This window comes from Dermacentor andersoni, chromosome 8, assembly GCF_023375885.2.
Source record: "Dermacentor andersoni chromosome 8, qqDerAnde1_hic_scaffold, whole genome shotgun sequence".
In the NCBI taxonomy this organism is placed as follows: Eukaryota; Metazoa; Arthropoda; class Arachnida; order Ixodida; family Ixodidae; genus Dermacentor; species Dermacentor andersoni.
The window spans coordinates 30,344,871-30,416,959 of record NC_092821.1 but is presented as its reverse complement, the minus strand read 5'-3'; the positions used below and the strand labels follow the sequence as shown (position 1 = coordinate 30,416,959).

The 72,089-nt window shown below is 47.3% G+C and overlaps 2 long non-coding RNA genes across 2 annotated transcripts; one reads left to right on the top strand and one right to left on the bottom strand.

Moving 5' to 3' along the window:
- Window positions 1-11,301: 11,301 nt before the first annotated feature.
- On the top strand, window positions 11,302-14,954 carry LOC126526192 (uncharacterized). Its single transcript, XR_011895963.1, has 3 exons — window positions 11,302-12,072; window positions 12,896-13,047; window positions 14,793-14,954. It is a non-coding gene; the product is annotated as an uncharacterized lncRNA (long non-coding RNA).
- Window positions 14,955-25,805: 10,851 nt separating this feature from the next.
- Window positions 25,806-53,326, bottom strand: LOC140220007 (uncharacterized). The gene is made up of 3 exons (XR_011896255.1): window positions 52,444-53,326; window positions 28,317-28,379; window positions 25,806-26,409 (listed from the first exon to the last, which is right to left on the bottom strand). It is a non-coding gene; the product is annotated as an uncharacterized lncRNA (long non-coding RNA).
- Between the last annotated feature and the right edge of the window lie 18,763 nt (window positions 53,327-72,089).

Sequence of the window (72,089 nt, the reverse complement as noted above, 5' to 3'; positions counted from 1 at the left end):
GCCTGTCGAGGTCCAGAGATTGTTAGCACCCTCTGCTGCGTTACAGACCTGACCGCCGACTTGGTCACGTGCTTCGCAGCTGCTACGGTCTCAGGGCCATTGCTTATTCGAATGAGCCATTTGAAAGGGAGTGGTTGAATAGTGCACCAAGGTGGCAAATTCCTGTTCTGGTGAGGGGTCGCATTATAATATTTAAGTGAACCGCAGAAGAGCAGAGAGATGACACGCGCTGCCACAAACAGCAAGGAATGGGACAAAGTGTTTCCAGGTCTGGCTATGTTTAATCAGATTCCATTACCGAAGGCAAAACAAAATGAAATAGGCGTCGTGGCGGTTGAGCTCACTACTGGGCTATATTCGGCCTCCTCGATTTTGCTATTCTTGCACTGCTGCCAAGGTTTCGCTTGGCACAGACCCACGAACCCGCCTGATTGCTTCTCAGCACGGAACAGTTATGTTGTGTCGTTATTCATGACTGCTTGTAGCCTTTTCTGAGAGTACGACATTCGATCACAACAACATGCATGTGCACAAGCGACAAGGGGCTCCAAGTGGCAATCTTCGTTGGCACATCTTTACATATTGTGCTGTGGCATGAAAAGAAGAAATGCTTTTCTTTTCCTCCGTGCCCCGGCACCATGGAGATGAATACGTAAACCGAACAGGTTCGGAACCGACTATATAAGGACATTATAGCACAATTTGGTGTAGCGACACCTTCATTTTCTTTTTTTTTTTTTTTTGCAACGCTACGCACGAACCGAGCACAACCAGCCGTTTTCATCGTAAGAAGCGCCATAATAGCGTCTGCTACTGAATGTGCTGCTGGAACAAAGGAAATAGCATGAACATTTGTTGAGGATCCTGGCGCATTGCACTGGCGCGTTTAGACAGGCGCCCACGCATGACCCACGCGCTGCCTCTCGCGATCTCCAGATTAGCGAGGCAGTCCCGCTACACTTCGTTCGTTTGCAACGTGCCACACGAGACCGATTTCCCGCGCCAGCGAATATATCGCCAAATGGAAACACGTATAGAGCTGCGCTAAAATTTCGGATTAGGGAGGATCGTCATCGCCGGTGATCTTTTTGTTAAAGCGCAGCTGGAGGCGCCCATTGCAAAGGTAAACTTCCAATCGTGTCTCCTAACAAGGTTCTCATAACAGCACGTCTTATAATATTGATGGACAGCCATTAAAGCAGGTTACATCGTACTTCGGCATCCACTTAACTTCCGACTTGTCTCGGGATACTTATGTTATTTTATCCTAAACAATACTAACGACACTCTAGGTTGCATAAAAGGGAATTTCTCTAGGGCACCATGGCCACAGAAATTATGCTATAACAAACACTTAAGGGCGCAAAGATGAATATGCGTCCAGTGTATGTATCCCAAGTCTCTATATCTTATTAACAGGTTAGAAACAGTTCAAAATCGTAGCATACGGTTCCTTCTAAGCAGTTATATTCGTAGATCGAGTGTGTCATCCGTGAAGGTAAGCCGAAGTGTGCCATTGCTGTTAATTAGGCGAAAGGTAGCGCGATTGTGTCTTTTTCATAAAATTTCGTTTTTTTTTCATAAACGTAATCTTTTCTCAAAACTATCTTTCATAATGTCACGATGGGGTGCATTCATTTAAAAATGAACTGATGAAAAGGAGACAAGGGTTGCCGCGCCGACACCGAGCCAATACAAACCATTGGAAATGATAAGACGGGATATCCTTCTACCATGGCGCGTACCCACTGCGCAGGATCGGCCAAGATTTGGATGACATTAGGAAGATGCTTTCAATACAAAAATTGGCAAATGTGCCAAGTGCAAATGGTTAAAAATAATGTTTGAAGAATTTAACAGCATCGCCTTAAAACAACGATGAATTCATCCACGGCTGAGCAAACATCGCTGGGGTAGTTTCCAAGAGAAGAAGCTCCCAGAGAAAGAATATTTATAATCAAAAATTTTTAAATGTTGCCTTAACGTTGGTTCTACGAGTTTTTTCCTTAAAGAAGAAAAGCGCCAACAGAATAAGATAAATTAATCTATGGTCTTATCTTCTGCACAAATTGGGCACAGAGAGGAGGATTCCAGGGCATCCCTGCGGCGACAAAGTTTAATACTGGTGTTCGACAGCGTAATCTCGTAAAAATTAGTGAGAACCTGTCGATATTTTGAAAAGTTTTCTACAGCTGGGTTCAAAATGTCTTGAGCAATTGCATATTTCCTGAATCTAGCTGTAGTTAGGTAAGCTGATGAGGAAGTAATGGTAGTACTCGGCCATTGCGGGCCGCTCTCGCGAGGCTGTCGGCTATTTCGTTCATGTATAATGCCTTGTGACCAGGCACCCAAAGTAACCAAATTAAATTTATGTGGGCAGGCACTAGAAAACGAAGTGTACGTAAAAGATCAGTACCACTTTCTGTTGCGAGCGAGTACGTAAATATAGGGAATTTGTTATGATGACTACTGTCGATATTGATGAATTTAGTTTACCTAAGCCTAACACAACTATAAAATCAGCCAGAAATAGGAATGAGCACTCCTAAATCCTTATTTAGAATGACCAGTGTGGAGCAGTAGCGAAATTGCGGATTCCAGATTTTTCCTCACATTGTGAGGCGTCTGTTGCAATGACCCTATTTATATCTGAACTGAATAATTGGACTTGTAATCATCCATAAAATATATTACGGTAAAGAAGTTTTCAATCGTATGGGCAGATATCACCATATGTGAGTTGTAGACTCTCTGGTACATCACAAACAGGTGGCACCTCCCTAATACGTACATTTAATGGATTAATCAATGTTGCACATAGACCCACGTGTGGTGTATGAAACCGGGGGTACTGTGCTCAAATCAATAATGCAGGCTAGGAAATGAATACGTTTTTATAAATATCTTGAAATATCGATTTCGTACGTACTTAAGAACGTTTGCACCGTCAGCATATGAAATTTGTACAATTTTGAGGGCCATCTGACTTCTTGATGTAATACCTTATTAGCAACAAATTGCGCTAATCCGCAGCACAATCGCTGGGATTCCCGCTCAAGCAGAACTAGGGTACGCAATTTATCAGCTGGTGCATCAAAAATAGTAGACATCCAAATTCTAAAATTGGCGGCAGATACATTTTATGTATCATTAGTGGTGGGTGTCTATGCATCTTCGCCACCGACTGTTGCAGAGCTTATGTGGCATGCCAACTGCTTTCACTCCTTTCTTTAACTATATGGTCAATATGGCTAAGCAAACTGAGGGAACCGTCATAGACTACACCAAAGTACTTCACCGACTTAACTTGAGGTATAGTGTGGGGACGGTAGGATAGCGATATGTTAACAAGATGATTAAGAGGAAAAACCAATATCGAGCACTTTCTCACATTCAGTGAAAGGCGAATCTTCTTTAACCAGGTTGCTATGCTCCTGTGGTCGATAACATAGGGAGCAAATATCACTGTCTGATGCAAAGAAACTAATGTCGTCTGCGTATACATATTTTTGTGCATATGGATGCCGAGGAATGGAACTCTGCAGAACGGTAAATAATAATGGTGAAGTGACAGCTCTTTGGTGCCACACCTCATGATTGAGGATGTATGCTCGAAAAAAGCTTCTTAGAGAGCAGTAGAATTATCCCCTATTTAAAAATTCACATATCCAGATTGCAAGATAATTTGGAAACTTTAAATTTCGCCATACACGTAATCAAATTGCGTAGTCTACACTATCGTAGATGCAGGAGATGTCTAGAGTAACAACAGCACCTATCTGCCTTTTGGCGCAGGGCTAATTTTATTCTACTCTCTATGTCCACGTGAGAATGTTAGATTGAACATGATTCTCCGAATCTAATTTGACAGGGATTAAGGGTCTTTCTTCTCTTTAAGTTTAAGCATAGAGGCACATAGGATTCGTTAAGCTTTTTTCGCCAAATTCGAGGTTAGCGTGATTGGTCTAATGTTATCTGTTGTATATCCGTTCCCATGCGTTTTAAGAATACAAGCGGACTTCGTCTTCGTCTTCTTCCGTCCTTCTTGCCCACTTAGCATTACACTCCTCTCTTCACAGATGAAGCCCGCTGGCCAATGACTTTATGTACCCTCAAAGTCACAGGGATGACTGCCCTTCAAGCGGGCGACGTGAACAAGCTGTTTTCTTAGAATGGTTGCCATGCGAAGCGAGACGAACAATCAAATAGGTCACATCCCTTAGGCGATCGCTGATGATGAAAGACCCGGTGTAACGAGCCTGAAAGGTCTGGCACTGGCCGGGCTTGCGAAATTGTATCCAAAGCCGTAGTATGTCCCCTTCTTCGTACGACACATTCTTATACCGTGAATAGTAGCTGATCGCGGAGCGGTCCTGGGGCACCGGAGTACGGAGGTGTGCTATGCGACGTACTTCCTCAGCGTGGCAGAGTCTGGACAATAGAACAGTCCACATGAGTAGTTTTTCAAACTGGTCGCATAGACTTGAAATTTGCTATAATTAACAAAACTGCGGACATGCTTAGCTACGAAATTGGTGGACAGGCTATTTCAAACATTTTTAGAAGGTGGTCGCTGTTTGTGGCCGAGGTGATAGCAGACGACGACATAATGACACAATCGGAACTGGAAAAAAACTTAGGTCTAGCTCCAAATGCAATTTGTGGGATCCATTTGTCGGGGTTCTTGCATTCACACAATTAGCATTAGGTCTAATCTAACAATCGTTTACACCAAGCATCGGACAGGTTGCCCCATGATGCATAGTCGGCATTCAATTTACTTGCTACGATTAAATGCATTAAGCATGCTTCCACTGCGGCATGAACGGAACTAGTATTGGGAACTTCATCAGGGAAATAAACTTCGTGTAATAAAAATTGCCCCCCCCCCCCATTTCCAGATCCAATGCTGGAATCTCACTTTCTACAGAGAATGACCGGCGAGTAATGCAAGGCCCATGACAAATTTTGGATCATAACAAAAATACAAACAACCTTTAGCAGAAGGGCGATTTATACAGAAACATCGATAATTTTTTAATAAGACCTCTCTCCTGAGGATAACCAAGTTCTTTCCACAATAATACCATCAACAGAAAGGTCGCCACAGAATAATAACCAATCAGTGGCTGCAGAAAAAGTGAACGACAGTTCCACAGCTGCACTTTCATGGTCCGCATGCTTTCGATATACCGGAAGAATTAAGTGCCGTCTATAGTTTGCTATCATTTAGAAACAAAATACATCATTTGATAGGCAGTTATTTTAACTCTTTGCGGCCTTTAATTAATAGAGGGAGAGTAGCTCTCACAGATTGTGGAGAAGCACGACATTTTCCCGTACTAAAGTCCAAATCCATGTTCTCAATGTTGTCGGAAATTGTCTATGCAGTGTTGACACCATCTCGTTCGGCATGAAACCTGGAAAGCTCAGTGCTGTCAGGAGTGCGGGCCGAGGCTGCTGCCAAGTGGTCTTTGTCTATTTTCTCATGAGTAACAATAAAACCAGAACGAACACTTGGTCGCGCAGCAACCTGCAAAAGTTGTGACATCTGAACAGTGAAAACTTGCCCAATTGTTTCTGAAAGGGTAGAAAAAATACTGTCATGCGCCTTTGCCACAGCTTTCTCAACAGCAGCAGCTACAATATCACCAAGAGATGCACCATAGCTTTTTTAGCTATAAGCACCAGTTTCAGCGTACGCGAAGGATTTACCTGACACAATAGTTCAATCTCCCCAAGGCAAACATCGCTTTTATTCTATAACGTGTAGCATTTGAAGCTCTTAGCCTCACAAGCCATTTTGGACACTCTGGTGGGTAAGAAAATTCACACAAACGTCATCGCTTCCTCTACAATTGGCATGTACTTGCATGTTGCCCTTCTCTGCAAATGCAGCAGCACATGTCTGATCTACATCCTTAACTCTATGGTCCTATCACTTACACTGAGCGCATTGCAGTGGGCGGTGTGAATGTGCTTCGATCCTGCATATTAAATACCCCGTCTCGATCTCTACTGTCCTAGTTCTGCCTACAAAATTGACAATTACCCACTCTGTAGGGTATCTGATTCTGAGAAACTCGTGAACATCGGAAGACGGAGATGAGACTTTGCCGTGAAAAACATCTGCAGCACCTCGGAAGCACATGGATGCACATGCCCTCCATGAACTCACCCCATACCACAAGCGAGATGAGCAGAAATCAAAGCGCTCACCGGGCGATCCGCGAACATTTCCCATTTTAGAAGGTACTGGACAAGGATCTGGTCCGGCGAAGAGCGAGCAATGAGCTCTCTGCAATGTGTCGAACATCAGCGATGCTCTGGAAGTGCGGGGCTGTTGTCCGCAGCTCTTCTTGAGTTGCCTTTGAATCCTTCACACGAATTGGTCGGCACTAGGGCCACTGGAACGCTGTCAATGTCATTACGGATGAAAGCCTCTACAGGAATATTATTATTTGGAAAGGAATCCACGCAGAGAAACGACAACTGCTCGGGACAAGAATCAGCCGTTAGGAACTCACGATGAGATTAAGCAGACAATAAGGTGAAAACGCTCAACAAAACTAACGAAAACTAAACCGCCCACTTCTTTATACCCCGCTACTCGAGACCTGGCCACAACCTCGCTAGAAAACTCCAAGAGTCGGACTCAGCTTGCATAGAGAAGACCCGCCATGGTTGCTCAGTGGCTATGCTGTTGGGCTGCTGAGCAAGAGGTCGCGGGATCGAATCCTGGCTACGGCGGCCGCATTTCCAGGGAGGCGAAAGGCGAAAACACCCGTGTACTATATTTAGGTGCACGTTAAAGAACCCAAGGTGGTCGAAATTTCTGGAGCACTCCACAAAGGCGTGCCTCATGATCAGAAAGTGGTTTTGCCACGTAAAACCCCATAATACAATTTTTTTATTTGCATGCAGAAGGACACCACCTTTTTCGTCATCATTCCCAGCGATGGCTCTTTTCTTTCACCTTCAGCAAACGCGTAGCAATATCTACTTTGCTTGTCCTCTGAGCATCGTAAAGATAAGCGGCCTCCTCCGATATTTTTTTTCTGTTTCTTCAAAACTGTCGAAAGAGAGGGTCGTCAAGTTTTTTTATTTCAAATGTGACATCTAAAGCTTGCTCTCAAAGCTACGTGTATCTACTCAGAAGTCAGCTTTACCTCCTCCTCACTACCGGTTAACCAAAAAGCTTGTTTTTTTTTTTTTTTTTGACCAGTAGTAGGGCAAGGACGCATTTTGACAGCAGCCGAAAAGCTTCTGAGGCATCAAGCAGATGAAAGAATACACACGTTTAGTTCGATTTACATAAAATTTACCAAACCTTGATAAAGAAATCGGTGCTCACAGAGGGGCCACCACTTTCGTTTTTCTACAGCGTGGAATTCATATCTCCTGCCAAGGCTACTAGGCTGTATGCGCGGAACAGCTATTTTTCTCGCCGCCCCTGTACTGTGGCAAAAACTACGTCGGAACGCCTGGCAGATGTATTAGTCAGATATTGAGACTACAAAATAAGAAGAAAGGTTGTGATGATGTATCTGATAGTATCTGCTAATGTAGCCTTCTCCGGCCTCGAGTGAAACTGTGCCGGCAGCAGTCTTAAATGTGAGTTGTTTCACAAGCATTCGGACAAGCTAACCAGTGTAAACGTAGCAGCTGTCGAGAGTGAGTGATGCAGGTTAAATAATGGCCAAAGCTCTTCACTGTTAGCTATCTGCAAATGAAAGGAAATATATTTTCCCATCAAAATATTTGGTGTTGAAAAAATACTGTCTTTATAGCAACGAAATCAAGCAAACAGACACGGTCACATAAAACGTTCTTTTGCGAATCACAGTTGTACGCAGCAGCAGGTAATTCTTTGGTATTTGCCTGCGTGTATTTTTCATATCGTTTGCTCATTGCATGACCAGAGTCACAGCCTTGACATCTTTGAAGTCTTGATGTAGCGTATTATGCGTCCTAGATCCGTTGCTGTGCCTTAATATAAAGCGATGCATTAAGTCATAAGTTGAAAGCCTATTCTAGATCAGTCACCATGTCATTAAGTAGGTTGGCTTGTACTAGTGCTCTGATGCTTATTCCTCGAGAAGTGCGGGGCGCCCTCTCATTCCCCTCGAGTCCAGAATGCGCCGGGCAGCAAACTACCGCGTGGTGCAATTCTGTGAATTTTGTGTGAGGCGGTACCCCTCATGAACGAACAGCCTTAGAGTCCATCATGGCCAATACAGAGTGTTTCATTTGCTTCTGCATCTCAAAGGGCCAACGCTATGGCTACTGCCTCCGTGGTGCAGGTTGAAGGGCTCCGAATGGAGGCCATTATCGCTGTGAATCCATTGAGGGCCCCTATTGTGAATTTGTCTGCTGCCACTCTACACGCGTCCCTGTAGTATATGCCTGGATTTGTTTCATATGTGTTTTTTAAAGCTTTTGATCGCGCTTTTCTTCTGCTTTGGTGGCGTTCCGTGCTCATATTCATTGGGGTTGGTGAAACTAGAATTTTCTCTCTTGTTTGTCTGGGTAGCAAAAACAGTTTTTCCAAGCTCCCAGGGCATATCCTACCTTTTTTCAGCAAGGCCCTTCCTTGTTCCGTCGAATTCTGACGTTCCATCTCTGGCATGACCATCGCCGTAACGTGTTCTTCATATGTGTTGTGAATATTAACAGCCTCCACCCACTTACTGGTCGTGTTTTTGGGAGCCCCAGGGCAGCTACTCTGATGATGGAGATCACTTTGGTCATTCCGGCCTCATTTAGTTTTTGAAAGGTGATGCTATAAGTCACCCTGCTAATAACGAATCTTTACACGAGTGAGGCAGCCTCCACTTCGTTGAAGCCTCTTCATTGTTTTGTGAATCTCTGGGTCATTCGTTAAACATTCATTGTGCTTTGCTTTAATGTTTCTAGCATGTGTGATGCCCTGCCGCTGTCTTGGAACAAAAATGCAGAATAAGTTCAGGTATATGCACACCAAGGGCAAGAAACAAGAAAAAGAATTGACATTGGCTAGGTGCTTTCCTTTAACGCAGCGAAACATCACTAATGTCCGAGTATGCATTCACACGACGTCTGCACATGAACACATTTCCAAAATACTTCAAACCCTGACCAAGCAAACAAATTAAAGTTGCAGGCCTATGAATTTATGGGATTTGTCCTTTTCAGGACTGGTCAAACTCGTACAATACACACGACTATGAAAACACAGTGTCTGCATACAGAAAAGAAAATGCATGCTGTAACTGCCTGAAACTGTGATTTCTAATGTGCAAAATTTTTAATCCATAGACAATTTGCTACAACAAAGTGCTGGTGCAGACTTCGCAATGAAAATGCATGCAGCTTGAAGCTTATTCGACAAGGTTGATCAAATGCACGTAATTGTGTGCACACACAGCGTGCGTCCATTTAACACAGATACAGCCTGGCTCCTCGCATTTCTCACGCTACGTAACAGTAATTTGCCGCCATAAAAATGTTGCTTTGGCACAAATCGCTCTCACCACCTATATCGACACTTAAATGGTAAGACACACCTGATGACGAAAATTCAAGACTCTTCGATCTGCCGTGGTTGCTATAAGTGGTTTTGGCGTTGTGCTTAGTACTAAGCATGGCATCGTGGGATCAAATCCTGGCCACGGCGGCCGCACTTCGATATGGGGGCGTGCAGAAACGCCCATGTGCCGTGCATGAAACCACGGTGCACGTTAAAGAACCCCAGGTGGTCAAAACTATTCCGAAGTCCCCCATTACGGCGTGCCTCCTTATCAGAACGTGGACCCGGTACCTGAAACAAGAGAAATGTTAATAATATATAAATGTTTTCTTTTTCTTTGCTGCACTAATTCCTTGAGTTTTCTTGAGGGGACCGATGGGTCTCAACACGTGACATAAAAGGGGTGAACATTATGCGCATTGCGCATTGGGTCCGCGCCGTACTCGCCACCGCAGCTGAAAAAGGCCACGTGAAACAAAAGGCAACTTGGCAAGCAGTAGTCCGAAACGCGCCGTTTCGAAAGCAGTCGATGCCGTGCGCGCTCTGATATTGTGAAGACTGTGGATGAGGTTTCACTAGCCGCTTTCATATCGTGGCGCAGTAGGCAATGCAGGAGCACGGCCGCGCGGAGAACCACAGAAGGCGATTGTAGTACACAGATCACGACAAGGGGATGGCTTCGTGGCGGCCACTAACCGCCGTGGTGCGCACTGGCGCAGGTAGTTATGTGTAAAGAGGTTCACAGTATGCCAAACTGTGCGACGGTCGCCAAAGTTCTCTCGCAAGCACACATACAGACACACACGCATATACTACGAAGGGCAAAATGGGTGCTTTGATCAGCGCCGACGACAGTGGCACTTTGCGTGTTTTGACTTCAGTTTCACTTTTAGTTCATGGGAAAACCAACCGAAGCAAGGCCATTCTGCGGCCGAAGCCGTCGAAGTTTTGCATGGTCCTGCTTCCGAACTCAGGTGTGGGGGACGTTCTTGCAGCACGACAGGACATTGCGATTGATGACATGAACAAATCGTCTATTATACCGCCTTAAGGAATTTCACTTACACTCTGGAAATGTTTAATTTTTCAGAAATAAAAAAAAAATAGAACAAACAGTTTGGGCAATATATCTCTCATTGCTCGTTTCCTTCTCAAAGATCTGTAAAATAAAATAATATAACCCATAAAATAATAAATACAATTCCGTTTACGGCAGTCTTCTGTCTTCTAAACTCCCTATTAAAAAGGACGTAAAATTGACGCTGTTCCTCCTTCTTTCATCCCCATTGTGCGAGGGAGCGAAATGGAAGACGCTGAACATTTCTACATCACTGTAAGGAAGCACGGTTTTCTGGCGTGGAGTCTCAAGGGAGGTCATAGCCCTTAATATGGCCTTTTCGGCTTATTTCCGTTTACAGTGTAGTGCATTTTGGTGGGCTTCTAGGCTTTTCATCGAGGATTATAGAAAAAAATTGCGCACTTTACCTGACGACGACTGCTGACGCAACATGGTCCTATGTTTGCACCTCAGTGTATATATCTTTTAAATAACTTAATCCAAGTCAATCGGCACACCATGTATAAACGGAGGGCTTCGGTACGCATACGTTACTTTATGTGCCACTGCGGTATACGGCAGGCGTTCCCCTTTCATCGAACACTCAGTTTTACGTTTTGGTGGTGTCTCTATTCGTTTCAGTTGTTGTCATACGCTTTCTTTTCGATCCTTGCCGAAAGTGTTTCAAAGCGCGCATGTACGGATTGAGACATGCACCCTGCACGATACACGCAAATAGGCGGAGGCAAAATTCCAGCTTTAGTACCGGGTGCCTGTGTTCGAAAACAGTGTTTGGGGAATGCAACAGCAATGTGCCACCAGTGCTGCGTAGTTTCGTACTTTCTATCTGGAACGGATGCGTGGGCGTTTTGCTTTTGTGCTACTAAATGTAAGAGCTTGAAACACACGGGCACAGGACGGAACTGTGGTGTGCAGCTGCGCCTATGTGTTTTGAGCTCGCTCGCCTTCCCTTCAGTTCACGGCGTTGTTTTACGCCGAGGTGCAACTGGCGCGGTTTCCAACGTGCTTAGGCTGGATTTTAGCAATTGACAAGAGCACGTGGCAGGAAATGAATACGTTTTGAGAGCAACTTCATAAATTTTAACCTTACTGCAAGTTCGTGCTGTTGTGTTTTTTTTTTGTTTCTCCTTTTTATCAACACTGCTTACTATCAATATTCAAGGCCTTCTATACCACATGCGTGCCTTTCGGAAAGCACGTGGTATCCTTCCTGTATTTTTTAGCGCCGTATACGCCGTATATGTATAGAAACAGGCCAGAAAAACACGGCACAATAAAACGAAGCAGTGCGCCGAAGTGGTGCACCTCTGTCAAGGTGATCTCGCGTAAATACTGCACATCTTGTAAATCGACGGCATCCGAAACAACAGTATACACGTGATACACGATGTGGTTTCTGGCGGTGACGCTGGCGCTTGCTGCCACGAAAGGCGCTGCCAGCGGCACGTACTGTGGCACTAACAACGAAAACTGCGATGCCTATCAGGTGGGCGACTCTTCGTAAATGAACGGTGCACTTAATGGTGCACTGCACGCATATGAATGATTTACAGTATTTGTAAAGTCCTGGTGTCGCTAGTGCGTTAGAATGACGGAAAGCGGAACTCCTTGGTGCGACTCATGGTCAAGAATTGTATGGGGACGTAACTCGAACGTGTTTTGCACGCGTTTTGTACAGCTGCCTTTACGTGCAATGAGTCAGTAATGCAGTTGCGGAGGGGCATCTTTCGACAAGTAATAGGCGCTGCACATATATTCTTGATTATGAGGGCAGTACATAAGCAATGGCGGCCCCGACAAAATAAGTACAAAGGAAATAAGTGTCTCTGTGTCACCGTCGCTGTAACAAGGTTGTCGTAATAAAGTTGAACCATTCTATATCCTATTCTATATCCTATTAGCATATAGCCTAGATGCCGAGAACATAAGCTGACTTCAGTGGATTTAACAACACATTATCATACACTTACCACATCATGCCACTTGGACTGAAATTTCCATTGCCAAGCCCGACCTGACGAAAGCGATGACGTCAAGATCATCCGCGGCTTACTCGGGAGCGTGCCCATTAGATTCTATGGCAGTCGCGCAAGGCAGCATGACGTCACGGATCGACGTGCTATACCAGAGTCGCTGGCCAAGCGTCTCAACGCGCTCGCTGGCCTTCGAGGAGTTCAGAACTCGAAGGACCGCTCACCGTCTTTCGATTGGACATTAATGCTTTCGCATTCACAACTCATAAGAACTGTTTAGGTATTCCTAGATTTATTCGTTCATTCTCTTCTGCATTTTTTTTTACTTTTCCTAAGGTTATTTCGTCGTCCCAGTCGAAGTACTTTGGAGGCACCACATCGGAGATTGCTGAGTCCTCGTGCGTGGTCATGGTCCCACAGTCTCTGGATGAAGCCGGACGTACTGCCGACTACATATTTCTTGGGAGAGAGAACAGTTCGGTACCATTGTAAGCAGAGCAGGGGCCCCTATAACGTATTTCTCTCTTATGAAAACACCGTCTCAGAACTTAGAAATGTTTGGTTAAAATTTACTAGGATCAAAAATGAAATAAATGTCAATGAACTATGCTTCAACGAATCCGGAAAATTTTGAACTTTTGTTAGGGACACCGTCACCTTTTACAGGGGCAAGTTCTTCGTTGCACTGAACATAACTTTGGCACCTTTCGTTTCGGCATTCACTTCTTCTGTGGCCCAACAAATACATGTAAAGATGCCACCACTCTAAGATTAGGCTTGCCACATAAAAATGCGCACTTTTTTCCAAGCGCTAGAGGGTCCCCGGCTCCTCACTACGGATTGCCCACCAACACTGCTAAACTCCGAACTGATGCTCGTGCGGCAAACCTTTTGTTTGTTCATTCGCCGTAAGGCGGCAATGAAGTTAATGATGAAGAAGTTGTCCCGATGGCCACACAAAAACGCTGGCGACTATAGGATGACGATAGCAGGAAGGCTTAACGAGAAGCACCGACACAGCAAACCCAGCTTTGAGCTGTAATCACCATAAAACGAGCGCACTAGTTTTGTACCAACAGCGATGTAGAGGGAGAACATTTTTACATGACAAAAGCAGAGGCGTCGTCCGGAGGGTTATTGTATCTATCCTGGTATTCTACCTAGAGGAATATGAGAGGATGCGGATGACCATGACATTTTACGGTAAAATATTCACACTTTCTGCGTGAAAGCATGTGTTGCAGGACAACAGGTCACAATGCGCAGACCTCTCTCGTGTAGTTCTGGAACATCGACGCGAAGTCAGCCAGCTGCGAAGTCGTCTAGTACGACATCAGCGTGCCGTCACAGCGGACACCGCCATATTGTCAAGATCGAATGATTAATGTTGAGTCCTTTCCAATATCAGCCTGTTAGTATTGCACACAACGCCGTCTTCCCTCTCAACTGTATCACCTACCGTAGTCTCTGAAAGGCAGGCACAGACACTGCCACTGTCAGAGTGCGAGGCAAAATGAACCCCGCAGCAATTGGCAAGATCGAAGGTCGCGCAATAGCTCAATGAATATAGCGTGCGTCCAGCTCCCAAGTGCACGTGAATTCGATCCGCAGTGACGACTATGGGTAAATATTTGGTTTTCTTCGCCATATTGCCAGGGTTAAATTGAAGTTGAGGAGCTGGCTGTTCGCTCATTGACGGTGTAATGCAAAACACAGATGGACCGCACAGCAGCAAGAACTCAAGGTCCTACTTATTGCCAACGCAAAATATGCCTTATAGTTAAGGTTTCTAGACGAGAGGGTCAAGGGATAGCGACGTCTTAACTGCTTCGCACCAGCACCTGGCTTATTTTGCAGCGGAAAGGGAGGCATTAGCACTGTTTCTTCCCAGGTACTTACCCTGCTAAATACTAACCAGCTTCTATGCTGCATATTTTCGTTATCTAAAAGAACCCACGTGACATGTCCGGCGGCAAGAAACCAGTATTACAAGAATCAATCATTTCCCATAAGAATAAACGTCCCTGTACTTTCTTTTACACTTCTATCACAACAAACTTTTAGGGATAATCGTTAACAGTATTGTTTTCTAGCACACGTTTTTTGTAACTAATGGTGTCGATGCCCTTGTATAAACTCAGTATTTTTTCCTACATGATATGGATAAAATATTTGGTGTTCATGCTCACGCGTGCAACAGCTTCCCAATTTGACAATTTTTGTTATATTTCAGCACGAACGAGACTACGACCCTGATCGCGGGAAGCAGTCCTGGCTCTGATTCTCTGACTGTTTTCTTTCCCCAATGGGAGTATACAATGACCATTATCGCCAGAGCGTAGCACCTTCTTTAGAATCAAGGCAAACATGCCTAAAAATGAATAGGAAGAATTGCCATCCATCCATCACTAGCAACAAGATGCAACGAAACCATTCTGGGCTCTCTTGGTAATTTTGTGTCGTTTTTAACGAATTATAAGTTTTTACTTTCACGACACTTTCTCCACCTTGATAGTTTCTGTAGAATTTGCCATGCGTACGCTTACGAGATGAAAGAACAGGAAAACATAAACCTGTTACAGCGTGACAGCGGAAGGCGAAAGGGACGACACAGCGTAAAACGAAGTTCTATGGAGAGAACTGTGAGAGACACATGAGATCTGTTTTTGGATAAGAACTACTCGTTCTCTTCACTAAAAAGGCAAAGTAGGGAATTTAGAGCGAATCTGCCATGAATCTATAGAAACACCGCAAGTGACTTTCTTTCCTCTGTTTTTCCGGTAATTGTCCAGCTCGTCCTGCGGGGCTTCTGGTGACACTTTTGTTCCATATCCCCTAACGGTGCAATTGTTTCACGCTGCACTTTCGGCAGCGAATACTGGGCAAGGCAAAAAGCTTTGAGTACATTATTCATTGGCCATCGTCGTTGATATAAAAAAGAAAGATTCACGTCCCAGACACTTCCCGTGCATTGCCGCCCATTCTTTCCGAAATGTGCTTAGAACTATGCAAACTTCTATCACGCGCACTCGCGTTTTCTCATGCCCGCCATTAAATTTCAGACAACGCCAGCATCAAAGAAGTGGTACTGTACAGCGATTATGCTTCTTGCGACATTCTTGGGGTTGGCGCAGGCCCTGATGGAAAGTGCAGCGCGCGACGCACTCGGTGTTGTTAAGCTAAAGGCACGAGTGGCATCAATGTTTAACGCTGTATAATGTGAAAGCGTAGCAAATGCGCAAAGTGTGTTTTTTTAAATGTACCAAGTTCACATGCGTTCTTTGCAAGCAACAGCACAAGCGGAAAATTTTACGAAATGTAGATTAACCACGCTGGTAGCAGAAGGATACTTCTTACGTTTCTTTCTCTTATCTTTGGGCACAGGATACCTAGAGGCAAAGGCTTACCAGCGAAGGCTTCTCAAATTTATACACAAAGTTCGTCAGTGAAGTAAAAACGGACGCCCGTTGTCCTTAGTCCCGAGTGTATTACCGTGTCTTCAGTATAGAGCCCAACTATTCTAGTTTAGTAGACACTATTGATTACACAGGTCTTCCTGCTTTACGACTCAAGTGTCTTCTGTGCCTGGCAAGCATGCACGATATTCGTGTGGGCGCGTGGTTTCGCGCAACCTTTCGCGAAGCCGTCACCGCTTTTTCTTTAATTCATCCTGCAATCAGCCGCGCAGGGACACCGCTCATCGGCGATGCAAATGGCAGGCATCAAGACGTTTGAGAGTGACCTCTCCACCCCTGCACCTCCTACTTTTGTTTCTGTGGATGGCTGTGTTTATTATAGCTCATTGGAGAGCTAGGGTTGCTGGGCTGCGCTGGGGAAAGCTCAGAGGGAAAAGGGGGAAAGTAGTTGCAGAAGTAATACATACGCGTAAAGGAAAGGGTGCACCATGCTGCGACAGGAGGCGACGCAAGATAGAGAGCGATACAAGCTTCAATGATACGCCAGGGCTGTTATTTAGCTTGAATGTTTTACTGACATGCCATACAGCCGTCAATAGAATCGAAAGCCATTTTTTCTGATGGTGATGTTCTCTGAAGACCAACATAGTTTCTTCGCCAAACTCGTTTGGCGGGGAAACATATTGGTGTCAAAAATTGTGCACTCGCGAAGAATAAAATAAAAATAAAGAACAGACATTTCGGGCCCCGTACGGGGTACCAATGTTTTCTGAAGAAAGGCCGATCCCCGTTCAGCGATTGATTGTTTTTTCTTAATTCCCGAGTTCGTAAACAAAAAAAAAACAAAAATCCTCAATTGTGTACCTGAACACCTTGTAACCGAGTCTACGGGTCTGTAACGGCTATATGCTTGAGAACCAGTGTCCTAAGGGAGCGCTTGTGCGCTTAGAGTCACGAGTGCAGGCGAAGGAGGAGGAGGAAAAAACTTCAGTTAAGGCCAACACTAAGGCCCAGTAAAGAAGAGCGCTTGCTCCGCTAAGGTCCGTTGTTGATTCACCGAGTCCGAGTGAAGCCAAGCCCTCCACAAAGGAGGGGAAGGGTAAGGAAAATAAGGAGAAGTGATGGCAGTGTTACATGAGTATAGAATGTGTCCTGTATCTGCCCTTATGTCCGGACAGTTCGAGTAGTGAGCTGTGCTACGCCAACCGAAGTCGTAGAGCATTAGTGGGGCGAGAAAAGTGCTCGTTTGAACTTTTCCAATGACATGTGCTTGTTCCGTGTTGAGGCAAGTATGAGGTTGCGGTAAAATATTGCGGTTTTTGATGATGTTCTTGCAGTGTTCAGCTGTTTGCTCTTTGTAGGTGGCGGCATCTTCCATTGTCGTTGGATTTAACCAGGGAATCGAGGGCGCCCGGAGGTTAATTTGGCGGGCACGATCATGAACCAACACACGACACATTTCAGCGACGGACGCGAATGATATTTCCCGCGAACATGCCTTCCAAACCATTTCTATGAAGGCGTCGTCCGTCCCAGATGACGTCACGGTCAGGATGCCCAGGCCTTCTCTCACCTAGCGGCTCTTCAACAAACGCAATTGGCTGCAAAAAAAAAAGAAAAAAACTATGTGTGACGTGAGACAAAAATGTAATGTCACGACAAGCAGAGCCTGCGACGGCTACAAAGACATGGAGAAAATCAGTGCGATGACGACTGACAGTGGGACTGCGAAAGAGTTGTTTAGGAGGATTTTGTTGCTTGAAAAGCCGCTTGCTTCATTGGGTGGTAAGGGCTCTCGCTCTTCCGAGCGCGGATGGTTCAAGCATGCGCATAGGTACTCGAAGCATGCTTCGAGTACCTATGGATATGCACACGTTCATTATGCCAGTACTGACATTCATAAACACTTGCATACGATTGTGCGGAATGTATTTTTTTTTTCTCGAACTTTCAAACCATGTTTAACATGCGCGCGCTTTGTTAGAAAAAACGAAACTCAAGTGAAACAGTTTTAACGGAAATCTAAAGCAATGTTTTAGCCCAACAGCTAATAAAGAAAGTTGTGGCCAAAGTAATTTTTTTTTTATTTTTCGCTTTATTACGTTTAGATAATACGCATTCCTAATCCAACTAGGAAAACCACTATCGCGTAAAATTAAGGAACGTCTAATCTGTTGGACGTCTTTCTTTTTCCACTGAAACTCCATGCTGTATTTTGATTTCTGCACTTTACTATGAACCACATTTCACTTTTATGCTGCGATCTAAACCATTCATGTCCTGAATTCTGTCTTTTCGGCGCTACAGGAGACGTCCTTTGGTATTACGAAAAGGCCACACCAGCCCAGAAAGAAATCTGTTGGGGCACTTACAAGAATATCACCATGGCCAACAACTACACCGCTTACCCGGCTGACTCCTGTTCTGTTCCGTAGCTACGAACTACCCTGTCTTCGACGAAGACTCGTGATTCCGGAATAAATAGTGCAAGAATTCCGCAGTTGGAAATTAGAAGACCAGCATTGCATTCCTGCTCTGCGGTTCCCTTCCCTTTTCTATTTACTAGCACTGAAAAGCGTCAATAATGTGTAATGTAATGAGTAAATCATTCAAGACATGTTGGGCACAGTGAAATGTTTACCTGCTTGCTTTATTTGCGCTTATTGCTCCTGTTGTATTGTGTACATGTGCCCTTGCTTCACGTCTCCGCACGGAAGAAATAGCACAATAAAGTAACACATGACATACGCTGCACGAAGTAGTCAAACCCGCACGTGATTTGAGGAAAAGCCCACATTCACTGCCTTGAAGATGTCCTGAAGATACCTTGACATGTCCTAAAGATGCTGACTCCATACTTATCGTTTTGCATCTTCCGCATGATCTGGGGGCCCGATCATAAGGAGGTCGACATGAGAAAAAAAGTTGGTTGTAGCGCATATGGCAGGCACTGACAAGTTATAAGCGGCAGCTTCTGCAAATGTGTACACTAAGAGCACTCCAACATTGTTAACTTACGGGGGTGAGACTTGTAGGTCCAAGAGGAAATTTAAGATGAAGTTAAGGATCGAAAGAAAAATCTTGCCATTCGGTGTCAACATTCTTGCTACCCGTGTTAGAAGGACGCTGCCCAGCGAACCTTCCATGATGATCCTTATTGCTCTGGTGACTTGTGCTAGTCAAATATGGCCACTTTATTAATGCGTGAAAGGAAGGGTTAGGCTCGCATTTCGTGTCAAAAATTTTGCTACTACTTCTACTGCTCTCCGAAACAGGCACCCAGAAAACGCATTGCTCATGGTTGGTAACACGACAGGCATCATGTATAGTATGTGTATGCTACCCAAATACGATAGTAGCTTTTACCTAAAAGAAAAGTTTGGTGGTAAAAATCTAGAGAAAATCAACAACGAGCGACGAAATGTTTCATAGTGGCCCTCGGTAGCCTTTACCAACAATATGTACACCCTTCACGCAACGGAAGCCACCGACTGTCGTTATGGCGAGGCACGTATTGTTCGCGAAACCAATCAGTTCATTGCAGCTTCGAATTAAAAACATGAAGCAGTTCTTTATAGCGCCAATTGCAATGCTTAAAGTATACTCGCGGCAATACATGGCAGCTTAGGCTACATTGAAAAGGAAAATTCAAATACCTTCTGCCTCACAACGCCGCGATCTTGTGTTGTTTAATTATACAAGCTGAGAACTACACGTTTCGTCAGCACATGCAAGAGAACGCCGCGTACCCGCCTCATAAGGAAGACACCGCAGAAATCACATGAATTCGCTCGGTTTTAGACCAACCTGCATATTTTCAATTTTTCCCATATTACTAATAAATTAGGTTTCCGCTTCTTTCTGGCTACAGCCACACGGTCCGAAAGGCAGATTTCACTAAAATATTTAGGTCGAGCAGCCTGTGTCAGTTCGCCAGACATATTCGTCATGTATGTTCCTCAACCAACACACACAGTAAATTGCTCAAGCCTGTTGAACGTGTAGCACGGCAAAAGAAATAAATATTGGTACATTCATTTGCGCATGTCGCAAACAGCTGAAGGTCTCAGTTAGCTGTACTTCAAATCACCGCCACGTAAAGTTAACCAGTGATGAACGGCCTCATTTTGAGAAGCAGTTAAAGAAGCAAGTAGTGCTGGTAGAATCCAAACCGCTGTGTTAATTTCTCGTGTCACTGTCAACCGTTACTATGGAGAAATGCGAAAATTCGATTTTATACCATGAACTACTTCTGTGAGCAAAGATGTTTTAGGGAGCAAAAATCAAGGTAAATGTTGTAAAAGTCATATGTAGCCGTCGGTTGTGACGTACTTATTGTACCACGGCAGGTATGGTATCATAAGGGAATGCTTATGAACTATGTTATTGTGTTTCTGATTTTATTATTCACGTGAACTACCGCTGGAAAGTGCAGGTTTGGGCATGCAAAACCAGCAATGGGCTGGTCAGATCCTTCGATTGGCAATGTAGCGTTGCCTTTGAGAAATATATTTCTGTCTAGAAAATAAGCTGTTTCAATAAATTTTTGTGAACGAAGGCGTCGCGAAACGGAAATCGCAGTATCGCGCGAAATGCCAAACATCGACTCGGATACCAAATTAACGAACGGCTAGCTGTAGACGAAGTACGAAGTACTTTGAGGCCTACAGGTTGACCGCATCCTCTACCTAAATGAAACCGTGCTTACTGTAAAAAAATCACACAGATTTTTAGGCATTATATTTGACGAAGAATTCGCATTCTTACCACAGATAAACGCCCCCAAAAGAAAGCCGCCCAGCCACTGAATATGCTCAAAGTACTGCCACGAGAACACTGGCGGTGTGGTAGAATGTGCCTGCTGCATATTTATTGCTCTCTGGTACGCTCCTCCTTAGAATATGGCTGTGTAGTGTATGATTGAGCAAGACCGACATATTTATAGATATTATACCCAGTGCATAACTCAGGCTTGCGTATTTCATGCGGCGCATAGAGAACGTCCCTTATAGCCAGCCTTTATGTAGAGACAAATGAACCCCCGCTAGGAAGTACAAGAGCCGCTCTGACCTGTGCATATTTTCTTAAGGTACAATCTCTACCAAAACACATCTGCTATTCACTTGTAACCAAATGTCCTTCCACAATAATATTCAGCAGCAAACCACAAACCAGTAGAGCACTGCTCCTGCGATTTGAAGACGTGTCAGAACTTTGACAAAGTGGAAACATTACCCGGCATTGCCCACAGACATGATCCACTACCCATGTCGTTCATCTTTTCCACAACCTGCGACCTCACTGCAATACAGTTCCGTAAAGCACAAACCCTACCACAACATAATTTTCAAGGATTCCTTGCTCTATAGCAAAAAATACAGCAGTTTCACAGGCGCTTGTTCTGATGGTTCGAAAAAGGCCGGTTATGTTGGAAGTGCTGCGGAACAAGGGAACTGAGAAGAAACGCTAAGGCTTCAGCAGTTTGCATCCATCTTCACTGCTGAATGTTACACCATACTTATAGGCGTAGAAAAAAAAGAAAACGAGAACCTCACAAATAGTATTATATACACAGACTTCCTAAGTGTACTCACAGATTTTCACTCAGAAAATGCAGTCACACAAATATATGGAGACATTATATTCTATGTGATAAAAGCCACCGCCCATGGACCCAACATTAAGTCATGCTTGGTTACGAGCCACGTCGGAATTAGTGGCAATAAGGAAGCAGATGCATGCGCGGCACAAGCCCGGCACAGCCAAACCAAGAAAATGAATATACCTTCTAATGACGGCTGCGTGCATAACTGCGGCCATTACCAGTGTACAGGAAGCCTCGAACTCGCTTCTTTCCGACGCCGCGCCAACTATGAGGGCCGCCGGGGACCTTCCCCGGAGGCGTCACCGCCGCTGAGAGGCGGCTCTCAAAAGTTCGGAGCTGGAAGACCCGCTCTGGGCCGTCCGGCAAGCCGAAGATGCTGCCCAAGTCCAATGACTTCGAGCAGCCACCTGAAGCCACCACAACCAAAAGTACCGGGCCATGCTTCTTAATAAAGTTTACTTTCTTCTTCCTAAAGACTGCAAGAAGTTATTACAATGAGAAATAAGGGGAAAATGGAAGCTTCGCTGAAACAATGAAGTAAGCCCCTCCTAGGCGAATGGAAATCGTGCACACAGCTTTAAAGTTCAGAAAAATCGATTCTATGCCGTCTTCGCACAGGACACACACACATAACACAAAACCTCATACTAATAAAGCAAGACAAGCCCCAATATCAAACATGTTGAGATAAAGCAACTGTAAAGCACGTTTCATTTTCCTGCAGAAAACTTCTAAGATTGAGAAATAATATTTTACTTTGTTTTACAATGAACACATTCGTCTTCATCCAGTATTGATTTCTGGCGAAGATGTCGTTGTCGATATGACGTATGTTTCCAGCTTTTCAAGGAACGCCGGCGTTATTGAAAAACTCTAAATCCTAATCCTACGCTCCACTTCATATTATTACGAGGATAGTGTTCTGTTCTCTGTACTGGCCGAGTGTCCCAACGAAGTGATTCTTAGAATCGACTTTCTGACTGCCCATTGAGCACTTATAGACTGTGCAATACCGCGCACCTTCACCAAAATGTTACGGGGAGAAAATATATGTATCCACAAGATATATACAGTTACAAAGTTGTAGCTCAGTAGTCAGGGTAACACCATCTACATATCGTCGAGACACTTCAGCCTCCTCTTCAGCTCCGAACGACATTTTGTCCACAGCGGCGCAAACTCGTGCGTGACAATATTATGATACACCTCATCCAGCTTGTGATGTACGAGAAGAAGATTGAGGTATTCAAAAAGTATCGACATTTGGGCGAGTTGGTACTGGTTGAACACCTTGAAGGGGCAGCGCAAGATGACAAAGACAGAAGGCAGGAACACACAGGACAGCGCTGTCCTGTGTGTTCCTGCCTTCTGTCTTCGTCGTTGTGCGCTGCCCCTTGAAGATGAGGTGTTTAATCCCTTGGGATCCTCGGGGTTCATGCCCAGAGAAGGACTGTCGCTGAGGTGACCCAATTTTATAAAAAATTATGTTTTGTTTGGCGCATTAAAGCTTTATTGCTTAGGCACCCTTAAACCCAACCCAACAACACAAGTTCCGTGAACAGTTGACAATATTACACATTCTAAGCACGTGCCCACATCTCGAAGCGCATAGAAAGTACTTCTGGGTATTGTACAAGTCACACGCCCCATTTCACCCGATGTTGATGCTAGGAAAAGAAGCACTGATGCCTCAGATTGCAATGGTCGGCTCTCTAGAGGAAACATTTTTTTAAGAAAACTTTAGTTAGCGCAGGGTATGCTGCATTTACTAACAAAATTTTATCACCCTTTTTCTGGCGCAGCATAGCTTTTCTCGCTTTTGCGCCATTAAACCAAATTTAACTAACTAACAAAACTAAATGAAGTCAATAGAAGAGCTCTCTATCAAACCTGACTATCTACCGTCACACTTTCATGTAATACACTTAATCGTTCTTGTCAATGCAAACATTGCCCTGTCGGCACGGGTTTATAAATATTAATTTCCTCTAAATAAACTTTAGTTGCCAGTCAGTAACAGTGTCATGTTCTTCTTTGCCTATTTCCTTGTCTGTTTAGCGCTGTTACTTTACCAAAAATAAATTGCCAATAACTAGCCCACGTTTCTATTCTAGCCCGGTCGGTTAGTTTGAAACACATAAGGAACAGCTCACTGACTGGTACCTGTTCAAACAGAAACTGTCTCCCCTGATCGACTATCCATGTTGTCGACAGCTTGCCGCCGAAAATATGCTTCCCACTCCTGCTTGAACTTCTATTAAGTCGTATGCCTATTGCATCTAAGGATGAGTTCCATTTCTGCCCAGGATCAACGGCAGTCTCGTAGACAACTTAGGAGACAGCGGAGACAGTTTCAATATCAAATAATGGAACGCGTCTCAAACCGTCGTAAGGCGCATGGGAGAGGCATCTGCGACGTGACGCCTCCTCGCGGCGAGAATAAAGAGTTGACAAAATCACACATTATTTCTGTGTTTTAACTCTGCGTCTGCAACATCATGAAAAACACGATCTGATTTACACAAAACGCATAGGAAAGCATGTCAGTTTTCTTGTGCGCGGATGTCCTTCCCGTCGAGTTCCCAAGTGTTCTGCTCAGCCACCAACTTGTTTTAAAGTGACAGTAGCCTGCATCGTTTCTGACTTCAATGCTGCCTTCACGAAACTCTCGTTGACATCTTCGTCAAGATTGGTGAAGAATTGGAGTGAGAAACGGTGGCTGCTGCCTGCTTAGCAGTATACTTTGCTATCTACTGTGACTATTGGAACACAGCCTCAGACGTCCTCGTCCTATGTAGCAAACTTCACACGTCTACGACAAAGTTGGCAATATACTGAACGACATCGCATACAGCCCATTTCATTTTCCGCTTTTCAACAGCGCGTCTAAACCTCCCCCCCCCCCCTCCCCGGCGTGCGAAAATCTGAGTAGTAGTAGCACGTCGCGAACTATGATTATTCTAGTCCGTGGTTCATCAGGCATTCGTTCGAACAGGCATGCCTACCGCCTGTTCTGTTATTCAAGCTCACGCCGATATGGTTCCTATGGCTATGCCTTACCAGACACCGCCCTTTATTTAGGAATTCGGAATTCATCTGAGTGGCGCATATCTTGCAAGCTGGCACCACCAGACACTTCACTGGGTTCCCTCGTGTTGCATTGGTCTCCTGGACGCTGACTGAGGCTCTGGAAAAAACTCCTTGCGTGCTACGAGGGCTCTTACCATGCGTTATGTGAAGTGAGCAATGGCAAATATAAGATAGGTCTCGTAAGCTCTACAGCGTCATATGGTCTAATATTACCTGATGTCGTTCATGTGCTTGCGTGTTATCGTGTTCTTCCTGATAGTTCTTTTTGCGCATGGGGACCATGCTCTATCTCGCAGGAGGTTGTGTGACGGCGCAGAAGAAAGTGAAGGTTGCTCCCAAGACGGCGAAAAGAGAATGCACTCGGAGCAGGCTGTCTTCCCATTCCACCCACCGTCTTTCCATATGATGTAAATAGTTCTATCCTCGTAACAATATCACCAATACTTGTAAGATGACATAGTATTTACAGTTCTTTATGGTACCACTCTAGGACGCCGCCCGGCGTCCTCTAAGAGTTAAATTTGTCTGCTGTTTCATCTGTAAGACATTTCGCCATGTTTCTCGGAGCACTTTCTCGTTATGTATCATTCACTTGTATCGGATATTTCGGAAATGTATCCATGTTTCTGACAACTGAAAAAATGCATCGGTGCAAGTTTTTCTTTATTTCCTCAGAAGCTCTTGAAAATATGTTGCGATCGAGTACCAATAGCATGATTGTCTGCTGGCCGAAGAGTTGTCGACGGCGGAGCAAGTCCATCGGGTAGCAGGAACGGCTCACGTCAGTTGAACGCTGACACCATAATCACATATAGTATATCCAGCACTGACTAGCGTTACACGCTTAACCTTTATCAGCTGAGACATTCGCAAGTGATGAGAAGATAATTATGAGACAGGGCGGGTAGTAAGGGTGGTAAATGTATACGATGGCAAAATAGTAGAAGAATCAACATGAAAATGCGACAGTGAATTTCTTGCTGTCGTGTCCCTCCGGCAACGCTGGGCACGACCGTGGGTTGCGCGACTGTGCGTCAGAAGGTCCACACCCAGTGGGTTCGGGTCCGTGGTATCAGAATACACCAAACGCCTGGAGAATGCAGATGCTCCTGGACGGTTGAATAATTATATACACTTTGCGATTATTGATTATTTATTCATATGCTACCGTAGCGCTGTGTCTCTTCAGGTGCGACGAGTAACACAGTACTTGTGCCTCAGTTACAATATCGCGCACAGTTATTCCTCGCAAGTTATTTTTATACCAACCGCACAAAATGAGACACCATCCAGAAAAGAAAGGACACCAATAGAACACGTCTTATAGTAAGCACCATAAGATGTGCCTTACAGTTAAACCAAAGCGGCCAAGTTACAAGTGTGCCTTATGCGCGAGTGGTTTCCAACACAATGAACTGCCAAACTAGCCCTTTAAAGAACTGCAACAGGACTGTGGTTACGGCTTGATTGTGGCGTCGAGAGCGGTCTTTCGTAAAACTGCACAGCATTTTGCACTGTAAAGCGATTTCGAAGGAATAACGTAGATTACTCGTTGCTGTCCGGACCTGCGCCGAAGAAGTTCTTTAGAGGACTAATTACGTAATCCCGAAAGGCATCTGCTACAGGCTGAATTAAATTCTTGAAGCCATCCACGATGCCCTCACGTTCTTCGTCGCTTTGTGCTACCAAGCCAACATCCGGGTTTGATCCGGGGTATCCATGTGCAATAGCCAGAACAGCTGCGAAAGAAACACGCATTCTTATGTAATATAGCACAACAGAAACCTTCATAGTGTGACATGCAATGAGAAATTTATGCGCATTTCTGAAGCAAGCGTGCCATACTGCACTTCATGTCAGTGTTTGCCAAGTACAGTTGCCATCTTTATATTTGAAACGCCACACCGTTGCTATGGCCTATGGCAATGGTCCATGGGTCGTTTGCGGGTTTTACCGAAAGGTCACAAAATATAATTTCTTTTACATTTTTCTCTGTAATGTTTCTGCATCACAACTGCATTGTAAAAGTAGCACGAAATTGATACAAAACTGAGTACTACATGAGGCTGAGAAGGTCCATGTTAAAAAGGGGGACAAAAAATAGAATGGGTGCACGTGCCGCTGCAGCATTTGAAGGAAGCGAGGGGTGTACAGTGATGGTGAGACTTGTGGTGACAACGTGATTCGGGTGCAAGTAGACAAGGCGCAGTAATTTATTTAAGCTTGCTGCGCAACGCGTGACTAAACGCTGCTAATAAAAGCAGTCCCTGGCCTGACGAAGACAAGTCTCTCTGTCACTGCACCAGCGACATTCCCTGTTCAAGCGCTCTGAGTGCATTCATCCTCATCATGAGCCTATTTTTATGTCCACTGCAGGGCTGTTGGAGCACGTTTAATGCATTACGAGGTGACAAATACACGAATAAAAAGAACGACTAATGATTCGAAACTGCGCAGTTAATGAAGGGGAACGGCGTTACCTGGCTGCGTTTGTGTACCCAACTATGCCATGCTCCAAAACAATGCTCTCTTTTCTGGTCTGTGGATGAGAAAGGACTTGATGTGGTTCTGTTCACACTTTTGTGTTCTACAGTCCTCTTCAATTGGTTAAATGGAATAAAATGAGAAGAAGCCTTTTTTTTCTTTGTTCAATCGATAATCTTCGTCCACAGATGCGTGTTTATAAACTCTAATATTACGATACAGTTTATTCGGTTCTTAAATGAAATACTGAATTTCCTGCTCACTGTGAGCTTGTCAAGGGACCAGGCAGTGGCAGATCATTTAGCCGATTACTCTTCTTAGAAACTGAAAGTGGCTCGTGCTAAATGTGTAGTGTAACCTATCCGACACAATGACACAGTCTCATAATTTACAAAGCTGAACAAGGCAACCATTGAATATTATATTACCTATCATGTCATCTATCATGAAGTTTTGCTGATTCGCACGCAAGCACTGCGACAGTTTTACTAGCACAGACTTCCCTGTATCACACATCGTCTTTCTCGCTTCACTTCATTGTCAGCGGTGACTGCTTGTCGATAGCGAAATATCACTCCTGTTAAAGTCAACAACGCCTATCTTACTAAACAAAGAACTTTTCATTTACTGATTGATGAGTGTATTCGACCGTCAAGTTCCACAGTTATAGGCGTTCGATCTGAGCTGGTGCAATGTACATTTATGTAGATACCAGGCATCACAGTAGCGGGGAGGCGGGGGGAAGTCAGAAGTATCGATCTAAAGCGGTCATGCACCCCCCACAAAAGCTAGAAATAAAAAGAAAAGGAACGAGAAGAAGGTGCAAAAAGCTGGGGGAAAGCAAGCAACTATAGCACAGCCAAAGTGAAATCAAGGGACAACACAAAAGTGTCCAAATGTACAAGTACCTAAGAGCACAAAAACCCAGGTCACCGTCAGAAGCTCAAGCGCAAGAACACAACTAAAACGCTCTTGTAACCCTATTACAACAACCTTTAACAACACTATATTTTGTTCATGTCTGTCAGTCAGAATGTTATAAAACTAGATTGACGAAGTTAGTACGGAATCATAGCGGCAGTGGCGGCTACGATGCTACAGTATTAGGGCCTACTACTTTAAGAGATAACGCGGTCGCAGTACGGTACCAAAGGTATCTTACCAATGCCGATGATACCCAGAATTAGCAGTCGCATATTTAGGTAGCAATGCATGACTCGCTGGCCTGCAAGAGAAAGGTAGCTTCCATAACTACAAACACCCAAACGTTCCACAAACCAATGTATACGGCGGTGCACCTCTCAGGATAAGGATCCTCAATGGTGCGCCGAGATAAACGATACATGGTATAGACTCAGCGGTATACACTCCAAGAGGTCTCACTATCTCGCAAAGAAAAACTATAGTGAAAAGTGACCCCCAACCACCCCAGAGACTTCGTAACAACCACAGTCCGTGGATAGCATACGCTGCTGCGAACATCTCAGCCAAATTCTGCAGTAATGCGTGGTGCGTTGATCTCACAAGTGGACCGCGAAGTCAACTTTATCTCAAACACTCTCTTTTCAACAGAAGCCTGCTCCTGACTCTTTCCTGGACGATTTGTTTCGTAATACAGCAGGCTCGCATACGCGACTGCTATTGGCCAATAGCTGGCATCAATCAAGAAGGGTTTGCGAGTCAGTGCACTTGTTCCTACTCTTACTGTGTATATATTGTCACGTGGTGGTGACGTTGAAGAAAGAACACAGTAGCAATACTGTGAACAAGAAAACTAACTTTTATTGGGCGAACCTGTGCCCACAAAACAGGCTACACTTATAGCGCAACGATAGCGGCGAACACGCTCGGCGATCGTCGAAAATCTGCTCAGCGGGTCAAGCGCGTCGGCTTTTATAGAGCAGTCGTCGAATGTTCCAGACTAATCGTTTGGACCCGCGTGCTTTCCACAAAGTTCTACACCATTCGCGCTACGCGATGAAATCAGATAACATAAGTCTCGGCGACAACAGACAGCGGATAGAAGCATCGATAACTTTCCAGAAACTTCGGATACATGCAGGCGCGTCCCATGCTGTGCGATTACATTTGTTAGGCGGCGAAACATGGTTGCCCGATAAAGATAAGTACACGTGTCAATACCCCCCCTCTTAAAAAAGCATCGTCCCGATGATACAAATATAAGAGAGCGAAAGACAAAAGGACACTTCTTAAACATAAGTAACAAAAAGAAATAAAGTCCGAAGGTCAGTTACGCGAAGCCACAAAGTTCGTTAACGCTGGTAGTAGGGCTTGAGTCGCACAACGTGGACTATTTCAGGTCGCGAGCGGCGCCTCTGTGATAGCGAAATACCGTCTGGCACGACCTCATAGTCCAGTGCGCCAATGCGTCGGATGATCTTGTACGGTCCGAAATAGCGACGCAAAAGCTTCTCGCTCAGTCCTCGTCGGCGTATACGGGTCCAAACCCAAACACGGTCACCGGGCTGGTACTCCACGAAGCGTCGTCGGAGGTTGTAGTGTCGGCTGTCGGTCCTCTGCTGGTTCTTGATTCGCAGGCGGGCGAGCTGTCGGGCTTCTTCGGCTCGCTGGAGATAGCTAGCGACGTCAACATTCTCTTCTTCAGTGACGTGGGGCAGCATGGCGTCGAGCGTCGTCGTCGGGTTCCTGCCGTAAACCAGCTTAAACGGCGTGATCTGTGTTGTTTCTTGCACCGCCGTGTTGTAAGCGAATGTTACGTACGGCAGGACGGCATCCCAGGTCTTGTGTTCGACGTCGACGTACATCGCTAGCATGTCGGCGAGGGTCTTATTCAGCCGCTCCGTAAGACCATTCGTCTGCGGGTGGTAGGCCGTGGTTCTCCTGTGCCTTGTCTGACTGTATTTCAGAATGGCTTGGGTGAGCTCCGCTGTAAAGGCCGTTCCTCTGTCGGTGATGAGGACATCTGGGGCGCCATGTCGAAGCAGGATGTTTTCGACAAAGAATTTCGCCACTTCGGCTGCGCTACCTTTCGGCAGTGCTTTAGTTTCAGCGAAGCGGGTGAGGTAGTCTGTCGCCACGACGATCCACTTATTTCCGGTTGTTGACGTCGGAAAGGGTCCCAGCAAGTCCATCCCGATCTGCTGGAATGGTCGGGAAGGAGGCTCGATTGGCTATAGTAATCCGGCTGGCCTTGTCGGCGGTGTCTTGCGTCGCTGACAGTCTCGGCATGTTCTGACATAACGGGCGACGTCGGCGGTCAGGCGCGGCCAATAATAGTTTTCTTGTATCCTCGATGGTGTGCGGGAAAAACCGAGGTGTCCAGCGGTCGGATCGTCATGTAGGGCGTGCAATACTTCTGGACGAAGTCCTGACGGGACAACAAGAAGGTAGTTGGCGCGGACTGGTGAAAAGTTCTTCACGAGGAGATTGTTTTGAAGCGTGAAGGAAGATAATCCGCGCTTAAATGCCCTGGGGACAACGTCTGTGTGCCCTTCCAAATATTCCACCAGGCCTTTTAGCTCCGGGTCTGCCCGTTGCTGTTCAGCGAAGTCTTCCGCGCTTATCATGCCAAGGAAGGCGTCATCTTCGTCATCTTGCGGCGGCGGGTCAATGGGGGCGCGTGATAGGCAATCGGCATCGGAGTGTTTTCGTCCTGACTTGTAGGTTACAGTGATGTCGTATTCTTGTAGTCTGAGGCTCCACCGTGCCAGTCGTCCTGAAGGATCCTTTATACTCGCTAGCCAACACAACGCGTGATGGTCACTGACGACTTTGAATGGCCTGCCATAAAGATAAGGGCGAAATTTAGCTGTAGCCCAAACGATGGCGAGGCATTCCTTTTCGGTTGTAGAATAGTTGCCTTCCGCTTTTGACAGCGACCGGCTAGCGTAAGCTATCACCTGTTCGACTCCGTTTCTCCTCTGGACTAGAACGGCACCGAGGCCTAGGCTACTGGCGTCAGTATGGATTTCTGTGTCGGCGTACTCGTCGAAGTGCGCAAGTACCGGCGGCGACTGCATGCGTCGTTTGAGTTCTTCAAATGCGTCGGCCTGCGGCGTTTCCCACTTGAACTCAACATCACATTTAGTTAGACGTGTCAACGGCTCGGCGATGCGTGAAAAGTCCTTGACAAAGCGCCTGTAGTAGGCACACATGCCAAGGAATCTACGCACTGCCTTCTTGTCGGTGGGCTGCGGGAACTTTGCGATGGCAGCTGTTTTCTGGGGGTCGGGGCGTACTCCGGATTTACTGATGACGTGGCCTAGGAACAGAAGCTCGTCGTAAGCGAAGCGGCATTTTTCTGGCTTCAGAGTGAGCCCTGATGACTTGATGGCCTCTAGTACTGTGGCAAGCCGCCTAAGGTGATCGTCGAAATTTCCGGCGAATACAACGACGTCATCCAAGTAAACGAGACAGGTCTGCCATTTCAATCCCGCTAAAACCGTGTCCATCACGCGCTGGAACGTTGCAGGCGCCGAGCACAGTCCAAATGGCATAACCTTGAACTCGTAGAGGCCGTCTGGGGTGATGAAGGCGGTCTTTTCGCGATCTCTTTCGTCGACTTCTATTTGCCAATAGCCAGACTTGAGGTCCATCGAGGAGAAGTACTTAGCGTTGCAGAGCCGATCCAATGCGTCGTCTATCCGTGGAAGGGGGTATACGTCCTTCTTCGTGATCTTGTTCAGACGACGATAATCGACGCAGAAACGTAGGGTTCCGTCCTTTTTCTTCACCAGGACAACAGGGGATGCCCATGGGCTTTTCGACGGCTGGATGATGTCGTCGCGCAGCATTTCGTCGACTTGTTCTCTTATAGCTTCGCGTTCTCGCGGCGAAACTCGGTAAGGGCTTTGGCGGAGTGGTCGAGCGTACTCCTCGGTGATTATGCGATGCTTGGCGACTGGTGTTTGTCGAATCCTCGATGTCGTCGAAAAGCAGCTTTTGTATCGTCGGAGCAGACTTCTGAGCTGCTGTTGCTTAATCACTGGGAGACTTGGATTAATGTCGTAGTCTGGTTCGGGAACCATGGTCGTCGGGGTAGATGCGGCGGAATCCGAGAGGACAAGCGCATTACTTGTTTCCAGAATTTCCTCGATGTACGCGATAGTCGTGCCCTTGTTGAGGTGCTTGAACTCCTGGCTGAAGTTTGTCAGCAACACTTCAGTTTTCCCTCCATGCAGTCGAGCGATCCCTCTTGCGACGCAAATTTCACGGTGTAGTAGTAGACGTTGGTCGCCCTCGATGACGCCTTCTACGTCAGCGGGTGTTTCAGTGCCGACGGAAATAATAATGCTGGCGCGCGGCGGGATGCTCACTTGGTCTTCGAGCACATTCAAGGCGTGGTGACTACGAGGGCTCTCCGGCGGTATCGCTTTATCTTCCGACAGCGTTATTGACTTCGACTTCAGGTTGATGATTGCGCCGTGTTGGTCCAGGAAGTCCATACCGAGAATGACGTCTCGTGAACACTGTTGGAGGATAACGAAGGTGACAGGGTAAGTCCGGTCGTAAATGGTAATTCTTGCCGTGCACATTCCTGTCGGCGTAATCAGGTGTCCTCCAGCGGTCCGAATTTGAGGGCCTTCCCATGCAGTCTTAACCTTCTTCATCTGGACGGCGATGTGTCCACTCATGACTGAGAAATCGGCGCCTGTGTCGATTAAGGCGGTGACTGCGTGGCCGTCTAGAAGCACGTCGAGGTCGGTGGTTCTTTGTCTTGCGTTGCAGTTGGGTCTTGGCGTCGGATCACGGCTGCGTCGTGTTGAATTGAAGCTAGTACGTCGCGTCGTGAAGTCGTCTTTCGTCGGTGCAGTCTTGGCTTCCCGACTTCCTCGGGACGGCGGCATGTCGTTATTATGTCGTCGAGATGGTTTCTTCGGCGTCTTCGTCGGCGGCGGAGGATCTTCGTCAGTTCGACGAACAGCAACCGCACCTCCATCGGTTGCTGCTTTTAGTTTTCCGGATACGGGCTCGCTGACCGGCCCCGGGCTGGGCCAGTGTATGGACGGCGCTGCGGCGACAGGTAGCGGCCTGGTGACGGCGAACGGGACGGTCGTCGAGGGCTCCACTGAGTAGCGGCGAGGTAGTCGGCGATGTCACGAGGGCGTTCACCTTCCCGAGGGCGCGGTGCGTTGACGGCGAACCCTCGCAATCCCAGGTCGCGGTATGGGCAACGGCGGTACACATGGCCGGCTTCCCCGCAGTGGTAGCAGAGCGGGCGGTGGTCAGGAGCGCGCCAAACGTCTGTCTTCCTCGGGTAGCTGCGCTGCGCGACGGGTGGGCGTGCTGGCGGCGGCGGCGGTGGTCGACGGAACTGCGGCGTTACAGGGCCCTGGCGCGGTAGTGGAAAGGGACCTTGACGGCGGGCGACGGCGGCGTAGCTCATCGCTTGCGGCTGAGGCTGCGGTGGTTCTGGTTGCACCTCAGGAACTCCAAGCGATCGGTGCACCTCTTCTTTTACGATGTCGGCGATCGAAGCCACTTGAGGCTGCGACGAAGGCAAGACCTTGCGCAGTTCTTCGCGAACAATGGCCCTGATGGTCTCGCGCAGATCGTCCGTGGCCAGTGATTGAATTCCTGCGTAGGGGGTAGAGCTTGTACGGCGGTTGAATTGCCGGTTCCGCATTTCGAGTGTCTTCTCGATGTTCGTCGCCTCACGAAGAAACTCTTCGACGGTCTTCGGTGGGCTTCTTACCATCCCGGCGAAAAGTTCCTCCTTCACACCACGCATGAGTAGGCGAACTTTCTTTTCCTCGGCCATATCCGGGTCGGCGTGGCGGAACAGACGGGTCATTTCTTCCGTAAAGATGGCAACGTTCTCGTTTGGTAGCTGCACTCGGGCGTCCAGCATAGCTTCGGCCCTTTCCTTGCGCACGACACTTGTAAAGGTGCACAGGAAGCCGCTACGGAACAGGTCCCACGTAGTCAAGGTCGACTCCCTGTTCTCAAACCACGTTCTGGCGGCGTCTTCTAAGGCGAAGTAGACATGCCGCAGCTTGTCGTCGGAGTCCCAGTTGTTGAATGTCGCGATTCGCTCGTAGGTCTCCAGCCAAGATTCCGGGTCTTCAGTCGCTGCTCCATGGAAGGTCGGTGGGTCCCGGGGTTGTTGTAGGATAACGGGGGACGCTGGGGCAGCCATTGAGGTTGTCTTGACCACGATCTTCTTTGTCGCCTCAGGTAGAAGTCCGTGCTCTGGGGGCAGGCCTTGCAGTCTGCGGCTAGCACGCTGGTCTTGGGCGGTGTCGGTTTTGTCCTCGGGCTTCGGGCTTGGATCGCGGCTTTGCGGGGGCGTTCGGTACATGAACGCACAAGCACCTCCACCAGATGTCACGTGGTGGTGACGTTGAAGAAAGAACACAGTAGCAATACTGTGAACAAGAAAACTAACTTTTATTGGGCGAACCTGTGCCCACAAAACAGGCTACACTTATAGCGCAACGATAGCGGCGAACACGCTCGGCGATCGTCGAAAATCTGCTCAGCGGGTCAAGCGCGTCGGCTTTTATAGAGCAGTCGTCGAATGTTCCAGACTAATCGTTTGGACCCGCGTGCTTTCCACAAAGTTCTACACCATTCGCGCTACGCGATGAAATCAGATAACATAAGTCTCGGCGACAACAGACAGCGGATAGAAGCATCGATAACTTTCCAGAAACTTCGGATACCTGCAGGCGCGTCCCATGCTGTGCGATTACATTTGTTAGGCGGCGAAACATGGTTGCCCGATAAAGATAAGTACACGTGTCAATATGTATTGACGCAGTTTATTAAACAGGCTGAAATAAACCAAAATCCGCTTTCGAATTTCGATAGCAATTACGTACTTCGAGAAGAAGCCGAGTATCGTCTGCTGACGCTCGGCCACGGCCAGCCTCATAGGAATTAAACATAGGCCACCCTGTTCATCAGTGCCGTAGGGGCCCGGCCTCGATAATTACTAGTTTTCAACACTGAACCAGCCTGGAACCATGCTAAACTTAGTCAGGCCACAATCACAGTTGCGAGAACGCTCACTCGTTGCTGCTCTTGGTTAAACGCAAGGGCAGACTTTGCTTGGTAATGAGCTACTGATAGCGTTTCAAAATGCGCGAGCTGGATGTCGCTACTATCCTTCGGTTAAGCTCGTGCTGGACAAAGCCGGCCCGCACCACGTTTCACAGCCAGAGAGGAGCCTATGAGCACGACCACGCACACTCTAGCCCTCTCGTTCATGAAGCAAGCGTTGCAGTTGCATGTAGCTACGGTCTGCTACGCCTGACCTCCGATATTTGCGAGCACCTGCTGGTTTTGCTCCGGCAGTCCCATTCGCCGCGCTCCCCAGGAAAACAAGTATAATGCGGCGCGCGCGCCCGGCTACCCCGTGTGGGCGCTGTTAGCCGAGGGGTACGGTCACTTTGTGATGATGAAAGAAGGAATTCATGATAAGTTGAGAGAAAAGGTCATTGACAAGGAAGAATGAATGAATGTATGGTTTTTATTGGCGCAAGGACAGGTATGACAAAAAAGGGTGTAGCTGCATAAGGAGTGACCATAAGCGCATCGTTTCGAAAAAGGGATATGCAGGCGGGAAAGAGAGCAAGGAGCGCGAAATGGCCAGTCCAAATTTGAACACGGAAGAAATAACAAATATAGTCACTAGAGTCGAGGAAGAACTTGGCAAATGGCCAAGAAAAGAGTGGGAATATAGTGAGCTTCTAAGTGTATTAAAGACAGAAGTACGGAAAGATAAGCAACACGTTGGTTGGAAAGGAAAAAGAAACCGAAAAGCTGGTGGAACAGGGAGATACTACGAGCGATCACCGAACGACAGAAAGCTTCCAGAGAGAACAGGCAGGCCAAGAAAGCGCAGTTGCAACAGGATGATGTAGCCGGAAAATGGGAAATATACCGGGAAAAAGAAATGTATGGTTTAAATTCTGGTGCAAGCAAAGATAAAAGGTGAAAGTGAACGTTGGTTGTCACAAATACGCGAGAAAAATAGGACCCCAGGTAGAATAATTTGGAACCACATAAAATTATTAGGCAGGAAGTCTAGAACAATACAACAACATAGTCTAGACGAACATGGAAGCAAACTGGAAAGGAATGCGGCATTAAATTACATCAGAAAAGTAACAACCGAAACTTTCCAATGCAATGACGAGGTTATATTTGAACAAAAAAAAAGAGCATGAAGGAGAACCAGATGGAAAAGGAGTTGGTGCTCACAAATTTCAACTGGAAGAAAGCGGAAGAGAAAACTCCGGAGAGCACAGCCACAAGGCTAGATGAAGTTTCCGTTAGGCTGATTAATGAACTTGGACCAAAAAGTAAGGAAGGCCGGGTGAAAACAGTGGCAAAAACTTTAACAGATAGAAGAATATCAGACAGTTGGCGACAAAGTAGAATGAAATTAATTTATAAAGGTAAGGGGCAGAAAGATAGAATTCACTCGTATAGACCGTTGACCATTGCATCGGTAATATACAGGTTAGCAATGTAGCCAATTAAGTTAAAGCTGCAAGAATGGACAGAGAATAATGGCATTTTGGGGGAACTTCAGAATGGCTTCGGAATAGGTAGGCGTTTGCCTGACACCTTATTTCTCCTTACTCAGTTTATTGAGATATCAAGTGTATAAAGGAGATCATTATATGCGGCCTCTTTAGACATTACAGGTGCGTATGACAAAGTAGACCGCAACATTTTGTGGGATATTCTGGAAGTACAAGCCTTCGGCGACTACTGTCCACAGCTTTTGAGAGAGATTTAGTTAGAAAATACAACTTGCGTTGAACGCGAAGGGATGAGGGGCCGGGCGTAAGTTGGTATCAACAAGGGACTGAGGCTGGGAAGCCCTTTATCCCCACTGCTGCTTATGATGTACATTATGAGGGTGGAAAGGGCGTTAGAAGGAAGTAATATCGGGTTTAATCTCTCATACAAACAGTCGGGTACAGTAGTAGAGCCGCAGCTTCCGGGTTTGTTTTATGCCGACGACATTGTGTTGCTAGCTAACAAGCAAAAAGATATGCAACACCTGGCTAATATCCGTGGACAGGCAGGCGATAAGTTAGGTCTGAAATTTAGCGTTAAAAAATCAGGTGTTATGGTATTCAATGGAAAAGTGAACAGAAAGTGACAATACTGGGCCGGGAAATACCTCGTGTAAAGAATATAAATTCTTTCGTATATGGATAAACGAAGACAAAAGATATATTGAACCACAGGAAAAAAACAATAACAGCAAAGGGGAAGAGAAAAGCGGTCATAATGAAACGCAGAGCGGTATGGGGATACAAAAGGTACTAGGTGCTCCGCGGTATGTGGAAAGGGGTAATGGTTCCAGGACCTACATCAGGAAATGCGTTTGTTTTCTTGAAATCAACGGTACAATCAGGCCTGGATGGCAGCTAAAGTTCAGTGGGAAGCCTCGCATTGGGGGGGGGGGGGGGGGGGGGGGAGGGGGGCTGCTCACTGGAAGACTACAAATGAAGCTAGCAGGGAATGAAGCTGGCAGGGCTGGACAAGTTTTGAAGTGATGCAAGTTCACAGTAAAATTAATCATGAAGAACGACTGAGGAATACGGAAGTGAATGGGCTGGGAGGGTGTTTAGGTATTTCTACAGGACAAACATTGATTCACAGTGGAGGAAATAAACCAGCAGTCTTACTAGCTAGTATGCGGCCTGCATGGAGAGCAATACAGCAACAAAGAACCTCGAGCGTAAAGTCGGAGAGGCTGAGATAATCTCATTGTTGGTAGCAATGGAAAAGAAACCTGCCATCAGTAACTACTTAAGAGGGAAAAGGAAGTCAGGAAAGAAACAATTTATGATAACAGAAAGGGAAGCTCATTACTTTTTGAAACGAGATCCGGATGCCTTAGAATATGCACTTATGAAGCGATATATAAGAAGGAAGATTCCTCTTCCTTCATGTGCTTGCTGAGGTAAAACTAGGGAAACGATGGAGCATGTTTTGTTAGAATGTGAATATATCTGTCCAGTGGTCGATTTGGGAATCACTGGCCTCATTGCAGCTTTTGGCTTCTTCTAGAGCAGGGGGAAAGTAAACATGTCCGTGATTGGAAGATTGGTGGAAGAAAAGTAGGGAAGCGACAAACAACGATGGCGCACAAATACGAATCTCACAATAGGGGTTCTGAAGCTTCGCTTATGGGAATTCATTGAGGTTTCTTTTTCCTTTTCTTTTTTGTTAACGTAGGTAGGGCATTTAGTCAATAAACCAACAAGAGCTTGGTGGCGCAACCCACCGCCCCGTTCCAAAGGGGATGCTCATAACATCCACCCATCCATCCCTTCATACGGCGCCAGTGGAAGCCGCCTTAGAAGGCAGACCACGCGAGATCTCAACATGCGCATAAGCTGTTTTTTTTTCGCTTTTTGCGGAGCATTTTCACAACAAAGGGGGAGCAGCAGCAGCCAGATCCTTCACACATACAGGCACACTCACGCGAGCGCCCACAAACACATACGAGCCTTGCGTATGCGCCTGTAGCTCCACTCCGGAGTCGTCGCAGCACCGGCTACGTCCAGACTAGACCAGTGTTGCCAACTCAGTGTACCGGTTATCTCTAGATTTATATAAAAAGGCCCTAGATTGGAAAAGAAATCCCTACAATTGTTTTACAGGGACGACGCTGTGCTTCACGAGGCGGCAGACCTCTGTGCGTGCTTCTGTTCACATCTTCATATGTCGTGTTGATGATCAAATTAATCCGTTTTTTTTACATGGCTGTTCTTGCTCGACACTGCCAGCTCGACAAGTTGTCATTTACTTTGGTAATGTGTCTACAATATACAGAGCTCTTGGAACCATAACGTATAAGGTGCTGTTAAAGTAGAAATATTGTAGACTGCCAAGCATGAATTATCGAGCTCGCGATAGATAAAACTGGCCAAACTTTCGAAGTTTGGCTTTTACATGCGCTGCCCAGCAGCTGTAATTCCCAGCCGTGATCATTCTTACCACTCTTTCGTGAAGAGAAGCAAACAAGAGTCTCCAAAACAAAGCATAGGCGGCAACGCTGAACGCCCTTTTTGGTCAAAGAACAAACACGATGTTACAATAACCACCTCAATTACAGGGACTCCGGAAGACTTGCCTTCTACAGGCGTCAAGAGAATAGCGACACCAGCTCCTATTACGAGGCCAGAGTTTAAAAATTCTGGACTGTTTCCAGCGTCGCTAGTTCTGGCGACCGCTAGCTTCTCTGGGTGCGCTGCTCCACCTCGACGGGTTGTGCTACAAAGTTAAGCAGATGGTTCCAGTAACCTTGGTAAAGTCTGCGTGGGTACTTATGAGTATGCATAGTGGCGTACATGGCTAGCTAACGGCGGCTTTAAATAATCCCTAGATACTTCGAGAAATGCGCTAAATCCATAAACATGCCCGGAGACCCCTAGATCTAGGCATAAATCCCTAGAGTTAGCATCATTCGACTAGACGCACGTCGACTGCTTCACCCCAATCCCTGCCCCGTGCATCTGAGTATGTGTTCACTCTAGCCTCAGCGGCACGACGGAGAGAGTTTGAAAGAAAAACATGGGAAGCCTCGCGGGCTAGTGCGAGGCATTCTGCGCTAAGCGAGCGCAGCTCACCTTTCGCCTTCACCCCCGGCGCCGCAGGCGACATCGCGCGAAGCGAGCATGTTCAATTCCGAGTGCCGAGTTTGGTCGGTTCAGTTAGTTTTATTTTTTCAGCCCGTGCTCGACGTTATTGCTTTGCAACGTGCGCATGCTGCTTAAACTGAGCGCTTGCGCTGTTGGCTGTTCGGATGCGAAGCTTGCGTTCAGCGCAACTAAGAGCAAATGTCGACGTCACCGCCTGGAGTGTCAGTATAATTGTTATCGCAATACGAAGTTGTGGGTGTACGGGCAAAAAGAAAAAAAAAAAAAAAACATAGGATCATGAGGTACGCTGTAGCGCTGAGCTCCCAAATAATTTTCATCACTCAGATTTCTCTAACCTGTGCCTCAATCTCAATATTAACGGGCGTCTGCAGCATGTTTCTGTGGGCGGGTCATGCTGCGACTTACTTCACGCCATATCACGACGGTGAAATGCGCGTATGAAAGCAAGCGCCGATACTAGCTTGCGAAACTGCTTTGAGAGTGGCTGATTTGCTGACCCAGCTTTGAAAACTCGTTCACAACAGGATAAACACATCTACGTAGCCCGCACATTTCGAAGTAAAGTGCGTTTTCAGCACAGGACGACCTTTTGCATAGACGTACATCCCACTTCTACGTGCTCACATGAATGTAGCCACTGTATGTCAGCAGAAAAAATTACATGCATTTGACACAATACGCTTCAGCATGCACTTCGCCGCTCGTACGCCTTGAGCCATTTTCAAATCAGTAAAATATTATATCGCAGGGAGAAACATTCTTTTTTTGGGTCATCCAAGCCGCGGCAACTGTACCAGAGCACCTGAAAGCCTTCCTGATGCATGAACAGCCATCAGATACGAGCGCCGCGGCGTAGAGGTGAAGCAGGCCGCGGCCCCACCTCTTAAATTACTCCGTCCGTTGAATTGGTGCGGCCGCAGGAAAACCAGCTGGCGCGCGCCAATCTCGGAGGCCATGATCCGGTTAGCACGGCAACTGTGAAACACGCAATGTACCCGATAAACACCAATATGCGAGCTGAAGGCACCGAAAATCTGTCCGAGTTGAGAACCTTGCAGTGCGACAAAAGCACAAGGAGAGCCGTAGGGTTCACTTTTAGAACGCAGCTCTTAGGGGGCCGTTACTGCGTTGAGCATCGGCGAACCGCGTCGGCGTAATGGAAAACAGGACCTTAATGAAATGGGGAATGAAAAAAGAGCTCTCGCCCCTACGAGAGGTCTCTTCGCTGTCGCGGTGACGAGAGCGAAGAATGGGCGAGAAGGAAAGCGGAGGAGGAAAGCGGTGGAGTAGACTACAGTGAAAGCATGAGGCGGAAAGCGTAAGAGGAGCGCAGGGGCCACAGCACCCGAAGCCGCGTGCGCGATCTCATCTCCACTTCCGGGGTGGCATGGTGCCGTGAGGTTGGGAGGGCTACCCTTGTCCGCGGCGTCAGCTGCTGAGGTCAGTCCTCAGTACCACATGTGGGACGGGGATCACTGCTCCTGCAAGGGGTGAATGCGCACGACTACGAGTAAGGCTCCATACTGCGCACCCTTGGGTGTTGTGGCCGCTGACACTGGTGGTATGATTTTCCCGCGACGAAGGCCCGCTTTCACCGTTGGTGGGAAGAAAGCGTGAGAAGAGAGCGTAGTGCCGCGCAAGGCGGGAAGTGTGGCGATGATGGCTACGAGATGGCGCCAGAGTAGCGCTCGTCGTCTCTATGGAAATAAAGCGCTGCATGAGCGGAGGCCTGTACGCGGCGCCTGCTGTCAATTGCGCCGACGCGTATCCCACGCACTGCCTCTCGCGATCTCCCGGTTAGCGAGGCAGCCGCGCCCCGCTTCGCTCCTTTTTGCAATGTGCCGTGCGAGACAGATTGTCCGCGCCAGCTGCGCAACTCACAGCGGTCTCTTCCTATCATAAACCGGGTACCTATATAATAATTATGCAATATGTCCACATGCGTAATGAAAATACGTATAGAGCTGCGCTCAAATTTCTCATTGGAGAGTATCCTAATCGTCGGTGAATTCTTTTGTTCAACCCAACCACATGAATTAAAGTGGATTAAGGCATTTACGAAACGCTCCCATCACAGCAAACGCCGATAAGCCCTATTTTTCATGTTGGCGCGTTTAGATTAATGTAGATGTACGGACCACTATGGACTGCCGGTAAGCTTTGTGAGCTGGCTAACACCCCCAGGGTTAGTTCTAGTTGTAAAAAATAAATACCCCAGAAAGTGGAAGGGAAAACGGCGCCGCGGTAGCGAAATGGGTAAGAGCATCGCACGCGTGATGCGAAGACGTGGGATCATTGGTCACCTGCGGCAAGTTCTTTTTTCATCCACTTTCATTTCAATTAATTTATCATTTATTTTATTTCGTTTAGTAAGCACAAGTTTTTTGCCCTATGTTGTCCTTGATATCTCTGTTTATTTGCTTCTGATGATATGTTTAATAAAAATCGGGCAGCTCAGTCAACCCCCTTCTTCTCGTGGACCACTTGTAGAGCATATACAAATCTTTATTGAAAGGGGAAAATGGGAATCTACGTCCTCCGTGCAGTCCTTCATTGGCGGCTCAATTGTACATTTCAATACATTGCGCGTTGTTCCTGGCACGATCCTTCAACATGCAAGGTCATCAATGTAATGACCAGAAAGACTAAGATACATATTTATGATGCTCACTAATGTTGCTGCTAATAGGCTGCACTTCACCAACTCTGAGCTCCCGGTGCTATCTACATAAGCTTCAGACTCATGCAGTAATCCTTGCAGCGTCATGTTGCGGAATGGACCCTTCACGTTGATCTTTACGTTGGTGGATCTTTTCCGTGAGGCTTTTTGTAATATTGTCGCCAGAGCAAAGGCGAGAGACGTCTACTTGCAGTAAACGTCACCTTTACTGAAGTGGCGACATCAACCAAAGTCATTCATGTCGTATTCCAACCACTGCGAAAATGGGAGCTTAGTTTGATGATGATGATTATGGATTACACATTTAAAACACGCGTGGCTAATAGGCAAATTTTTCGTCATTGTATAGCTTATTCTGAGTCATTACTGCTGTCACGTCATGAAATGCATGTCATGACATAAATAAGATGAGATGCACGTGTGACAATGATGCCATGCCGTGTGTATCATAAAATGATTGGCATGAATTCTAAGTTCTGCATGTCAAGTCATTAAATAATTCCCATGAATGTAATGACACGCATGCATGCACAGTATGACATTACCATGACAAGAACTTATGCCGATCCTGTGGACCAAATTTACTACTGGCATGGGCTGATGACTATATGGTTGGTGTTTGTGAATTCGAGATGGTTACAGCACCGTCATTCAAGCTTCGTTATTCAACTCTCGCCTCTTATTCTCGCGTGTCATCGTTGCTCAAGCCAAGTAGCAAGCGTGAGAGGATCCTGGAACCTCGGCAGCAGAACACCTTGTGGTGTTTGATCCCGTTCAAACAGCGATAGAACAGCAGGTTTCCTGAAGTCGAGAGCATGACGGAAGCCCGTTTGGTCGGGATGATGCACACTTGAAAGGAAGAGGTCCCGACACTGATCAAAATGGTTTAAAATAAATATATACAAGCGCTCCCGTGGGGAAGCCGAAACGTAAATATTTATTTAAAACAATTTGGGTCGGTGTCCGTACCTCTTCCTTTTAAGTAAGCAGGTATCCTACGAGCGCTGATTTCCAAGAGCCGGACACCAACGCGTCGCCTCCTTGTTCCACCCAAAGCTTGCGCGGGACTTTCACGGCCCTTCTCGTCGTCACTAACCTGCTTAATCAAACATCGAAGCGTGCTTTTTTTTTTTGTACACAAAGTGTGCAAGTACGACAGCGCTGCATCAAGTTCTACTATGGCGGCGTCATCACGGCTGGGCCAAGGCAACCAGCTACACAACGCCACTCAACCGAATGGGTATAAACAGGCACAGGCTTACGGTTGTACCTCAGTATCGTCGTCAAGTCACCTGTTTGAGTTCTTCAAGTGATACCACCTGCTGCCTTCAGTGACCATTTAGTTTTCAACGTTTCTTACCCATCTCGCGCCTACATGCTACTCGTCGTCACACACACACGATCGCGTTAATTTTAGCTCTCTGTAGTGTCGTCATAGACTTAAATACTCGAGTTGAACAAACACATTGGTCAACCTAGTAACGTTTCGCGGAACCCCAAATAATGCTGCAAAGCCAAAATGCCGCAAAATGCTTCGCATAACATCCATTCCAACGGTGTACAAAGTTCTAAAACAATAGTATTAGCTATAGACGCTTTCAGATGGACTTGCACTATATATGTGGCTTCACGACCTACCATTCACAAAAAAATAGTGATAAAGATTAAGCGCCCGCTAAAAGCAAAGCACAGACGAGGCAGCACTGCAGAAGCAAAGACAATCTCGCTGACTTATTCAAGGCACATCTCCGCCACTGTGTTGTAAGCTGATCAACGTGGTCGCACGCTTATCCACAATATTGTAGGCTCAAAGTACACGTAATCGCTGAACACAGTAAGAGGCGGTATTTGTTTGCTCTCGAGCTTGCTTCATTTCGACATTTATTCCACGGTGATGCTAACCCACCAAAGACGACTTGTGCAGCAGCATCATTGTCTACAGCCCATATTCCCGCCTTCTAAGGGGGTGGGGGGGGGGGGGGGGGGGGGCATGTAGATTTACCACTTCCTAAAAAATATTACGCCTAGACGACCTTCCATACTTGAGCAAGTCACGGCTCCAGAGGCAGAACAATTAGAACGCTACTAGCTTCACACAGTGCGTCTAGATGATTTCTATGACAGCGAATCGGCACTATCTTTTCCTATAAAGGTTACTGGAACATCGTGCCTACGTTCCAACTCCGGCTCTTGATGATGCCAGGCTTATTTGCGTTGGTGGACATCTTAAATTGCTGCATCGCGTGGTTCTTCACGGTCAAAATTTTAGAGTACAGCTCTAAAGCGTCCGTTCCTGCGTCGGCGTTGGCGTTGTCCCTCGTAACCGAGCGAACGAACACCGCAAAGGATGAAAGAGAACGCGGAGTGCAGTGGGCGATGAAAAAAGCGCTGGAAGTGGGGAGAACGGAAGGGAGAAAGCGGAGAAGGAGGGTGCCACGTAACCACGAGGCGCAAAATGGAGGAGGAGGGCATGGCAGAAGCGTGAGAAGAAAAGCGTAGTGCCTCGCTTTGCGGCGGCCACGGCTACGAGATGGCGACAGAGTAGCGCGCATTGTCTGTATGGAAACAAAGCGCTGCATGAGTGGAGGTGTGCCTGCGGCGGCTGCTGTAAATCGTGGCCACCTGCCACGTCTGGCGATTCACGATTAGCGAGGCAGTCACGCCACACATTGACAGCGGCAGCCAATACATCGCGAGAATAAAACGTGCATACAGCACCGTAAACAATGTCCACGCAATGCTTTCCGACTGGTTGGATTACATTACGTCAGCGGACTTGATCACACGAAGCTCGTGGGCCTTTGCGACGTAGCGCCGCTACCGTTACAAATGCGGGCCAACAGAGTGGGCGCGTGCGCTGGTAGTCTCAGTCGCAGACTTTTCATAAAATTACCAGAGGGAACTGCAGCACTAGTGTCTACGGGAGCCGGAAGCAGGGCAGTTCAGCCAGCATGGAAACAATGGGTGGTACACGGAATTGCCTAAACTGCGTCCTTATGGCATGAAATGGCTTCGTGACTTTGCAAAGTAATCTTTGTTAAAAAAAGCTGAGTTAGCAATAATTAAATAATGATTATGAAAATTCTCCGACGTCAGGATTCAAACACTGGACCCTTAGCACAGAAGCCCGATATTAAAACCATTACGCCACGGACACGTGGAGAAGCGGAACCGCTGCAATTAGCGCGCTTGCAGAGCCTTATTACGTTCTGCATTAACAACTGTATCAATTGATTTCCAATTTAGGCAATATTAAGCCATAAAGCGTCCTAAACGAAGCCACAAGAACGTCTGGAGCGTCAAGCACGAACATCAGACAAATCCATATTGTCACGTGGTGGTGACGTTAAGAACACAGTGGCGATACTGTGAAAGGCAAAACTAGATTTTATTGGGCGAACCTGTGCCCACAAAACAGGCTACACTTATAGCACAACGAAAGCGGCGAACACAGTCGGCGATCGTCGGAAATCTCATCAGCGGGTCAAGCGCGTCGGCTTTTATACAGAATCGTCGAATGTTCCAGACTAATCGTTGGGACCCGCGTGCCTTCCACAAAGTTCTACACCATTCGCGTCAGGCAAATAAATCAGATAACACAAGGTTCCGCGACAACAGACTGCGGATAGAAGCATCGATAACTTTCCAGAAACTTCGGATACATGCAAGCGCGTCCCGCGCTGTGCGATAAGATTTGTTAGACGGCGAAACGTGGTCGCCCGATAAATATAAGTACACGTGTCAATACCCCCCTCTTAAAAAGCATCGTCCCGATGCTACAAATATAAGAGCGAAACACAAAAGGACACTTATTAAACATAATTAACAAAACAACGAAAAGAAACCAAGTCCAAAGGTCAGTTACGCGAAGTCCCAAAGTTCGTCAACGCTGGTGGTACGGCTTGAGTCGCACAACGTGGACAACTTCAGGTCTTGAGCGGCGTCGCTGTGACAGCGAAATGCCGTCTGGCACGACCTCATAGTCTAGTGCGCCAATACGTCGGATGACCTTGTAGGGTCCGAAATAGCGTCGCAGCAGCTTCTCACTGAGTCCTCGCCGGCGTATCGGGGTCCATACCCAAACACGGTCGCCGGGCTGGTACTCGACGAAGCGTCGTCGGAGGTTGTAGTGTCGGCTGTCGGTCCTCTGCTTGTTCTTGATCCGCAGGCGGGCGAGCTGTCGGGCTTCTTCGGCGCGCTGGAGATAGCTAGCGACATCAAGATTTTCCTCGTCAGTGACGTGCGGCAGCATGGCGTCGAGCGTCGTCGTCGGATTCCTGCCGTAAACCAGCTTATACGGCGTGATCTGTGTTGTTTCTTGCACCGCCGTGTTGTAAGCGAATGTTACGTACGGCAGGACGGCATCCCAGGTCTTGTGTTCGACGTCGACGTACATTGCTAGCATGTCGGCGAGGGTCTTGTTCAGGCGCTCCGTGAGACCATTCGTCTGCGGATGGTAGGCAGTTGTCCTCCTGTGACTTGTCTGGCTGTACTGCAGAATGGCTTGGGTGAGCTCTGCTGTAAAAGCCGTTCCTCTGTCGGTGATGAGGATTTCTGGGGCACCATGTCGCAGCAGGATGTTCTCGACGAAAAATTTCGCCACTTCGGCTGCGCTGCCTTTCGGTAGAGCTTTAGTTTCAGCAAAGCGGGTGAGATAGTCCGTCGCCACGACGATCCACTTATTCCCGGATGTTGACGTCGGAAACGGCCCCAACAAATCCATCCCAATCTGCTGGAATGGTCGACGAGGAGGTTCGATCGGCTGTAGTAACCCTGCTGGCCTTGTCGGTGGTGTCTTGCGCCGCTGACAGTCTCGGCATGTTTTGACGTAACGGGCGACGTCGGCGGTCAGACGCGGCCAGTAATACCTTTCCTGTATCCTCGACAGCGTCCGGGAGAATCCGAGGTGCCCAGCGGTTGGGTCGTCGTGTAGGGCGTGCAGTACTTCTGGACGCAGCGCTGACGGTACAACAAGAAGGTAGCTGGCGCGGACTGGTGAGAAGTTCTTCTTCACCAGCAGGTTGTTATGTAGCGTGAACGAAGACAACCCGCGCTTAAATGCCCTAGGGACAACGTCGGTGTTCCCTTCCAAGTATTCGACGAGGCCTTTTAACTCCGGGTCTGCTCGCTGCTGTTTAGTGAAGTCTTCCGCGCTTATTATTCCAAGGAAGGCGTCGTCGTCCTCGTCGTCTTGCGGCGGGGGATCGATGGGGGCACGTGATAAGCAGTCGGCGTCGGAGTGTTTTCTTCCGGACTTGTATATTACCGTGACGTCATATTCTTGTAGTCTGAGGCTCCACCGGGCCAGCCGTCCTGAAGGGTCCTTTAAGTTAGCTAACCAACACAACGCGTGATGGTCGCTGACGACTTTGAATGGCCTGCCATAGAGGTAAGGGCGGAATTTTGCTGTAGCCCAAATGATAGCGAGGCATTCCTTTTCAGTCGTAGAATAATTGCCTTCCGCTTTTGACAACGACCGGCTAGCGTAAGCTATCACGCGTTCATGACCATCTTTTCTCTGGACTAGCACGGCACCGAGGCCTAGGCTACTGGCGTCAGTGTGGATTTCGGTATCGGCGTGCTCGTCGAAGTGCGCAAGTACGGGCGGCGACTGCATGCGTCGTTTGAGTTCTTGAAATGCGTCGGCCTGCGGCGTTTCCCACTTGAACTCGACGTCACATTTAGTTAGCTGTGTCAGTGGCTCAGCGATACGTGAAAAGTCCTTGACAAAGCGCCTATAGTAGGCACACATGCCAAGGAATCTGCGCACTGCCTTCTTGTCGATTGGCTGCGGGAACTTTGCGATGGCAGCTGTCTTCTGCGGGTCAGGGCGTACTCCAGATTTGCTGATGACGTGGCCTAGGAATAGAAGCTCATCGTAAGCGAAGCGGCACTTTTCCGACTTCAGAGTGAGCCCTGATGACTTGATGGCCTCTAATACCGTCGCAAGCCGCTTAAGGTGATCGTCGAAATTTCCGGCGAAGACAACGACGTCATCCAAGTAAACAAGACACGTCTGCCACTTCAATCCTGCTAACACCGTGTCCATCACGCGCTGGAACGTTGCAGGCGCCGAGCACAGTCCAAATGGCATAACCTTGAATTCATAGAGGCCGTCTGGCGTGATGAAGGCGGTCTTTTCGCGATCCCTTTCGTCGACTTCTATTTGCCAGTAGCCAGACTTGAGGTCCATCGATGAGAAGTATTTAGCATTGCAGAGCCGATCCAATGCGTCGTCTATCCGTGGGAGGGGGTATACGTCTTTCTTCGTGATTTTGTTCAGTCGACGATAATCGACGCAGAAACGTAGGGTTCCGTCCTTTTTCTTCACTAAAACAACCGGAGACGCCCACGGGCTTTTCGACGGCTGGATGATGTCGTCGCGCAGCATTTCATCGACTTGTTGTCGTATAGCTTCGCGTTCTCGCGTCGAAACTCGGTAAGGGCTCTGGCGTACTGGTCGAGCGCACTCTTCGGTTATTATGCGATGCTTTGCGACTGGTGTTTGTCGAATCCTCGATGACGTCGAAAAGCAGTCTTTGTATCGTCGAAGCAGACTTCTGAGCTGTTGCTGCTTAATCACGGGGAGACTTGGATTTATGTCGAAGTCTGGCTCGGGAACCACGGTCGTCGGGGTAGATGCAACAGAATCCGAGATGACAAAGGCATCGCTGGTTTCCTGAATTTCCTCGATGTATGCGATCGCCGTGCCCTTGTTGATGTGCTTGAACTCCTGGCTGAAGTTTGTCAGCAACACTTTCGTGTTTCCTCCGTGCAGTCGAGCGATCCCTCTTGCGACGCAAATTTCACGGTCGAGCAGCAAACGTTGGTTGCCTTCGATGACGCCTTCTACGTCAGTGGGTGTTTCGGTGCCGACCGAAATAACAATGCTGGAGCGAGGCGGGATGCTCACTTGATCTTCGAGCACACTCAAGGCGTGGTGACTACGAGGGCTCTCCGGCGGTATCGCTTGATCTTCCGACAGCGTTATTGACTTCGACTTCAGGTCGATGATTGCGCCGTGTTGGTTCAGGAAGTCCATGCCGAGAATGACGTCTCGTGAACACTGTTGCAGGATAACGAAGGTGGCAGGGTAAGTCCGGTCATGAATGGTAATTCTTGCCGTGCAGATTCCACTCGGCGTGATGAGGTGTCCTCCAGCGGTCCGAATTAACGGGCCTTCCCATGCAGTCTTAACTTTCTTCAACTGGGCTGCGATGGGTCCACTCATAACGGAGTAATCGGCTCCTGTGTCTACTAAGGCGGTAACTGCGTGACCGTCGAGAAGCACGTCGAGGTCGGTGGTTCTTTGTCTTGCGTTACAGTTAGGCCTCAGCGTCGGATCACGGCTGCGTCGAGTTGACCTGAGGTTGGTACGTGGCGTCGTCAAGTGGTCTTTCGTCGGCGTGTTCTTTCCTGCCAGACTTCGTCGGGACGGCGGTGTGACGTCGTTGTTATGTCGTCGAGGTAGTCTTTTCGGCGTCTTCGTCGGCGGCGGAGGATCTTCGTCAGTTCGACGAACAGCAACCGCACCTCCATCGGTTGCTGCTTTTAGTTTTCCGGATATGGGCTGACGGACCGACCCCGGGCTGGGCCAGTGTATGGTCGGCGCTGTGGCGACAGGTAGCGGCCTGGTGACGGCGAACGGGACGGTCGTCGAGGGCTCCACTGAGTAGCGGCGAGGTAGTCGGCGATGTCACGAGGGCGTTGACCTTCCCGAGGGCGCGGTGCGTCGACGGCGAACCCTCGCAATCCCAGGTCGCGGTATGGGCATCGGCGGTACACATGGCCGGCTTCTCCGCAGTGATAGCAGAGCGGGCGGTGGTCGGGGGCGCGCCAAATGTCCGTCTTCCTCGCGTAGGTACGCTGGGCGACGGGTGGGCGTGCTGGCGGCGGCGGCGGCGGACGACGGAATTGCGTCGTTGCAGGGCCCTGGCGTGGTCGCGGAGGGGGACCTTGACGGCGTGCGACGGCGGCGTATGTCATCGCTTCTGGATGGGGCTGCGGTAATTGTGGTTGCAGCTCGAGAACTCCAAGCGATCGGTGCACCTCTTCTTTGACGATGTCGGCGATCGAAGCCACTTGGGGCTGCGACGAAGGCAGGACCTTGCGCAGTTCTTCGCGCACAATGGCCCTGATGGTCTCCTGAAGGTCGCCGGAATCCAGTCCTTGCATGGCGTACTGCGGCGTGAGCCCCTGGCGGTTATATTGCCGGGTGCGCATCTCCAGGGTTTTCTCGATCGTCGATGCCTCTGCCGAAAACTCAGCTACGGTCTTCGGCGGGTTACGAATAAGTCCTGCGAAAAGTTCTTGCTTGACGCCCCGCATCAGGAAGCGGACTTTTTTCTCTTCTGACATTTCCGGGTCGGCGTGCCGGAAAAGACGGGCCATCTCTTCCGTGAAGATCGCGATCGTCTCGTTTGGCAGCTGCACTCTGGTTTCTAGTAGTGCTTGGGCTCGCTCTTTTCGCACGACGCTTGTAAACGTTTGCAAGAAGCCGCTTCGGAACAGGTCCCACGTCGTTAAGGTGGCTTCTCGATTCTCGAACCAGGTCCTGGCGGCGTCTTCCAGTGCGAAATAGACATGCCGCAGCTTGTCGTCGCTGTCCCAACTGTTAAACCTAGCGACCCTCTCATACGTCTCGAGCCAGGTTTCCGGGTCCTCAAATGTTGATCCGCGGAACGTCGGAGGTTCCCTGGGCTGCTGCAGCACGATGGGGGACGCTGGGGCTGCCATTGGGGTTGCCTTGTCCACAATCTTCTTGGTCTTCTCAGGCAGAAGTCCGTGCTCCGGGGGCAGCTGTTGAAGACGGCGGCTTCCTCGATGCTCCGGGACTACGTTGGTGTTCTCTTTGCGGTCCGGGCTTGGATCACGGCTTGTCGGGGGCGTCCGGTACATGAACGAAAAGCACCTCCACCAGATGTCACGTGGTGGTGACGTTAAGAACACAGTGGCGATACTGTGAAAGGCAAAACTAGATTTTATTGGGCGAACCTGTGCCCACAAAACAGGCTACACTTATAGCACAACGAAAGCGGCGAACACAGTCGGCGATCGTCGGAAATCTCATCAGCGGGTCAAGCGCGTCGGCTTTTATACAGAATCGTCGAATGTTCCAGACTAATCGTTGGGACCCGCGTGCCTTCCACAAAGTTCTACACCATTCGCGTCAGGCAAATAAATCAGATAACACAAGGTTCCGCGACAACAGACTGCGGATAGAAGCATCGATAACTTTCCAGAAACTTCGGATACATGCAAGCGCGTCCCGCGCTGTGCGATAAGATTTGTTAGACGGCGAAACGTGGTCGCCCGATAAATATAAGTACACGTGTCAATATGTTAACCATCATTAAAACGCTGGCTGAACCATCGCAACGCCTGAGTTCGCTCTAAGAGTTGTAGGAAACGCTGTGATCTCACTGAGCTGGTTTGCCTCATGCCAGCGTCGAGAATAACATGGACAGCGGCTCCAGCGCTGTTTCGGCCAACAATTTCAGAACTTGAAGCGAATAAAGGCATTTTTTTTTGTTAGCAAGTATTTAAAGAATTCGTGTTATTTGTAAAATTGCGCAAATTGCTGTATCCTACGGGGGCGCCGTGCTGCAATGCTGTCATAACTGGGCGTTAAAACCCCCAATTGAATAGTTACATTCAATTATTTAGGAAATAAATATCTAATCTTTAGCTATATCATAAATTGAGTGCGGCAACTTCGCCCTCCCCTTGTGTCTGCCACACTGAAGTGACTAGAACCGGAGAAGGCAACATCGCCTCAATTAACTTATATTTATATAGAACGCATCCATTAGAATACATCATCTTGTATAGCTGAGTACAGCGAGTAGATTAGAAAAATTAGTTGTACATGTGGAAAATATGAAATATACCAAAGCGCAGCCATTATATTTCAACAACCAGTACACGCAATCCTTCTCACTACATATTATCAGCAAGTCCTGTTAAATTACGTAAAAAAGGAAGTTACCTACCTTTTGTTACACTCTTGGAAGGAAAAACGCGCGGCCTATTGCATGTGGGGCAAAAACAAAACGGAAAAAATAGGTTGCGGTTAAATGTATTTTCGCGTACTGAGCGACGTCAAATCAGCTAACTGGCTTGCCTTGCTTGTCTTAAACTGGCTAGACTGCGATCAGGGTTGCAACCGTTTTATAGTTGTGTAGTGGCAGGTGTGCCATTACACACGGTACCCGTTCCCCAGTTCCACGTGGTAAAATGCGCTATTTCAAACGAAAGAGGCGGAAAGATGTGCAACCAGGAAGTCGGCAACACCCAGCTGGAATATTTTCCTATAACTCACAGTGCTGAACCGCAAAAAAAAAAGAAAAGAAACGGCCGTAGTACGCATATTGATAGAATAAGGCATACAAAAACAAAATCGCGGTTTGGTACCATCACAATCGTTACCCTCCTTAATGCGCACTAGATTTGACATAAGCGTGTACATTTTGCGGGAGCATGCCAGCAGAAGTTTCAGTAATAGGGCATACAGGAACGGCGAATTGCGTTGTGACCACGGTGTTTCAGCAAATGCCCTGAAAAACTGCGCCTGTCATACAAAGATAATTTCGTCGGCGACCAATATTTTCCCCGGCCGATGTTAAAGGGCCCCGCGATAAATCTTGAGCAATGCAAATAAATCGTACTACACACGAGACACTCCTGCATTGAAGAGCCGATCCGAACATTACTGATTTCCATGAAGCAGCGAAAATATATTGTCGCTCTAAAGATCGCTCACACTTCCTTGCAACTTCGTCAAGACACCGCCATCTAAACTGCAAAACAGGACGCAGTAGGGCTCTGGTACTTCTATTGGCTTGCTGTGTGGCCGCAAAAGGGTCTGAAACGCTAACAACGCTTGCATTATTACGCATAATCAAATATTACAAAATAGATCTGTGTTCAGTGTTTCGACAGGATTATTGTATAGAGCCGTGGTGATGATGATGATATATGGATTTTATTGGCGCAAGTGCCAGGGATGGCCAAAGATTGCCATGGAAAATGGTATGGAGCAGTCTATGAAGTGGCAACAGAGAAATGGTAATGGTACCAAGAACGTAGAGAGACCTAAAGTATTGTTTGTAAATGGCGTAAAATACATAGACACTTAAATAATGAAAAATGCAAGAGACGTGGGCTGTGACAATGAAACATGTTCTACATGTAGATAAGACAATAAAATTTGCCACTGCCAGTGGCACTCTCCGGGTTCCTTGAGTGCAAGGTCCCGGAGGCATGAGCCTTACAACACTTGTACCAGAGCAGCACCCTCTAGATAGAAGGCGGCCTACGAATGTCTTGGGCTGATAACGTGCAGCACATCATGTAAACAATTTAGCACTGGTTCCGTATCGAAAAACAATTGTGCGCCGAGAAACAGTGCGGCATGAAGGGGGACATGCTGTTGGTATGCAACAGGGAAGTGCTTTTTCCGTTCAGCTTCTGCTCCTCAACACTCCAGCAAAACGTGGAACATGGTCAGCGTCTCATCACATATACCACAGTTGGGAGGGTCAGCACCAGTTAAGAGATAGTAATGGGTACTATATGTGTGTTCTATTCTCACACAACAAAAAAAACACACCACATCGTCGTTACTTTCATGGTGACAGCCAATTTCCTAACTGGGGTTTGATTACGTGAAGCTTATTAAGTGTTTCCGCATAGCTCATGTGCTGCCAGTGGCTCCCGATTTTCTTACGCAGGAATGGCTTTAGGTCTGTGGCAGGAACGGCTATGGACAGATTACTAGGATTTTTTGCTACGACTTTAGCCATTTGATCTAGTAGTACATTCCCCTCGATGCCTCTGTGCCCAGGCGCCCAGCATATTAGAATGTGTTCGACAGACATACAGGTTGTGCATAGGAGCGCGTAAAGGCCTTTGATTATAGGATTCTTATGTTTGTGTAGGGATGTTAATGCTTTCGCTGCACTTAAGGATTCTGAATATAATATCTTTCGGTAGCTTTGTTTTCCTAATATACTTCAGAGCCGCCATCGCTGCATAGGCTTCTGCAGAGAAGATGCTGGTTTCCCGGGGAAAGACGTCAGATTCTGAAAATGATGGACCAGCAGCTGCATATGAGATGGTGGAGTGTGACTTCGATGTATCTGTGTAAAATTGTGGGCAAAAGTACTTCCACTGCAGTTCAAGGAAGTACATATGAATATGTAGCGTTTCAGCGTGTTTAGTTATTTCGCCAAATCTATCTCCTGTTACAGCCATGGCGAAAGAGGCTTCCCCGGAGCCAATATTTCATGTATATGGAGCGGAAAACCCACATCGTCACTCAGTTTTCTCACACGCCGTGAGAAGGGCTCTCCCATAGAAGGCTGGTTGCGAAAAACTGTAGTCGATGTTGTATCGTCTAATTTAGAGTAGCATGGATTGAACTTGCTTTCGTAAAATATTGACCCTTTTTGCGGAGCAGATTGTTCTAGAGAAACAAGATGGTGCTTTCGGTGGCGCGCCACACGTTGCCTCAACGAGAGCGCACGAATACGAAAACATTAGCGCTTCCGCGTTGCTTCTGTGCGATCAGCTGTCACAAACGCAACTGAGTTTTCGCTAACGCAATGCGCTCCAATTATGCCGGATGGAATCATTTGAATCGAAAAATGGTGCAGTAGTCCGGTGGAACAATAGTGACTGGCATATTAATGAATGGAATCAATCTGTGCAGCCAAGTTCGCGGACCATTGCTGCAAGTGTCCGTACGTGTTACAGGCACTTCGACATGGGCGGCTTTCTTCGAGGATACAAAAATTTCCTGATCTCCCAGCGTTCCATCGCTAACTTTTAAAGAAAGCTCTTCAGCCCCGGAACGTCGGCAAGAGTGAGTACCGCTCGCTAAACAACGACAAAAAGAGTAGCACCGACTGCTTCCCGTCGTTGTACGTTTCGCACGCAGTATCTACACACATATAACCCAACTGGCACGGAATATTATGCCCACTCTATTGCCGACGTTTTAATAACCGAATCGGTCGCACACTTGTATATATGCGCACCATATTCGCACAATAAATGACGGACAACACCGATAGGGCACGAATGGTCGAAGCTGAATGATTCGTGACGGTCCACAAGAGTAAGCGAGTTTCTAGCGATAATACATCGTTGCTGCAAGGTCTAACAATCTACAAAACGGCTACGTGTCGAGCCTTGCGCGAAGTGAGAACACACCTGTCAGAACTGACCACAGCCACGAGTGATTAGGCAGAAGTAATCATAGTGACCGCACCAAGGAAATTTATTAAGTCAGAAATGTGACAAGCCACTGCTTTAGAACAGTTGTCAAATAAAAAAAACTACGAGAAAAGCACACTAATCCTGATTCAATTCATGAGTGGAAAGTTTCGATAGCTTGGATAGCATATTAGCCTTACTTTTAAAACAAGCATCATATACGCTGCTCGCGCCATTTGAACATTGCTTAATCAGCTTCCAAAGTGCTTTAGCATGTTCTCTGAAGCTGTGGCCAAAACTTCGTGTCGTCCAACGTCTACGATATCTCCTAAAACAGAGGTTTGATAAGCCGCACTGGCGTCCTACACACCCATTGTAGACGCGGAGGTAACGGAGGCAGTTGAGGCAAGCAATGGACGCGTAACCACGTGATAAAACATGGCAGCATCCGCGGGATCACCGTGAACAGAGTAAAAAGGAGAATAGAATGTTTTCTGCAGATTCTACGTAGAGCTTTTGTATGGGACTTGTTTTGAAGGTACTGGTCGTGAGGCGGACAGCTAGATGGTGCACAGTATCTAACGTCTTGAGGGTGCCGGGTGTAGCAGACTGATAAACTACAGCACCGTAGCTCAAACGTGAGACTATCGGGCTGTTGTGCAGAGTCAATAGGCACTTCCTGTCGGTACCCCACGTTGTGTGCGACAAGATTTTCAGGACATTCAGTGTTCTTAGGCATTTATCTGTAATATGCATGACGTGGAAAATAAAGTTAAGCCTTGAGTTTATTATGATACCTAACAGTTTGTGTTCTGAGTTCACAGGAACGCGTTCTCCGTGCTGTTCAATATTGGGCTGTGGGACCAGGCCTCTTTCTTTAAGCAGGACACAGGAGCTCTTTTGAGGGTTGAGCTTAAATACATTCTCCTTAACTGACTTAGACAGTTTATTCAGACTTAGCTGAACTTGTCGCTCAGAGATTGACACGTTACATGACTTGAATCCTATCTGCACGTCATCAACAGATGGACAATAAAAGAAACTTTGTGGAATAGAGGAACGCAAAGAATTCATTTTAACAGTAAAGATGGCGCCGCTAAATACGCCACCCTGCGGCACTCCGGTTTCCTGTAGAAATGGCCTAGACCAAGTGTTCCCACTTTTAACGCGGAATGTCCGGTTAGAAAGATAGCTTTCAATTAAGCTAAACATGTTCCTGCGGATTCCAATTTCGGAGAGGTCCCTCAATACTCCGTAACGCCAGGTAGTATCGCATGCCTTATACATATCGAGGAATATAGACAGAAAGATTTTTTTATGGATCAAGGCATCGCGAATCATGCCTTCAGTGCATATGAGATGGTCAGTCGTCGACCGACCTTCCCTAAAGCCATACTGGCATGGATCATGCAGTTTGTTGTATTCCAGAAAATGTAAGAGAGGCGATTAACCATGTTTTTTTTTTTCAAAAAGCTTACAAATGCAACTCTTAAGCTCTATTGGGTGTTAGCTTGATAGGGAGGAAGAACCTTTACCCTCGTTTAGAACTGGAACGCTAACGGCTTCTTTCCATGCAGCTGGAAGGTCTCTGACAGTTCAACTTTTATTAAAAAGTACTAGGAGCGTCCTTAGTGTATCTGGGTTGCGGTTTTTATTCATGGCATACATGATTCTGTCGGCTCCCGAAGTATAGCCCTTACACATGTTTAACGAAGCTCGGCAACACTAAAAGGAAGGATTTAAGCGTAATTCTCTTTGAAATTCGGTCGAATTCCTTGCGCTCAGCTATTTCTTTGTGCTTAAGAAGTGATTCGGAATGCTGGCTGGAACTAAACACACGCTGGAAATGTTCCCCGATAGCGTTAGCCTGGTCCTCCTAGCTCTTTCGTTGTTGACTGACAAGAGGTAATCGATGAGTTTCCTGACCTTTTAGCCTGTCATATTGTCATGGTGGACTGTCATGTTGTAGAATTAGGTTCAATTTTACAGAGAAGTGGTCGCTCCCAAATAGTCTCTTCACGACATTCCATTCTATGTAAGGAATCCAATATCGGGAATATCGCCGCAGTGCCAATCGTTAAATCTATAGAACAATAAGAATTGTGTTGCATACTGTAGTAGGTCGGCTTTATTTATTTAAGAGGCACGCACCAGAGGTTACCAGAAAGTTTTCTATAAGTTGAGGCCCGGCATCACAACAGGAGTCTCCCAACAAAGGGCTCTGAGCATTAAAATCGCCGGCCCTAATGTACCGTTCCGGGATTTGGTCAGCGTGTGAAATTTTGTTTGCTGAGTTTGCAGTGTGGTGGTACGTAAATAAAGAAGATGATTGCCCACTTGTTGAAAACTACCACTCGTACGGACACCGCCTCAACTGGTGTCTGAAAAGGGAAGGTGTGGCAAGCAACCAGTTCATGGACAAATATTGCTACACCTCCTAACGAGGCAACAGCACCGTCACGGGTTTACAGAAGATACCGTATTGTCTGAGGAAGATTGTGTGGATTTCAGATGTGTCTCCGGAACAAACAGCATCTTTGAATTATATTGATTACGGAGTTATCCAATACCGTCGAGGTTACGGTGAAGTCCTCTCGCATTCTCCTGTAAAATTTGTGCGCCCATTTTCAACGCGTTTTGGACGGTGTGCGCGATGATGCAAATGAGCTCACGGAGCGCTTTCCGGGCGCCATGATACGGGGATTGTCTTTTCTTGGAGCGGTCGATGGAACTGCGCCGCTCCTTAGGCGCTGGCTACACCCTCACGCTGGGTGTTGGGTCCATGGCTTCTTGCGAGGCCCTGGACACGTGGTCCTGCGAGAGATGTGTTTGCCTTGAAAGCTTCGCCTCCAATGACGATACCTTGGAGCCCACCAGCCCAGCCGTTGAGGGGCCCTTCTGGGATGGCGGAGCAGTGCTGGCTGCACCCACCGAGGCGGCAGATGGCACACTACGCTTGTGCCAAAGAGCCTTCGGGCGGCGTTATTCCGCAGCCCCCCGACGGGCGACTTCGGCAAATCTGGTTTTTGACAGGTAGGCCACCTGCCTCAATGCCGTTTTATGTAAAATGTGTTGTTTTACTTTAATTGTGACACTTTCCGTTTCTTTTTTCAGCATGGGCAGGACGACGAGTGTGCGGCGTGCTCCCCACCACAGTTCACACAGTGAAGAGAGTTGTGACAAGATTCAGAGGTGTGTTCATAATAAGTGCATTTCGCACAAGTTGGGCGGCCTTGGTACTTCTGTAAACTGTAGCCGAATCGTTGGCATTTGAAACATCTGAGAGAATTTGGCATTCACGGTCTAAGACGAAGTTTGTTGTACCCAGCTTCGACAGACTCGGGCAGAATATTATAGCCGAAAGTAACCACCAATTGCTTAGTCTGGATTTCCTTGCCACCATGCCTTGTCCAAATTCTTTTAACATTGCTAGCATTTTCCTCACTGAAGCCCTCCAATCTTTGAGCGCTGCGAGTGGTGTTCATAGTACGGTTCGATGTTAGTGAAACTTGAACGTCTCCAAATAACACTAGCCTGGGCGGCTTTTCATGCTGTTTCTGAACGTGGAGTTCCAATAGGAGATCGCTACTTGCCATCCTTGATGCCTTGTAGCTTGGTTCAAGAATCTCAGTTAGTGGCTTCGAAACAACAAAAGGGGAGATCGTTCCCTGTTGTTTTTCCTGCTTTTACGAGTGAATTACGTGGAATCGTGGGAAGTTTGGCCTTTTACGTCCAAATAACTAGAATACATCTCCAGTGTGCCTAGGAACTAATCATAAGGAACTAGTCATAAGTATATGTGGAGATTTCGGCAGCAAAGCCAGCCACCCACCATGGAGCCCAACAACGGAACGCCGCAGGAGTTATAAGAAACATTTTCTGGGGACGCAAACTATACAGTATTGCTAAATAGTGCAACCAAGGATGTTTGCTACACACAAGGCTAACCCTTGCTGCCCGCGAACTCAGAATTAAAAAAAAATTAAAGAGAGGGCTGGAAAGATTGAAAGCGAGAAAAAGACGGAGTGGCCAGTACAACAGGAAAATGAGACTGCCAATTTCCCCCATGTGGGTCATTCCGGGGGTGCCAACTACGTGATGCAGAGGCCAAAGGGGTGTGTTGCTTCCGCCGAGCAGCCTTAAAGGTCCAAACACTCAGCATCAACTCAACCCTTAGGATCCGGTTTTCCCCGGACGCGGCGAAGCCGTGCCCGGTTAGACTCGGCAGGGCCCAAACATCGTGTGGTCGGGTAAGTGGTGTCGAAACACACCAAACGCCTGCTGACGCAGACGCCCCTGCGGGGACGCGCCGCAATGGCTTAGCGTCTATGGCGTCGCGCTGATAAGCAGGAGGGTGTGGGTTTGTTTGGCAGCATGGGTAGCCGCATTTCGAAATGCAAGAAATCCTCGTGCGCTTACATTTAAGTGCAGGGCAAAGAACCGAACTTGGTCAAGAAAAATCCGGAGCGCCCGCGGTGGCGAGCCTCATTATCGTTTCATGGTACATAATAACGTAGACGTTTTGTACATATCTGTGCTGTACTTCTAGTTTTCCACTCTGCTGGTGCCGGCTGGTGCCAAGGTGGTTATGTTCCTCCGCCGCACAAAATTGTACGTCGCTCTAATTTTTCTGAGCGCACTGCAATGGCCATCAACTTGCTCCAGTAACACATGGACTCACCTGAATCGTAATGCACGCGAATTTCCGATGCGGCATTTTTCGTGTTCGCAGTGCTAGAAATGTGAAAAGCGCTTCACAAGGGGGCATTGCTTACAATGACCATAAAACTGTGAAGCCAATCAGCAGCTCTCGGTTGCAAAAGCAGGGATACCGATAAAAATGCACTGCACCAGTTACCCCTACACGCGCAGCATTGGCAGCTAGCATCCAAGCAAGGCAACGCATGCCTTTTGGTGACTCAAAGACTATACGTGTGAAATTCAGATTTGGCACATACTTCCGGCTTCACATGAGGTGGCGATGCCAAAATTGTGTCTACCAAATGGGGCACATAATCTTCACATATAAAATCTATATTAACTGAAGCGTAAGTTGGGAGATGGCATAGGAGTTTAGCGTGTAGTAGGCGCTGAAACCGGAAGTAGTGGCCTTTGCGTGAAGAACCAAAACTAAAAATTAGCTCTCTACCACGGTGGCGTTCAGCGGGCGCAACATTGGGACACCACTCCGCTTCGTCGTAGCCTTCGCAGGGCAAGCCTTTCAGGAAAGAGCTGGAGCACAGCGGAGGGTAGGAAAGGTAATCTTTGTCAATAACTCCGTTTTAAAATCGCATTCATATACTTTTTAAATGAATAATTTGAACGAATGAATACTAATGAATACTTTTTGAACGTGGACGAGGTGATTAGGATTCATTGTTCTTTTGGCAACAGCGCAAAGGGATACGGAGAAAAGGAAGAAACAACAACACGGGCGCTCACTCACAACTGATATGCCAATGAGCCTTAGCCTTCGCGGTGCTTAAGTAAGTTTTACAGACGCAAATAACAAAATTAGAAAACTTGTTATGCAGCCAGCTCATTTCCTGCATTTTTTATCGAACTGACCGAGACTTGTGCTGTAGGAATAATATAAGCGAGAAAAGGATTGTCTGGAGAGCAGTCACCTGTAAAAGGCTGTCTTAATTATACAAAACTTTCGTGCTAAGCGATTCAGTAGTCGCGGTTTGTTCAAGGAATAAACTTTTTTTCTTTCTTGTTTCTGAAGTGAACCCAGTCTCATTCAACTAGCTCTTGCGTAACAGCGGGGTGCTTGCATTACCATAGGAAATACGTCATAATATCTCTCAATTATGCAAAGGCGGAATGGTGACCTGGGGGTGTATCCTGTATGTGTCCGCCTGGTAGACACGTCCATTTCGTCTGCTTCTAAAGTGCTTATTGGCTGGAGTGCCTATTCTTTTCTGACGCGTTCCCAGGCCAGCCATGCAGTACTTCAGCCGCTGACTAAATGGACATGTCCACTAAATGTGCACTTGCAGAATACGCCACCAGTACAAACTTGGGCCTTTGTCCACAGTTATCTGAGTGTAGCTTTTGCCAGCTCCAACGCTCTCTTCAAAGAAAAGCAGATGAGAGAGAAATGGTGGGGCATCTAAATTGTACTGGCAATGCAGCGTTTTATGACGAAACTAGGAATGCAGCTGGTTACGCAACATTTCCCAGAAGTGCAGATATCTGCCGTTTCGACAACACGCACGCCGAGCATCCTCACAGTTGCTGCAGGCGTCGATCATGCGATCAAGGCACTCTCATGGCGACAAGCGTGGGTTGACGTCGAAACGCACAAAGCGTTCTCCGCAAACCATGTGCGCAATACACGCACGTAGCACATGACGCGTGGCCATCACAGCTGTTCCTGCAGCTTTCCGCTCGGAATTTCGCATACGGGTCGCTTAACAATCATCATGTACTCCGTTACATACGCAGCATGAAACGCTGTGAATGCTACGCAAGTTAGGGCATGGAAGCCTTGCTTCACGCGTTTCGCAGTGCAGACTTTGATCTGCAACGCTTTCTCTGTAATAAAAACTTGACTAGTGCAACTTCTGGATGTAAGATTAAGTCAGATTACTGATTGGTTTGCACCTTCATGCTTCAAGTAGGCAACACACTATATTTTAGTGGCGAGCGTGAGCGATGCACTGCGTCACCTAGTCGCAGAGGTGTGTCCCTTTGCTCTTCATTGATAAACATATTCAGCTTTGCGGCACCTTTTATATAATATTTAGCCATAATTAGCTGCGTATGGGCATAAGATAAGGTTACATAAAAAACATGCACACATACTATTGCTTTCTTTCAATCTGACGCACTATTTTGTGGTCGCGAATGCGATCATTGAGGGAAGTCTCCCTAGAATTCGTAGCGTTGCTTGCCCTCACTCTCAAAAAACGTTTGCACCGTTTGGGTCGTATCTTGCCCCACAACAATAATCGTCATCTGTCTTGCCCGCATTTCCTTTTTTTGTCTTGCCCGCATTGTCTTGCCCGCACTTCGAAGCCACCAATGGCTTGCGTGTTATCAGCGTGACACAGGGTTCTCGACAAGAATGTAGAGAGCGCTCAATTTTTCAGAAAAGGAAACCAAGAAATACAGATGACGATTACTGTTGTGGGACAAGATAAGCCCCAAAGGGTGTAAATTTTTTTATTTGTGCACTCTAAAATTATTTACGCCTTTTGGGATGTATATCTGCCACACAACCATAATCGTCATCTGCCTTGCTTGCCTTTTCTTTCTTGAAAACGCCGCGCCCGCTACTTTCCTGTCGGCAATGCTATGTCCTGCTGATAACGCGCATGCCGTTCGTTACTGGGAAGTACCGGGCGTGCAGCGTTAAAGAAAGGAAATGCGGGCAAGACAGATGACGTTCATTATTGTGTGGCAAGATACGACTCAAAAGGTGTAAACTTTTCTTAGAGTGTAATGTATAAAACGAAGTATAGTGGCCGACTTGGAAAATTAAAACAAGATCACGCAGAAACACCTCTGGGAGCTATATAAGTATAGGTATGCATTCTGTCACTTGTTCATCACTACACAGCCCAGCGTTATTCCCGGTAGGGACGTCTGCGTTAGCAGGCGTTTGGTGTGTTGCGACACCACGTACCGAGCACACGAGGGTTGGCCCTTCCCGCGTGTGGCCGTGCGCGGCTTAGCCGTGTCCGGTGAAAGGGGGATCCTGGGGGTGGAGCCGATGCCGGGTGTTCGGACCTTTAAGGCTGCCCGGTGGAGGCAACACACCTCTTTGGCCTCTGCTTCACGTAGACGGCACCCCCGGACTCACCCACCCAGGGGAAATCGGTAGTTGCCTTTTCCTGTCTCTCTCTCCCTCCAGCCTTCGTCTTTCTCTTACTTTTCATCTTTCCTACCTTCTCCTAGCTTCCGATTACTTCCACTTTTTCCAGGCAGCAAGGGCTAGCCTTGTGTGAATAGCCAACCTAGGTTATCTCATATTTGGTTATAGTGATAACGTACAGCTGGCGTTTGCAGGACCTGTCTTTACAGTACCTGTAGCGTCCCCTTGTAGGGCTCTAGGGTGGGTGGCTGGCGTTATTGCGGAAAATTACATTATTCTATGGCTAGTTTCTTTCCTCACCTTCCCAATCGCCCTCAGAAAAGAGGGCGCACCGAAGATGTTTTCCAGTTCCTTGGACGTCAAAGACGAATTTCCCACGGTACCATGTGATCCACTCAGAAAAATCCGATAAACAAGGACGAAACATTTCCCCTTTTCTAGTTTCCAAGTCCTTAACTGATGTCCTTGGTCCAGGCTACAAAGTATCAATGCTGGTAAGGGGTGATCTCCTGTTAGAGCTGCATGATCACAAACAATACGAAAAGTTGCCCAGTCTAGTATCATTTGGGGATGTTCCGTTGACAGTAACTCCACACCGCACTCGGAACACAACCCGCGGCGTTGCCTCAGATGATGATTTGCTCCAGCTGGCAGAGGCTGAGCTCTTGGAGGGCTTCAGTGAGCAGAATGTTGTCAATGTCAGAAGAATTAAGATGAGAAGGGATCGTAAAGAAATTCAAACGAAGCACCTAATACTCACATTTGGTTCAAATATTTTGCCCGAGTCTGTAGAGGCCGGGTACATCAAGCTTCGTGTCAGACCATATGTGCCAAATGCCATAAGATGTTTCAAATGCCAGCGTTTCGGCCACAGTTGGCAGAGCTGCCGGGGCCGCCAAACATGTACGAAATGCAGTGCCCTTGAACACGCCACTGAAGCTTGTAAGAACTCTCTCCACTGTGTAAACTGTGACAGGGATCACGCCGCGTACTCCCGATCGTACCCCTCCTGGAAGAAGGGAAAAAAATAGTAACGATCAAAGTAATAGAGAATGTATCGTTCAAAGAGGCTTGCAGGCGGGTAGCATGCCCGCCGAAGAAAAGCTTTGCCGAAGTGGCGCGTCAGGGGGAGTGTCACAACGGACTCCGGCGGCTGTCCGACACACAAGCAGTGAGCCGGCAGTTACGCCATCCGCCCCCACGGTGGTCGCAGCTAGCGCTGCTCCACCAACCGAACAGAAGGGACCATCAACCCCGAAGGTGGGCGCAGCCGAGGCTGCCCCAACCTCCCCGGCCTCTTCCAGCGCTGGCAACCTCCGGCGCAGCCAAATCCCTCAGAGAGCCCCATCGACCTCCGGGCGGTTGGGCGCAGGGGTGTTGCCCTCCAAGGCGGGGCTCTCTCGGGAAACTTCTCGATCGCAAGAGCACGTGTCCGGCGCCTCACAAGAGGCAATAGACACTACACCTATCCTCAAGGCGCACCAAGCGCCTAAGGAGCGGCGAGGCTCCCTCGAACGCTTCATAAAGGGAAAAACCCCGGTTACAGGGCCTCGAAAGACCTCTGTAATCTAATCTCTGAAATCTCTGTAATTAATACTTCTGTTTCCGTACACACAGCACCTATTGACTTCCAATATAGACACACAAATAATTCAATGGAACGTCAGAGGTTTTCATAGGAGCCTTGATGATGTGCAAGAGCTTATCCAAAAACACAATCCAACAGTGCTGTGTCTACAGGAAACACACCTAAAACCACTACACACAAACTTTCTCCGACCGTACGTCACGTTTCGCAAAGATCGCGATGATGCTGTCGTATCATCAGGCGGTGTTGCCACTTTTATCCATAAAAGTATTTCGTGTCAGCGTTTACTGCTACAAACGCCCCTCGAAGCAGTGGCGGTTCGAGTTGTTCTTCTAAATAAACGCGTCACCATTTGCTCGCTTTACGTACCCCCCGCCCCACTACAAATTAAACAAACATGAATTTCAGTCATATATAGACGAATTGCCAGAACCTTATGTTGTTCTTGGCGATTTCAATGCGCACAGCTGCCTGTGGGGCGACTCTCGTATAGACGCGTGAGGTCGTCTTGTTGAACAGTTCCTTTTTTCTTCAGGTACTTGCTTGCTGAATAAGAAGGAACCCACATATTACTCTCTAGTAAGCAGAACCTTTTCTTCAATAGATCTTAGTACAGTTTCCCCGTCTATACTGCCCGAACTCGAATGGGAAGTTACGAACAACCCTTATGTGAGCGACCACTTCCCCATACTGCTAAGAGCGTTTAAAGAAAACGAATATCCTCCACAAGCCCCTAGGTGCAAGATATATACAGCCGACTGAGAGAAATTTCGAACTCTCGCTAGCATCTCATGTGCTGACATGTCTTCTTTATGAATTGATGCTGCTGTGGAGTATCTTACAGCATTCATAATAGATGTCGCATCAAAATGCATATCCGAAGTGAGTGGTTTGGCATGCAAACGACGTGTACCGTGGTGGAACAGCGAGTGTAGGACCGCCCGTAAGAAACAGAACAAGGCGGGGGGGCTGCTACGCGCTCCTCCCACTGCAGAGAATCTTATCAACTTTAGAAAAGTAAAGCGCCAAAGCAGGCGAACCCGCCGACAGGCCAGAAGAGAAATTTGGCGCAAGTTTTTATTGAGTATTAAATCGTTTAGAGATGAGGCGAAAGCCAGGAACAGGGTTAATAGGATTAGAGAGCGACAAACATATTCACTCCCTCTGGTAAACACACAGGGCGATACAGTGCAAGACCAGGCAGAATCACTTGGGGAGCATGTTGAGAGCGTCGAAAGTTCAACAAATTATTCACAATCCTTTCTCAAACACAAACAAATAGAAGAATATGAGCCTTTCATCAGAAAATGTCGTCAGAATGAACCATACAACCGTCCTTTTAGTATTGCAGAGTTGAGAGCTGCCTTGAGCGCATGCAAGAGCTCTGCACCTGGATCTGACAGAATAATGTATGAAATGATCAAAAACCTACACAGTGACACGCAAGTTACACTACTCGCACTTTTTAACACTATTTGGACTGTAGGATACCTTCCAACCGCATGGAATAAAGCCATTGTGGTCCCAGGTTTAAAACAAGGCAAAGACCCTTCCTCAGTGGCAAGTTACCGCCCGATAGCCCTCACAAGTTGCCTTTGTAAGGTATTTGACGAAATGATTAATCGGATACTCATTCATTTCCTTGAACAGAACAAAACGCTTGATCCCTATCACTGTGGGTTCAGAGAGGGGGCGCTCCATAACTGATCATCTCGTACGTATTGAAGGAAGCATCCGTGACGCATTTGTACACAAACAGCTTTTCCTATCTACATTCCTTGATATGGCGAAAGCATACGACACAACGTGGCGCTACGGAATTTTGTGACACTTGTCAGAAATGGGCATTCGTGGTAATATGCTGAACTAGCTATTTGTCCAATCGTACATTCCGGGTAAAAGTCGGCCATGTACTGTAGCGTCGTTTTACACAAGAAACTATTATTCTATCTATGGGGACGACATTGAAATAGCTTTTAAATCCTGTAACCTCGCAGTGTGCGAGAGACATGTACGGCATGGCTTGAACAAAGTATCAAAATGGGCAGGGAAAACGGGATTTAAAATCAATCCTAACACAAGTTCTTGTGTTCTTTTTACTCGAAAGAGAGGCCTGGTCCCGGATCCTTGCTTAGAACTGTGTGGACAACAAATACCTTTCAACAAAGAGCACGCATTCCTAGGTATTATACTTGGCGATAGACTCATTTTCATTCCACACATCAAATATCTGAAAGAAAAATGTCTAAGAACAATTAACCTAATGAAACTTCTATCTAAGACTACGTGGGGTAGTGACAGAAAGTGTCTAATGAATATCTACAAGAGCCTAATACGGCCACGATTGGATTATGGGGCCGTAGTGTATAACTCTGCCGCCCCGAGCGCGCTAAGGATGCCGGATCCTATCCATCATCTAGGTATCCGCTTAGCCACTGGCGCTTTCAGAACAAGCCCGATTGAATGCTTATATGCCGAATCGAATGAGTGGCCGCTCCACTTGCACAGATCGTACATCAGCTTTACATATTTCCTTGGAGTGCACTCCATTCCTGAACACCCATGTTTTAATACCGTTACCGATATGACGTGTGCTACACTTTTCCGTAACCATCCGTCTATAAGACAGCCTTTCTCGATGCGTGTGAAGGAGCTTGGCGATGAAATGCATGTCCCATTCCTCGAGCTTCGCTTAATGCATCAAACCAAGCTCTTACTTCTTTGGGAGTGGCAGGTGATAGAATGTGACGTATCCTTTCTAAAAGTCACAAAACACGCTCCAGAGCTCGAAATAAGAATGCATTTCCTACAACTTCAGTACAAGCACTCGTGCACAGAGTTCTACACAGACGCTTCCAAGTCACATGCCGGAGTGTCCTATGCAGCAGTCGGTCCATCCTTCTCGGAATCTGATGCACTAAATCCAGAAACAAGTATCTTTACGGCAGAGGCCTACGCGTTATGGTCGGCTGTAAGGCATATAAGGGAATCAAAACTCCAAAAAGCCGTTATATATACAGACTCCCTAAGTGTGGTGAAGGCCTTAATGTCACCCTACAAACATAAAAATCCTGTTTTAACTGAGGTCTATTCCGACCTGTGCAAAGCTTATCTATCTAACCAGCATATCATTATATGCTGGGTACCTGGCCACAGGGGAATCGAAGGTAACGTTCTGGCTGACCAGATGGCTAGGTCAATTGCACCCCCTGCTGTTAATAATACTGCTTTGGTGCCTCTCACAGATCTGAAACCTTACATACGAAAAAAACTTCAAAACCACTGGCAACGCATGTGGGACGCAGAAATAAATAATAAACTGCACGTTATAAAGCCACAGTTAGGTTTTTGGCCCTCCCTAACAAAATCTCGGCGAACAGATGTCCTATTCTGTCGCCTAAGAATAGGACAAACATTTGCGACCCATCATTTTCTACTTACTGGAAGTGAACCTCCAACCTGTGGTAGATGCGGTGAGAGGCTGACCGTTCTCCACGTCGTCTTGGAGTGTCGGAAAGCCGAACCTGAAAGAAAGAAACACTTTCCGCTTGCATACCATTATTACATCCATCTACACCCCGCTATGTTTCTTGGTAAGGAACCGCTTTTTAACACCCAGGCAGTCCTCGACTTCTTAAGGGATGTAGTTCTACACGTTATAAGCCCATTAAATTCGTAGAGCATCCTCCCTCCAGAGGATGCCGCTGCGATTATTGTTTAGCATATCACATGCCTCCAGGCTCTGGTGTTTCAATGGCTCTAAGGAGGCAGTAGTGCTCTAGCATATCTTATAACCTGATATATTTTTACACATCGTATTTTTGTTCATAGCCATCTTAATGTTCATAGTACACGTAATACGTCATCGCTATAATCTTATTATACATAGTTTACGCACTTTAGAGCGACTATTTTTAAGGCCCCTTTACAGCCACGTCATACCAACTTCATAGAACTCATCATTACACTGCAAACCCATTACCATGGACATGGCGCTCTTTGGCCATACTTGGCTCTTGTGCCATTAAACATCCAACTTTCATTCATTCATTCCAGTTTTATTGTCAATTTCGATGATGTGTAGTGTTTAGTGGCACAAGGGCCATATATGACAACAGATTGCCACGCAAGTGGTGATGTGGTGTCAATGATTTGTTAATGAGATGTTAACAATATGTATTGCGATAGGTAGTCACTTAGGTGTAATAGGGCCGAAAAATTAGTTGCTCGAATGTTTGTAAAATATGTAGGTAATAAACTAATTATTACGAGCGTGGAGCTCACTATGACTGGATAGAATATACTGCGAACCGATCATACAATAAAATTTAAGAGTGTGCAAGTACGACTACCGCCTCACGAGCGCCCTTAGACGCAAGGGACGATAATTTTGTAATCTTAATCGATCCCCCCTTTTTGAATATTGGGACTACTCGGGCCCCCCTCCAGTCATCCGGCAGTAGTCCCGACCCCTGTGAAGCAGAAAAGATTTTTTACGAGAAAGCTAATAAGTTCACGGTACCGTTTTAGAAAGACGTTCGGGATTTCGTCATGGTCACAGGAAGCTTTATCTTTCAGGTTTACCAACATGTTGGCAATTCCAGCATAAGAAAAAGAATGCACATCAAATACCTGTTTTACTGGAAGCAAGATAATGCAAATACCTGACACTGCAAAGACACTTTGCAAGTACTCATTGAAATGCGGTGCCATGTCTTTCTAACTAGTTATTGATGTGCCCTCAATTATTATTTCTGAAATCAGTTTCTTCTTTTTCTTCCCATGATTCTAAAAATTTGTTGGATGATTTTCAATGAAGTTGGGCAGAGAAGTGTTATAATCGCAATTCTTTGCTGCAGTCACCTTTTGTTCAAGAGAGTTCGGCACCTCTCTTATTCTAACAGTATTTCCATGCTTTTCCTTTAACCTTTTTACCTCGCGTTTAATATGAATGACATCGCGTGTCATGCAAACTATACGCTTGCGAAGTTTCTTATTATTACTCAGTAGAAATCTGCTTATGCAACAGTGGCACATAATTTTGAAGCAATTCCACAGCGAAGAGGTATCAATGGTGGTAAAATCAAGACAGCTTTCCATGTGCTCTATGATAGATGTGGTGCGCGACATGGTGCGGTGATTGGGACGGTCAGGAGCAGACGAGAAGGAGTGCGCACGCCGAGGCGGATTCCATGCTGGAAAAAGGAAAACAACGACGCCGAAGAGCGTCCGGCACGAGAACGCGCGGCGCATGAAAAACAACAAAAAGAAGAAAAGCAACCAATTAGAAAAGACCACGGGGCGCCAGGCAGCCAATCCGAGAATGCCTAATCGGCCAGAGAGAAGAAAAAGCGTGGTGCGCTGGCAGAAGAGAGGACACGCAGGGAGACGCAAGGGAGACGCCAGGAGAGTCCCAGGAAGCGACGGCAGGAGGAGGTCAACCACCGGAGCGGGCGTTGAAGACGGGCCGTCGGGTTCCGGACCCGAGCCACCAGGACTTCACCCGACCGGGGCCTCCTGCCAACCTGTTCCTGTGCGTCGCCCGTCTACCTGAGCGTGCAGCCAGCTCCTCAAGGCCGGTGAGCTTCTGCGCCCGTGGGCAGCACGAGAACAGTCGGGCTACGGGCCCGAGTTCTACGCCAGCTGCCCGGCCACAACGCCGCCCCCGTCTGTCGTGCCGCCTGCTGCCCGAGGCCGGCGTTCGAGCTTCTGTGCCCGTGGGCAGAACAAGAGCAGTCGAGCTACGGGCCCGAGCTCTACACCCAGCTGCCCGGCCAGAACGCCGCCGCCGTCTGCTCGTGCCACCAAGCCGCCTGGTTTACCTCTCCGAGCCAGAGCTGGCCAGCTCCGGTCACCCGGTCAACCAACGTACACCACGACCTTTGGTGAGACCGGCGCCACTCCTTTCGTCAGCTTGTCGCCGCGTCGCCGCGTCGAGACTGTTGTGTATCCCTGCCGCCGTGGCAAGCCCGGACTCGCGCACCACTTAGCTCCGTACTAGCCCCAAATGTGTGTCTTCATGTGTATTTGAGTGTTTCTTTTATGTTTGCTATTTTCTTCTCTTTATTTCCTTAGCCATTAAACGTTTGTGTGTGTGTTCGAAACGAACGGCTTTGTCCTCAATTGGGTTCTCGGAGGCTCCACCTAAGAGAACCATCAGAACCATTGAGTACACGAACCTTTGCCCCCATAAGTGGGTCATCACAGATACATTGTCGGCATGAGAGTAATCTTTGCAGCTATGCACTGAGGAATAGTTTCGCGACATCAGTACAACTGGTAGGCTAATGCTCATGAAGCAGTGGTCCGACACTCCTACTTCAACATAAAAAATATTCCGGAAAATTCTGGCTAAGAAATATCAAGCCGGGAATTTAACTGCGAGTGTCCTACACGCGTGTCAGCTCGTGTATCACCTGCTTGAGGTTATAATGTAGCGTAATATGTGAGGCAATGTTGTTGCGTTCGCTGTACTCGTTTCCAGTATTAAAGGACTTCCAATCGATCTTCGGTAAATTAAAGTCACCCGAAATATAATCTTATTCATTTCGTGCCTGATAATTTCATCCTGTAATCTTTGCAAGTAGTCCGGAGTAGTATCCGGTGGTCTGTATATGCCATAAACAATAAACTATGACCCCAAGAGCTCATTTTGAGGCGCAAGCATTCAATCTCATCGATATCTTCGAAGAGAGGGGCACAAATGCCATTTTTGTTCAGTACGGCAACAAAAATGGCCTTTGATTTTCTTGCATTTTTCAATATTCTCTTCTTTTCACTGTAATCATGAATCTAAATAGTGACCGACCGGCTTGCATTCTCTTTCTCTAGCCTCTATATTCGACCAATTGACTTATATTTCAGGTCCAGCTTGTCTTGAAATACCTCATTTATTATCTTTTCTGTGATCATAGATTCGCTTTCTTCAGCTAACTCCTCTATCTCCTAAATAATCACATTGGTATGCCGGCTATGGTCCTCCAACGTAGTTGGAGGACCATAGCCGGCAT